Source organism: Asparagus officinalis, chromosome 8 (genome assembly GCF_001876935.1).
Source record: "Asparagus officinalis chromosome 8, Aspof.V1, whole genome shotgun sequence".
In the NCBI taxonomy this organism is placed as follows: domain Eukaryota; kingdom Viridiplantae; phylum Streptophyta; class Magnoliopsida; order Asparagales; family Asparagaceae; genus Asparagus; species Asparagus officinalis.
This window is the reverse complement of record NC_033801.1, coordinates 76,894,291-76,966,379: the sequence shown is the minus strand read 5'-3', so window position 1 is coordinate 76,966,379 and position 72,089 is coordinate 76,894,291. Positions and strand designations below refer to the sequence as shown.

The 72,089-nt window shown below is 37.1% G+C and overlaps 1 protein-coding gene across 1 annotated transcript; it reads left to right on the top strand.

Annotated features, from left to right (window-relative positions):
* LOC109819418 lies at positions 47,947–67,343 on the top strand. Its single transcript, XM_020385139.1, is given in 7 exon segments — positions 47,947–48,861; positions 54,514–54,596; positions 54,677–54,796; positions 54,876–55,142; positions 55,144–55,674; positions 63,839–64,061; positions 66,396–67,343. Coding segments are annotated over 7 exon segments (2,106 nt in total). The 5' UTR covers positions 47,947–48,566; the 3' UTR covers positions 66,983–67,343.

Sequence of the window (72,089 nt, the reverse complement as noted above, 5' to 3'; positions counted from 1 at the left end):
CAATTTAATACCCGATAAACGAGGCAACTTCTCATATTCAAGAATGATAAATAGCATATGTGGAAAGATATACATATCCCAATCTTGTACGCGTCTCGATGTACGGGTCTAAACTTGTGTCAAAAGTGTCAACTCACATGTATAGACAAGTCACTATCATTGCAGTGTAGTGACAGATAATCGAGGCGACCCCTCGGACGTATAAAATACACAACCAAAATAAATACATGCACAAACAGTGCGGCGGTCGACCGCAGAAACCACTCCGGTCGACCGCGCATAGGGCAGAGACGTTCTGCTCGACAGAACGCCCAGCGGTCGACCGCCGCGTCACACGCGGTCGACCGCAAAACTGACAGAAGCTTTTCCAGGTTTCTGTTCTGCTTCGAAATCGATCCAAACAATACACCCATGCTTCCAAACAATATATTACACATTCTAATACATATGAATCATCATATAATAACTTCTAGCTTGTAAACAAAATCATCACCAAGATCCCTAAACATATATAAACATGGTTTAAATATTATTTATTCAATAAAAACAGAAATTTACTCTTTTAAAACCATTTTCAGATCAGATCTCTTTAACCAAAATCGTTGGTGAGCATTTGAAAACTAAAATACTTGATTCTTACATCTCATATCATAAAGATCCATCTATCTACACAAAATAATGATTTAGGCTCAAGAAAACTTGTTAAAATCGTTAGAAAAACTCATAAAAACAAGGGTGAGAGATTGGGCGAGATGTTACTCGCCTGAGGGGGTTGATGAACACCCAAAAACGAGCTCCCTTCAATCTGAATCGCGAAGCCCCACCGAAATCCTTCGAAATGCCCTAAAAACGCCAAAATCCGAGCTAGGGTTTAGAGAGAGGGTGGCTGAGGCTATTAGGGTTCAATAGAGGGTTCTGAGAGCTTCAAAACGAGTATATATAAGTAGGGTAATAATCGGGTTTGGTATAAACAAAACCAACCCGAAACAGAACTGAACTGGCGTCTGTACGCTGAGCGGTCGACCGCAGCGACCACGGCGGTCGACTGCTCAGAGTTCTGGGCCATACTCAGATTGGGGTTCGGTAAAAAGGTTGTAACTTTCTCATACGATCTCGGAATGAGGTGATTTAAGATTCGTTGGAAAGCTGTTGAAGAGACCTACAACTTTGATCTTATACACTTTTCCAGATTCTAACTAAATCAGTATGAAAAATATAGAAACTCTTAACTGGTCAAAATTCTCAGATTATCACTATTTACTTTTGTGCATGTTTTGTGTATTTACACTCATATATTCACAAATATACATTGAATTGATCTCAAATCAATTCCTATCATACTCAAATATCAAAATACATTATTTTTACCATATAACATATTTATAATTATTTATCACACTATATTCAAATTTTCGGGGTTTTACATGAGTCGACTCACAAACATCATGAGTCGATCCATCAGGTTGAGTCGACTCATGCCTATCATAAGTCGACTCATGAAGTGTGCTGGAAATTGAGTTTTGTTTTTGCTGAGTCGACCCATGATTTCATGAGTCGACCCATGCATGATGAGTCGACTCATGAATTTTATGAGTCGACCCATAAGTTGTTTTTTAGCCTGTAACGGCTACTTATGAGTCGACTCATGAATAGTACTGAGTCGACTCATAATACTGTAACGGCTATTTTCTATTTTTGTCTTCTTATGGTTTTTTGGTCTTTTTTCTTGGGTTCTTGCTAATGTTTTGTGATGTTATAAATACCCCAGTGCATTTAACATTCTGACCAACCAAGAGATTTGTTTAGTACAGTTTATAAGTGTTTAAGAAGTGTTTAAAGCTTTGTTTCAAGCCTTGTTTCAAAAGAGAAGTTTTTCACAAAGAAGAAGCTTTCAATTTCAATCGAGGAATTCATCCTCGTCATCATCTCTTCGGTTCTTTGTGTTCTCAGAGAAGTTTGTTAGACCCTAGAGGGGGGGTGATTAGGGTCTTATGCTAATCTAATCCGATTAAATGCCAAGTAAAATTAATTAACAAGTTATCCTAGCAAGTATGAAATACCACAAGATATATGAGCTAGGATAAGCAATGTAAACAATGAGATATATCCTATATGATGAAATATATATATATGCAAGGATATATAAACTAACACAAGGGGTAAACAATGTGAACTAGATAGTGGATCATATAAATAATGAGCTAATGACAATGGCGACAAGAATTATAAACACAAGTATAAATAAACGCCAAAGCACACTCAAACACAAGATATGATCACGGAGTTCGGACCTTCCGTCCTACGTCTCCGCTCCCCACTCCCGGGGAGAAATCCACTAACACAATCCGGTTTGGAAGCCGGAACTTCTTCTACACACTCGGTTTTCTAGTTCACCGAAAACTTCACAACACACTCAGTTTCTAGCTCACCGAAAACCTTACAATACTCACAATGTAGCAAATATAAATTTATTCTCTACAATAGATGAGAACTCAATTAAGCACAACTCAATGTTACAATCTCTCACAACCCTAATATACTATGTATGCAAATACAATAAGCTCAAGTGGGTGTGTGTAACAATGAGATAATATAATCAAATCTAAACTCAATATAAAAACTAGCTTTAAAGAATGATAATCAAATAACTAAGCAAATGTAATGATAGATATAGTTTAGAAAACTTCTCCAATAGATGACAAGATGGAGAGATGGAGATTGAAGCCCAAACAAGAAGATAATCTCCTCCACTTGTGAAAACCAAAACAGCTTTAAACCAAACTCTTAAACAAGCTTAAAACAAGCTTAAACTCTTTTTAAAATTCTTTAAAACATTCCCTTGCTTCTTAGTTAGAACTGAGGTAAGGGGGGTATTTATAGAAACCCCAAAACCAAAAAACCATTCTGCAACGGCTCTAAAAAGAGCCGTTGGAACTACAGCGGTCGACCGAGGAAAATCTCGGTCGACCGCGAACAAGGTCAGAAACTCAGGAGATATCCAGAGAGTTCGTCGGTCGACCGCACTGTAGCGCGGTCGACCGATAGTACTGTAGCACTATATATGCAGCTCTGTAAAATTAATTAAAAATAGTAAATCAATTCCAAAAAATGTGAAATTTTGAGGGATAGTTCTAAACATGTATAAGAACATATTAGAGAAAGAATTTCTGAAAAACCATTTCCCAGTTGAGAGAAATAAATGTTTGAACACAGAAATACAGTTTCTGAAAATCTGCTGTGATACACGATTTTGTAAAATCAATTAGGCACAGTAAATCAACTCCAAAAATAGTACAATTTTGAGGAAAGTTTCTAAACATATAGATAAACATGTCAAAGAAAGAATTTCTTAAATATCACTTCCCATTTATGAAACTAATCTGTTTTGTAAAACATGCACGAACATGTGCACGAACAAAAACATGATTTTGTAAATTCCATTAAACATAACAAATCAGTTCCAAACTTGATGAAACTATGCAAAATGTTTATAAACATGAAAACAAACATGTTACAAAAATAAATTTTTAATTTTCATTTCTCAATTTTATAAACATGAAAACAAACATGTTACAAAAATAAATTTTTAATTTTCATTTCTCAATTGTGAAAACTCGTTATTTTTTAAAAACATGCATGAATATGAATTTGTTAAGAACATGTTTTTGACAAAAAGAGTTTAAACGCATATTGAAACTTTATAAAATGTATTCATAAATATTATAACACATGAATATAAAGTAAACATGGTTAATAAAACAATATCACAAAGTTTTCTCAAAATAGCTCATTTGTGATAAAATCTAATATTGTGTGTGTGTATATGATATTGAGCTTAGAGTATTAAACACACATAATATAAACCTATACTAAATATACCCAAGCTTGATGAAGGTCTTCAATGAGCATGACTTGGTAAACTTTGCGGAAGAAGCTTGTAATTGGATCTTTAACTTGAATTGACGTTGCTTCACTCCACAATTCCGCCAACCTCCATTTGATATGATCGTTAAGGCTCGATTCCATCCATCCTCCAACTCGTTGTTTGCCTAGAATAAATACAAAAATACAAACACTAGACAAACAACATTAGAAGTAAATTGTTTGTTAAACATCATCAAAACAAGAAGGCCAACAAAGTTTATCTAAACTCTTTCATATAGCTTATCGATTATCAATTTCATATTCATATCTTGCTATATTGAATTGATTTAGATTTTCATTGTTCTCATTTTTCCCACACACCCTTATTGAGCTTTGAATTGATTTAGATTTTCATTGTTCTCATTTTTCCCACACACCCTTATTGAGCTTAGATTATTTCATATTATATATTATTAGGTATTGGTGTGTGAATTAGTGAGAGTGAGCTTCATTGTGTTCTCATTCGTTATAGAGAACAAAATATTATATTTGAACTTATATTGTGAGTATCACTTGTAATATACTTATACACCGAGAGTAGTGTGTGGTGAGAGACGGGGTCGAATCCAAGAGGAGTGGCGTCGGTTGACGAACCTAGGGAGAGGTTCTATCCAAACACTTAAGGAGGAGGACACGGGTTAGGCCAACACTTAGGGGGTGTGAAGTGTATTTGCAAGTGTGTGAGTTGTAGAGTTTTCGGTGAACTAGAAAACGGATACTGTGTGGTGTAAACGTTATTCGGGTAAGCGTAGAAAACCCGATTGTGATAGTGGATTTCTCCCCGAGAGTGGGGAGCGGAGACATAGGACGGAAGGTCTGAACTCCGTGATCATATTGTGTGTTTACATTATTTATATTGCCCTATCTTTTTTTGTATCTTTAGTTTAGATTGTTTTTCTCTTGTGTTGTTTATATATCTTTCCATATATTTTACCATATAGGATATATCTCTTTGTTCATATTGCTTATTCTGGTTTATAGCATATTGTATATCTATCTTGCAAGAATAATTTATTAATTAGTTTTAATTAGCATAAAATCGGATTAGATTAGTCAAATAACCTTAATGCACCCCCCCCCCCCTCCTCCCTCTAGGCGTCTAACAATTGATATCAGAGCTGGTGCTCTTGATTTAAGGACTAATCACCTTGAGTTAAAGATCCAATTATCGTTTTTATGCTAATCTAGTATTGATTGCATTTTGCTTCTTGCATATAATCATTATGGATATGTATGATGCATCTAGTTTAGGTTATGCTATTAATGTTGCTCCTCATTTGGATATTTTCCCCTATGCTCAATGACGTGTTAGTTTTAAACTTTTTGTTCAATCTAAACAATTCGATTTATGGGAAATTATTAAGGATCCTTATATTATTCCCAATTCGAAAAAATCCAAGTGGAATAAAAATGATAAAAGAATGTTTAATATGAACAAGCTTTTGTTAGAATATTTGCTTAGTGCCTTTTACTCATTGTTTTCTAATAAATTTGCTCATTTTGATAGTGCTTACACCCTATGGTAATTCATTGAAGCACATCAAGGGGACTTGGAGGCTATTCAACAAGCGTTGGAAAATCCCGCTTTGAGTTTTAAAGAAGCCTCATCTCCATGTACACTACCACTAGGTGATAACCCTAGTGAGGTATGCGAGCTTGATAACGATGATATTATTACTTTTGATGAGCTTGCTCTTGAGTTTGAAAAATTACGCAATTGCTATATTGATGTAAAAAGTAAGTATGTTGATATGAAATCCATTCATGAAACACTAGCCACTAAGTTTAATTTCATTGGAAATGAAAATATAATTCTTAAAGAATGCAATGAAAATTTGAGACTAGAAAATGCTAGTTTGCTTCATGAAAAATATAATGCCATGTTAGAAGTAGATAAATTAAAATCTATGATAAATAATCATGTTTCTCCTACTTCTAGTAGTAATGCTTGTGTGCACAATGATGAGTTGAATCAAATGAAAAAACGTATATCAACCTTAGATTCAACACTAAACACTTGTATTGCTAATAACAAAAAGCTTATGGACTTGTGTGTAAAGTTCAATGTTAATTCTTCTAAGAAACATATTCACTATGCACACATGTATGACAAAATTCACAAATATTCTATATGCGGTCTTAAAGGCCATCTAGCCCAATCTTGTCATAATGCACAAAAGATTGACAAACCTATTCATGAGTGTGCATCCCATCAAGCTTCTTCATCTCATACACATGTACACACACATAGTGAAAATCATAAACATACTCATGTGTACAAATATGATTATTATGGTCGTTTTGGTCATTTGGCCATGTTTTGTTTTGATTTGAAAAGAAATTTCTGTTTGCAAAATAATTACAAAAAAAATCTATTTTTGCAAATGAACCACGTGCATGTTATTTCGGTTAACGCAAACCATTCAAACCTCTATATTGCACAAATTACAATCGTATGGGTCATGTTTATGATTTTTATTTCGACCGTATCGGTGCACAAAATACGACCAAATAGGTTCATCACCCTAGAGCCTTGGATTTAAATGATAGGGGTCATGTCCCTAATCCTATTGGTACCAAAAACATTTGGGTACCAAAATGTGCTTGATTTGTATTTCTTAAGAAATTGTTTTCTTTTTGTTGTTTGTTATGATTTTAAATGTTGCTCTTGTTTTTTATTTAAAATATTTCAATAATCATTTAAAGCTTATTTAAGATTTATGTGTGAATTTTTGATTCAAAAATCCATTTCAAAGCGCAAAAAACTTATTTCAGAATTTCTGCAAAAACTTGGGATTTAAGCTTAAGTCGACTTAGGGTCGACTCACATTCCCCAGTCGACTGCAAGTCGACCTGCGGGTAAGTGTTTTCAGGGTATTTAATTTTCTTTGTTTTCGAATTTGAGACGTTTTAGACCCGACCCATTTTCCCACTTTAATCCTAGCCCTTCACTCATCTCCTTGATCAAATCTGGACCTTTCATCTCAGTTCATAGCCCTAATTATTCTCTCCTTCCTCTTTCGTTCACTTCCTCCATCCGATTCTCATCACTTTCAGTCGACTCTCACCTGCAGCCGACCCACCATCTCCAATCGACTCCAACAATCATCTTCCTCGGTCTCATATGTTGGTATAACTTCTTTCCCCTCTCATTTCCTTTTCCAGGGTTTGGTTTTATTTCATTACCATGACTAGTACTTCTACCAAACGCCCTAGATCCTCCAAGGGTAAAGCCCCTATGTCTCGTGATCGTGCATCGTCTCCTTTAGAGCAAAGCAATGCCCATTACGAACAATATCTAAATAGCACTGCTTTAATTAAAAAATACCATGCTCTTTATCAATTAAAAATGTTCCCTGGTAGATATGTTAAATTCGATGACTTCAGTCATTTTTCTCTAGAATAATTTTTCTCTGCTGCTAAACTCACCGATCTACTCTCAAGTCAGCTCTCCGAGGAAACTTTATCCCCATCTTGTGCGTATATTTTACGCAAATCTTGTGACATTTGCTCCTAAGAATAGACCACATTTTATTAATTCTTGTGTCAAACATCGCCATATTCGTTTCACAGCTGACCGTCTAGCTGAAATCATTGGCATTCCTCGTGGCGACACCTTTCTTGATGATGTTTCATATGATAATCCCAGTGTCGAAACCCTTATGATTCTTCCTGGTGAAAGCCTCCCATTACATGCTAAAAATGCATCTGATTTGGCTACCATTATTGGACGTATCATTTCCTATAACTTGATTCCAAAATCTGGGGGGTATAGTCACTATTCCCAAGATCTCACTAGGGAAATCTATGCCATTCTTGGTAATGTTGATGTTAAATAGGGAAATGTTATATTCGATATCATTGCTTCTGGTCCATCCACTTTCATTCCTTTTGGCGGCCTCCTTACAAAAATCTTTAAATACTTCAATGTTGACTTATCTGATGAGACTCCTTCTGATATCCGACCTCTATTTGATGTTACTGCTCTTCATCGGATGAAAATCCCTACCATATTAATGGCAATGCATGATCATCCTACTCATAGAACCCCTCCTGAGTCTCCCGTGCATGAACCTCCTTATGAGCTCTATCAGTCCTCCTCAGATTCATCTGTACCAAGCCATATAGAGAATCTCTCCACTCAGATGACTGAGTATCACTATAATGACCAAGTGAAGTTTCGGAGAATTGAAGACGGTCAACTTGATCTTAGCATGAGGCTTGGAGAGGTCGAGAGGACCCAGGTGGAGTTAAAGAAAGAGATAGCTTCCTTAAGGAGTGAGAAAGAAGTTGACTTGGCTTCCATTCACACTAGATATAATGAGATCATAAACCTTTTGCAACCTCATCCTTCCTCGAGTCCAGGATCATCAAACGCTTGAAGCTCTTCTTGAATTCCTTTTGAAGAAAATGATATTTTGGTTTATGATAAGTTGGCAAACTTTTATTTTGGCATGTAATATTCTAACTTGCACTTGTTTTACTTCATGTTGGACATGGTTTGAAAACATGTGTTGAACTTGGTATGTAATAGACTAGTAAGTCTGGCTCTGTTGAATTTATGTGTTTTCACATTTGATGGTGAGCCTATATCTTATATGATGATCTCTGGCTCTGTTGAATTTATGTGTTTTCACATTTGATGGTGAGCCTATATCTTATATGATGATCATATGCCCTATCATGTTTGTGTTCCATAAGAATATCCTTTTTCATGCCTCTTTTCTGATAGGGGGAGCTTAGCTCCTATTTGTTTATCTTGTTCTCCTAACCTATGCATAAATGTAGGGGGAGCGTAGCTCCATTATTTCCCTTTTTGATGTTGCCAAAAGGGGGAGAATGATGTCAATATGGTATTGGTTTGCTTATTATTTGTTTGTTTGTTGTAGTTGGTTTATTATGACTTATTGTTTGTTTGTTGTGGTTTGTTGTTCATGTGTATTAAGCTTATATTTCACGATCTATATAATGAATTGTTTGTCATCATCAAAAATGGGGAGATTGTTAGGATTCTAGTTTTGAACCTACACTCTTGTGTTGTTTTGATAATTTTACAAACAATTTATAACTAACTTTGTTTTCTAGTGATTGTAACTTATTACATGTTTATATCAGAGTTAAAGATCCAGATCAACTTTGTTTAGATATTTTGGTATATATCATGTGTTATTCTCTAAGCTCAATATATACACACACTCATTATACTGGTTTACATTAGTTTTGAAATACACCTCTTTATCAAAATCATATGTATATATACATGTTTTCATATTTACACATATATATGCACATTTGCAAAATTGATGATCTTTTACAAATGGCAAATGCAATTTCCAAACTTTCTTCACAAATGTGTTTAATATCATATTTATAAACTATTCCTAAAGTTTTACATTTTTTAGAATTTATTTGATATTTTTTAACAAGGCTCAAAAGTAATATTTTCCTGTGTTCATGCTTATGAGTCGACTCATGAACAATAATGAGTCGACTCATAAACTACTGTGTTGTTTAATATTTGCTTCTGATGAGTCAACTCACAAACATCATGAGTCGATCCATCAAGTTGAGTTGACTCATGCCTGTCATAAGTCGACGCATGAAGTGTGCTGGAAATTGAGTTTTGTTTCTGCTGAGTCGACCCATGATTTCATGAGTTGACCCATGCATGATGAGTCGACTCATGAATTTTATGATTCGACCCATAAGTTGTTTTTTAGCCTGTAACGGCTACTTATGAGTCGACTCATGAATAGTACTGAGTCGACTCATAACACCGTAACGGCTATTTTCTGTTTTTGTCTTCTTATGGTTTTTTGGTCTTTTTTCTTGGGTTCTTGCTAATGTTTTGTGATGTTATAAATACCCCAGTGCATTTAACATTCTGACCAACCAAGAGATTTGTTTAATCAAGTTTATAAGTGTTTAAGAAGTGTTTAAAGCTTTGTTTCAAGCCTTGTTTCAAAAGAGAAGTTTTTCACTAAGAAGAAGCTTTCAATTTCAATCAAGGAATTCATTCTCATCATCATCTCTTCGGTTCTTTGTGTTCTCAGAGAAGTTTATCTAAACTCTTTCATATAGCTTATTGATTATCAATTTTATATTCATATCTTGCTATATTGAATTGATTTAGATTTTCATTGTTCTTATTTTTTCCACACACCCTTATTGAGCTTAGATTATTTCATACTATATATTATTGGGTATTGGTGTGTGAATTAGTGAGAGTGAGCTTCATTGTGTTATCATTCATTATAGAGAACAAAACATTGTATTTAAACTTATATTGTGAGTATCACTTGTAATACACTTGTACACCGAGAGTAGTGTGTGGTGAGAGATGGGGTCGAATACAAGAGGAGTGGCGTCGATTGACGAACCTAGGGAGAGGTTGTATCCGAGCACTTGAGGAGGAGGACACGGGCTAGGCCAACACTTAGAGGGTGTGAAGTGTATTTGCAAGTGTGTGAGTTGTAGAGTTTTCGATGAACTAGAAAACAGATATTGTGTGGTGTAAACGTTGTTCGGGTAAGCGTAGAAAACCCGATTGTGATAGTGGATTTCTCCCCGAGAGTGGGGAGCGGAGGCGTAGGACGGAAGGTCCGAACTCCGTGATCATATTGTGTGTTTGCATTGTTTATATTGCCCTATCTTTTTTTGTATATTTAGTTTAGATTGTTTTTCTCTTGTGTTGTTTATATATCTTTCCATATATTTTACCATATAGGATATATCTATTTGTTCATATTGTTTATTCTTGTTTGTAGCATATTATATATCTATCTTGCAAGAATAATTTATTAATTAGTTTTAATTAGCATAAAATCAGATTAGATTAGCATAAGATCCTAATCACCCCTCCCCCCCCAGATGAAGATGATGAGAAAATGGTGAGAGACCAATGAGGAGATCATTTTTAGTTATACGTGTTACGAACATGTAACCATATTGATCTTGCTAATGATATATCAGAACTTATCATAGCCCTTTTCAATTAATTAGGAATTCTATGTAATTTTTAAAATTTATTTTCTTTTATTCTTTATGCTAATAGATTCGATGACCTCCACTGTGCTTAGCTTTATTTACGGATGAACTTGAGCCTGCAAACATCATTAATAAATTTGAGAAGAGCTTAATGAGATTTAATAACTAATAAAACGGATGAAAATAGTTTGGATAGATTTAATCACTAAAGAAACGCATGAAAATAGTTTGGATAAAGTTCTCTTGGAGTTTTATAAGGTTAATAGGAGAAAGAACTCAAAATTGAGTTAGAGCGAAGATGATATCTGTTGGAGAAAAAAGAAGTTTTTAATGAATTTGGATTTTTACGTTTTAACGGGTCAAAACTAGTTCCAAACTGGTTGGATTTTTATAATTAAAAGTCAAGGAAAATTAGTAAAAATAGTTAGATTTTAAAAAAAAATATTTCTTTAAATCTAACTGGTGTTAACCAGGGGACCTAATATAAATATTATGATGATTTGAGGGATGTAATAGAAATTTCCATGATTTTAGTGAGTAATTTTGAAATATTGAAGATTTGAGGGACTAATATTGAAATAATCCAATCATTAACTCTGAACTCAAGGATGTAAGAGGAAATTTGGTAATAATAGTAAGATTTGAGGGTTGTAATAGCAATTTCTATGAGATTTTTGGCACTAATTTGAAAATATTAAAGCTTTGAGGGGCTAAAATTAAAATATCCCATGCATTATCAAAAACCTAACCCTATCCTCCACGTCTCACAACCTCTCTCTCTCTCTCTCTCTCTCTCTCTCTCTCTCTCTCTCTCTCTAAAAAGTGATCCTCATGGGAGCTTGAGGATAGGTGATTCTCATGATATCTTAAGAATAGTGGTGTGAAGCGACACGGTGGAGCACAGGTGGAAGCGTGGAACGAGACGGCGAGCAGCAAATTCAAAGAATCCAGATTTTAGCTCATGAGTCGACTCATACATGTACATGAGTCGACTCATCAGGTTGAGTCGACTTATGCCTGTCATGAGTCGACTCACGAAACCCAGCCGTTTTGTCAAAAGCTTCTTCTCAGTCGACTCATATGCAGTCATGAGTCGACTCATCGAGGTTTCCCGGGCAGACTTAGTTTCTGTTTTAAAGGAATTCTAGTTGGGTTTGGTTTTAGTTATTTACCAGATTGCCACCACGTTGTAAACCCTATAAATAGGGACTATTTAGGGTTCTAAACAGGAGGTTAGAGGCCAAGATGCAGATCTAAAGAGTTTTAGGTCTAAGTGAGATCCTAATCAAAAGGATTAGCATTTAGATTGTAAGGTTCTATGAGATCTTAGAATCAGAGGGAATCAGATAGATTCAGAGAGGTAATTAAGAGAGAATCAGAGAGAATCAGATAGATTAAGAGAGAGATTCTAATCTTTGTATTAGGGTTTAGTGAGAATTGAGAGTTTGTTCTCGATTCTAGTGAGATTATGAGAGAGGGATTGTAATCTTTTCATACTCATAATGTAGAGAAGGTACTTTCCTTCACCATATACCGAATTGTGCTTGTGTTTCTGTCATCCTCTTCTCAACCCACCTTTGATAATTCTGCGATCAAAGGTGCTCGCACGGCAACTCGTATCATCACCTGCCAGCCACCATCGCCCACCCGACACCCTAACTCGCCTGTGCGCTACCCTCTGCCTTCTCATTCTCATCGCAATCCTTAGCCACCACTGCCTTCCCTCCTTTTTTTCAAATTTGTTTTGAATTTTTTTAAAAATATTTTTTATTTACTGTTATCTTTTGAATATTGTAGAATGCTTATTACCTTATATGATGCCCCTGGGTTCACACAAGGCTGCAGTCTAAGGTAAAACCAAGATTGTCAAATCTGTCATACACCACACCATGCAATAACATGTTTCACCATCACAATTACTATCTCTCTAGTAGAGTCAATAACAGGTGTAGGTACAAAAGCAAGTAAAAGATAGTACAAGAGATAACTGATGAAATGATAGAGATAAAATTAATATTTCATCATTCAACATACAGAAATATAATGTCAATGTCTGAAGTAAAATAAACTGGAGTTCTCAACAAGTTTCAAATACAACATGTCAGAGTAGAGGAAATAAGGCACACAACCTTTACAACTTCTAGAAAAAAATCCTCAAATGTCTAAACAAAAGTCTACAGTGGAGCTCCAAAATAAAATATATCTATAATAGACAGCTGAATCACTAAAGTGCATCGCCATCAACCTGCGACTCTCCGGACACCTGGCTCGTTACCTGAAATAGGAGGGACAATGAGCGTCAAAGCGCTAGTGAGCAACATCACAACCAACCCCAAGGGAGAGGGCTCGTTGTGTATAGAAAATACAGTTAATACATATATACATGAAACCATTGTTCCTAAAAATAAAAGGATTTTAGTATTTAGGAAATTACAACACGAGCATAGGTACGTCGAGCGAAATAATCCAAACAAGGAAACCCTCATGTATATACCTTGTATCTCAAATTGTAAATCCCTAAATACCAATCCCCAAAATCTAATAAATGAACAATAATATAGAGAATACGTATTTAGGAAATTACAACACGAGCATAGGTACGTCGAGCGAAATAATCCAAATAAGGAAACCCTCATGTATATACTTTGTATCTCAAATTGTAAATCCCTAAATACAAATACCCAAAATCTAATACAGGAAACAATAAAATAAAGAATACTAACCCATCTCAGAACTCAAATACCATGACATGTCACAACCCACATAAGTGTCATGTCCAGCTTATGTAAGTATAAGTGTCATACTCAAGGTTTAAACATGTGTCCACAATACGGACTAAACTAGAAGTAATGGATGTCCAACACATGGACTGCATATGTAAATTTAACTCGTGTCCGCAAGTCATCTCATATGTAAAAATACATGATGAACAATAATTTCTAATACCAGATATTCGAGGTGACTCCTCATTCACATTGAAGCACGCAACAACAGTCAACATACACAAACAGTTTCGATTAAACTGAAACAACCCAAACAGATCCAAACTGAGGAAGACTGGAATTTTCCCCATCAGTCGACTCATGAGTCGACTGGGATCATCGGTCGACTGGTCAGACAGAGAAATAAGGAAAGCTGGAAATTTTCGTCAGTCGACTCATTGGTCGACTCATCAGTCGACTGATAAGTCGACTGATAAGTCGACTGGTAGGTCGACTGAGCAGACAAATCTCTAGTTTCTTACATATGATATTATTTGCAAAATCATTATATCCCAAGCATAATATTACACGTTCTAACATATATTAATCAGTCTAAAACAACAATTTAATATGTAAAATCATCACCAAAAATCTGAAACATGTATACACGGGATTTAAACATTTTAAAGACAATAAAACGAAACTTTAATCTCTTATTAAAGTGGATTTAATATCTATATCTATGTATTAAAAATCATTGGTGAGCTTTTTATAAACTGAAATTTTGATTTCTCGCATCATATGCCATAAAGATCTACTTTTATACACAAAATAATAATTTAGGCTCAAAAAATTCAAAATAAAACTCAATAAAATCATACAAACAGTGGGTATAGGGCTGAGCGAGATGTTACTCGCCTCTGATGTGCTGCAAAACTCCTGAACCCTCGAGGAATCGATCCTCCTTGGACAACACCACAAAATCCTGCTGCAAATCCTCCGAAAATTTCCCAAAAATCTCTAACAACGTAGCTAGGGTTTGAGGGGAGAGAGAGGGGCTAGGGTTTCTCTGAGATCTGATGGATTTGGGGTTGGTTTCGGGTAAAAGAATACATATATAATACGGTTAAAACCCGAACAAAACCCAACCAAACCCGCAACTGAATACAAACCCGAAAACAGCCCGTCAGTCGACTCATAGGTCGACTCATCAGTCAACTCATTAGTCATCTGCTAAGTCGACTGATAAGTTGACTGAGCAGAAAATATCCAGTTTCAAGCATGTCTTGTTTATCTGCAAACACCCATGCACAAAACTCTACACATATACACTCATACATCTCTAATAGCTTGTTATCAAGTATATCCATGACCTCAAGCTATTTATCAAAATAAAAATTATTTATCACTAATAATTCACATATCTTCATAACAAAAATACGGGGTTTTACTCCTTAAACTTGATTTTAGCCCTAATTACAACACAAATCTTTAAACCTCATCGAAACCCTAACCTTATTACCCAAATAAATCTAAGTAATACCCTAAAAATAGTAATTACCCAAAAAATTATCCTTATTAATTTTAGACATAAAACCCTAGTACCCTAAAATATGTGAATTAATCAAAGATTTATATATATATATATGTGTGTAGTAGTGTGTGTGTGTGTGTGTGTGTGTGTGTGTGTGTGTGTGTGTGTGTGTGTGTGTGTGTGTGTGTGTGTGTGTGTGTGTGTGTGTGTGTGTGTGTGTGTGTGTGTGTGTGTGTGTGTGTGTGTGTGTATACACACACACACACACACACACACACACACACACATATATATATACACACACACACACACACACACACACACACACACACACACACACACACACACACACACACACACACACACACACACACACACACACACACACACACACACACACACACACACACACACACACACACACACACACACACACACACACACACACACACACACACACACACACACACACACACACACACACACACACACACACACACACACACACACACACACACACACACACACACACACACACACACACACACACACACACACACACACACACACACACACACACACACACACACACACACACACACACACACACACACACACACACACACACACACACACACACACACACAAGATTTATATATATATTTTTAAAAAAATTAGTAGTGTGATATATAACATAATAATGTGTTATATATTAATTTTAGGTGAATAACAAGTTAAAATTAGCCGTAGATCCCCATCCAATAATTACCACCAATTATTTAGACTTATAATATAAATGGACGATTCCACTTTGGATATGAAATTTAATTTTATACCGAAAAATATCACTTTATTCATATTATAAGTAGAAAGAATTTAAATGTAACTATTGGATCTGTCCAGTTCAGACGGGTTAGGAATATAATAGTGCATACATCTAACTTGGTATACTTCATGCATTTTCGTTCTAGAAAACTTCAGTCGCACGTACTTGTTGTTCTCTGGGTACAATAAGTGTATGTTGTTATGCATATCGGCCTATTACTTACTGATTTCGGTCTATTACTGATACGTATAATAACATTTGCACAATGTACTTGGAGAACAACGGGTAGGTTGTAAGACCCTGTAGATTTTTGAGTAGGTATATGTACATCAGTAATGAGGTTGAGTGTGCAAGATTTCAAATCATGTGCAGCAGGGTCATAGTATGCAGTTTCTAGTCCATGAGTCGACTCATGACTGTCATGAGTCGACTCACGAAATCGAGTCCTATTGTTATTTAGTCTCTGCTGAGTCGACTCATTATATCATGAGTCGACCCATGAGTCATGAGTCGACCCACGACTGCCATGAATCGACTCATCGGGGTTTTTCTGGTTTTCTGAGTCGGGTTGTTTGGGTTTTAGGTCGGGTTTTATCCACTCATATATGTTTCTCCCCACCCGAAAACACTCTTGTTCATCAGAAAACCCTAGAGAAACCCTAGCCTCTTCTCCCCCTCTAAACCCTAGCTCCGCGGTGTTACCCAGTGACCTAGTTGCACGGTTTAGAGGGCGAAAAGGGGTCACCCAAAACATCTTAGCCGCCTGCACCCCCAATAAACTATTTACTTATGTCTTGGCTGGCTGGGAGGGGCAACAAATGATTATAGGGTATTACAAGACGCCCTGTCTAGGCCACAGCCTTACGGTCTCCGAGTTTACGATGGTATTCATTCTCACTTGTGCATATTATGAATAATATATTAAATACTTGGCAATATTTGAGATTTTAAAATACTGTTTAATTAATGTAGGTAAATATTACCTATGTGACGCTGGATACACCACAATGCCAGGTTTCATATCCCCGTATCGCGGTGTCCGATATCATTTAAAAGAGCACACCGGTAGGACACCAATCGTTTCTCGTAATGAATATGTTTTTCTCACTGTATTATAGTCGAGAATCGATGGCTATAGAAGTGTAGATCAGAAAGATGGAAGTGTGGATCGTTTGAACAAGTTACAGTTGGGAGAAAAGCTGTGTTCAGTCCGTGAGTCGACCCACGGCTCATCATGAGTCGACTCAACAGGTTGAGTCGACCCATGACTGTCATGAGTCGACTCACGAAGTCTAGTTGTGTTGTCTTTTTGTTTCTGCTGAGTCGACTCGTCAGTATACGAGTCGACCCATAAGTCATGAGTCGACCCATGACTGTCATGAGTCGACTCATGTAGTCCTTTCCTGCTATTATTTGTGTTCTGCTGAGTCGACTCATATTGAGCACGAGTCGACTCATCGCTGTATTTTCTATCTGTTTTCGTTCGTGCTTCTGTTTAAATCATCTGTTGTAAATATATGTAGATATATATATGTATGTATGTATGTATACAGTGTTTACATATTTCAAGGGTACTATCTACTACGTTTGGACTTGAGGAGTGCCTCGTTTATTGAGTATTTATTTGCAATGAATATGATTTCACCTATATATGTGAGATGACTCTTCGTACACAATTTTAAGTCAGTACAATAGGGTATGTACGAGTATAAGACATGCATACTTCCTTATACGCAGTCCTCGTGCTGGACTATAATCCATTAAAGTCCTCGTGTTGGACTATAATCCATTAAAGTCCTCGTGTTGGACTATAATCCATTAAAGTCCTCGTGTTGGACTATAATCCATTAAAGTCCTCGTGTTGGACTATAATCCATTAAAGTCCTCGTGTTGGACTATAATCCATTACACCTATTGTAGCTTTGTCATGTTTGCACTTTATTGGTAGAGATGGGTATGTATTCTTTTCTTTATTTATTTCTTATGACCAACCTCGGGTTTAATATTTAGGGATCTACAATTTGAGATACAAGGTATATACATGAGGGTTTCCTTGTTTGGATTATTTCGCTCGACGTACCTAAGCTCGTGTTGTATTTCCCTAAATACTAAGACCCATTAATGTTCGTGTAAATGATTTATATTATTATGTATTAACTGTATTTTCATGTACAACGAGCCCTATCCTTTGGGGTTGGTTGTGATGTTGATCGCTAGCGCTTTGACGCTCGTTGTACCTCCCCCTTTAAGGTAACGAGCCAGGAGCCCGGAGAGTCGCAGGTTGATGGCGATGTACTTTAGCTTCAGCCGGCTATTTAGATATATTTTTCTTTTGAGCTCCACTGTAGATTTTTTGTGTAGACATGTGAGAGTCTTATTCTAGAAGTTTTAAAGGCTGTGTGCCTTATTTCCTCTTATCAGACATTTTGTAGTCGAGACTTGTTGAGAACTTTAGTTCATTTATTTCAGACTTTTACTTGTATTTCAGTATATTAGATGATGGAATATTAATTTGAGCTCTATTATTTCATCAGTTGATTTCTGTATAATCTATTACTTGCTTTGCACTACACCTGTTGTTGATTCCACTAGAGAGATAGTAATTATGATGGTGAAACATATTATTGCACGGTGTGGTGCATGGCAGGTTTGACATTTCTGGTTTTACCTCGGACTGCAGCCTTGTGTGAACCCAGGGGCGTCACAGTTGGTATCAGAGCTCTAGTTCCAGTATCCTTAGGATCATCTTGTGTCGAGTCGTGGAGCTAGGTTAGAGTTTCTTAGGATTCATGTGTAGAGTCCGCTAAGGATTTCCTAGTATGAGTGAGGACGATATATGCGTATATCTCAAAATTTTGAGAAATTTTTTTTTTTATGACAACTATTTTTGCTTAAAGTATATGTGTGAATACTATGTGATGTGAAAATCATATTGTGATGAACTATGTATGTATGTCTACTTTGACTCATGAACCTTATTTTTTCTTATGATCAGAGAGATGGCAGGACGTGGGAGACCCCGCACTCGAAGGGCCGCTCAGGCAGAGCCCCAGCAGGCCCCACCTGAGCCGCAGCAGGCTCCCCCTGAGCCGTAGCAGGCTCCACCTGAGCAGGAGCAGGCACCACCAGAGCCGCAGCAGGCTCCTCAGTATTTGGTGGATATCATGGCTCCTCTTATTGCCAGGATGACAGCCATTGAAGAGTTAGTAACGACTCACATAGCACCACGGACACCACCACCACCGGTAGCTCAGCAACAGGGGATACCAGTTGTCCTGATCAGAGAGAGAGACCCAGAGGTAGCACCTGCAGTTATTCCACTAGCGGTACCAGACAGAGCCACGGATCAGGAAGCTTGGCTCCGTATAGTAGAGAGGTATCAGAAGATGAGGGCACCCGAGTTCCAGGGGTCACCAGACCCTTTTGCAGCACACAAGTGGAAGGAGGATGTGAGCAATATACTTGACATACTCAGTGTAGATTCGGTCCAGAAACAGAGGTTGGCATCCTACAATCTGAAGGGAGATGCCGATAGATGGTACCGATTACAGTTTACCCCAGAGCAGAGGATGACCCTCACATGGGAGGATTTTATCTACTTCTTTGATGGGCAGTATATTTCTTCTGCAGCCCGGACTGGAAAGGAGCTTGAGTTGTCCCGGATGACTCAGGGGGACATGACAGTGGCAGATTATGAGAGCCGGTTTATGGAGTTGCTGCATTTCACGGGTATGTGGCAGACAAGAGAGCGTCAAGCTCAGATGTTTTTAGCAGGGCTACGCCCTAATCTCCGCTGGTACCTCGTCTCGAGGAGGTTCTATTCCGTTAGGGAGGTAGCTGAGGCTGCCACCTCACAGGAGATTGAGACTACTATGTTCCTGAAGGACAAGGAAGGGAAGACCAAGACAGAGCAGAGCGGGGATAAGGGTAAGAACAAGAGACCTTTGACAGGGCATCAGCATCAGCAGCAGCAGGGCCCTCATAAAAAGGGACCCCATCAGGATCAGAGAGCGCATCAGCAGCGCAAGTTCCAGGGATCTTGTTTTAACTGCCACAAGGTCGGGCACAAGGCATCAGAGTGTTGTAGTGCACCAGCAGGAGCTCAGCAGGGCAGGGGCCCGAACCCCCAGCAGCAGCGACAGCAAGGCAGAGGTCAGGGTCAGCAGCCCAGGCTTGAGACACCGCAAGCGACGCAGAGGGCAGAGGGACAGGTTCGAGCAGTCCAGGAGGCTCCCCAGGGGCAGATTGTCCCATACTCTCCAGCATTAGCAGCAGAGCAGTCTTCAGCCACAGGCAGAGTATATGCAGTGGTTCCCCGTGATCACGGTGCCAGCGGAGCAGTTATGGACGGTATGTTCCTTGTAAATTCCATTCTTGCCCGTATTCTTTTCGATTCGGGAGCTTCACATTCTTTCATCTCGCATGCATTTATGGATAGACTCCAGCTCATGGCTCAGCCTCTAGACACCCCTTTATCAGTTTCCACCCCTTTAGGTGAGGTATCGCTTCTGGAGAGCGTTTGTAGGAGGTGTACCTATCAGGATGTCTTTCAGGACATACCTGGGTTACCTCCTGTGAGAGAGGTTGAGTTTTGTATTGAGTTGCAGCCGGGCACAGCCCCGATATCCCACGCACCCTATCGCATGGCGCCAGCTGAGATGAGAGAGCTTCAGACCCAGTTGGACGAGTTGTTAGCTCAGGGTTTTATTCATCGGAGTCATTCTCCGTGGGGCGCGCCAGTCCTCTTTGTGAAGAAGAAGGATGGCAGTATGAGATTATGTATAGATTATCGGTAGTTGAACAAGGTCACTATCCGGAATAGGTACCCACTGCCTAGGATTGATGACTTGTTCGACCAGTTGCAGGGAGCACGATTTTTCTCGAAGATTGATCTTCGTTCTGGCTATCATCAGTTGCGGGTTCGGGAGATGGATATCCCCAAGACCGCTTTCCTCACGCGCTATGGATCTTTCGAGTTCTTGGTCATGCCATTTGGGTTGACCAATGCACCCACGGTCTTCATGGACTTGATGAACCAGGTTTTTCGTCCATTCTTGGATCAGTTCGTGATTGTTTTCATCGACGACATCCTTATTTATTCGAGATCGGAGGTAGATCATGAGCAGCACCTCCGTTTAGCTTTGCAGACCCTACGGGAACACCAGCTATACGCCAAGTTCAGCAAGTGTGAGTTTTGGCTTTCAGAAGTGAGATTTCTCGGCCACATCATCAGCAGAGAGGGCATATCAGTAGACCCAGCTAAGGTTACAGCAGTGCTTGATTGGGAGCCACCAAAGACAGTGACAGAGATTCGTAGCTTTTTGGGATTAGCAGGCTACTACAGGAAGTTCATCCAGGACTTCTCGAAGATTTCGACGCTACTTACACGCCTTACGAAGAAGGGTGTATAGTTTATTTGGAGCACAGAATGCCAGAAGGCCTTTGATATCTTAAAGACTAAGTTGACCTCAGCACCAGTTTTGACTATCCCGAGAAACGACAGGACATTCGTCGTCTACACAGATGCATCATTGGCAGGATTAGGAGGCGTCCTTATGCAGACTCAGAGAGTAGTAGCTTATATCTCACGGCAGTTGAGAGTGCATGAGCAGAACTATCCCACTCATGACTTGGAGCTAGCAGCAGTGGTATTTGCACTGAAGTCATGGAGGCACTACTTGTATGGAGTGAGTATCTATTCTCTCAGAAGGAACTCAACCAGAGGCAGCGGAGGGGGATTGAGTTTATCAAGGACTACGAGTTTGCGATTCAGTATCACCCGGGGAAGGCGAATGTCGTAGCAGATGCTTTGAGTAGGAAGCGTCGACATCAGATTGCGGCCTTGAGGTGCTCGTTGCACCGAGACCTTCTCACTCTTAGCCAGTTTGATTTTAGACCTGAGTTTAGTGGCACTAGTGTATTTTTTGGAGCCATATCAGTGGAACCAACTTGGAGCGGCAGAGTTGTTAGAGCTCAGTTGGAGGACTCTTGGATTCAAATCCGTAAGGAGGAGATTTCCAAAGAGCCTAAGGCCGATTGGACCATTGGAGCAGATGGAGGTCTACGAATGAAGGGTAGATTGGTTATGCCAGCCAGTGCAGAGCTGAAGAGGGAGTTGTTTGATGAGGCACACCGTACTCGATACACAGTACATCCAGGGACCACAAAGATGTACAAGGACCTGAAGAGGCACTTTTGGTGGAGTGGTATGCGCAGGGAGATTTCAGAGTATGTGGCGAAGTGTTTTACCTGCCAACAGGTAAAGGCGGAGCACCAGAGACCAGCAGGCACACTTCAGCCTTTGCATGTCCCAGAATGGAAGTGGGCGGACATTTCTATGGACTTTATTGTAGGGTTGCCCAAGTCAAAGAAGGGGAATGATTCAGTTTGGGTCGCGGACATTTCTATGGACTTTATTGTAGGGTTGCCCAAGTCAAAGAAGGGGAATGATTCAGTTTGGGTCATTGTGGACCGGTTGACGAAGTCAGCACATTTTATCCCAGTAAGGACTACTTATACAGCTGAGGCGTATGCGAGGATTTTCATTCGGAAGATAGTTCGACTTCACGGAGTTCCGGATACGATCGTGTCGGATCAAGGATCGGTTTTCACTTCGCACTTTTGGGGGAGTTTTCAGGATTCATTTGGCAGCAAGCTATCTTATAGCAGTGTATTCCACCCACAGACATATGGTCAGACAGAGAGGGTGAACCAAGTGTTGGAGGACATGTTGCGAGCATGTGTCATTGATTTCCAAGACAGCTGGGAGGATCATATCCCACTGATAGAGTTCGCTTATAACAATAGTTATCAAGCGACTATCGGTATGGCTCCATATGAGGCACTGTACGGGAGACCTTGTAGATCACCGATATGTTGGGCAGAGCCTGAGGATAGTTTGATGCTTGGACCAGAACTTGTGAGGCAAACTACCGAGAAGGTAGCGTTGATCAGGGAGAGGATTCTAGCCGCTCAGAGTCGGCAGAAGAGTTATGCAGATAAGAGACGAAGACCCCTAGAGTTTCAGATTGGGGATTTGGTTATGCTGAAGGTATCGCCTATGAAAGGCGTACAGCGATTCGGGAGGCGAGGGAAGCTTGCCCCGAGATACATTGGACCTTTCCGGATTTTGGAGCGCATTGGAGCTGTGTCATACAGACTAGATCTTCCAGCTTCTATGTCTAGTATACACAATGTATTTCATATTTCTATGCTCAAGAAGCACTTGCATGATGAGGAGCGGCAGCGAGTGTTGGATGCACCGGAGATTAAGCTTCGGGATGATTTGTCGACTATTGAGATCCCAGTGTCCATACTTACTAGAGAAGTCAAGAGACTCAGGAACAAGGTGATTCCATTGGTGAAAGTTCAATGGAACCGAAGTGGAATTGAGGAAGCTTCTTGGGAGCGCGAGGAGGACATGCGACGCGACTACCCACACTTGTTCGAGAAGGTAAAACTAATTAAAGTATTTATTATATGACTTCTTACTCGTATATTTATATCTATATATGTTGATACTTATATTTAACACTAGAATGAGGGTATTTTTACTTAATTCTTAATCTTACGGAATACATGATATATACATGGGGGGTTCCTTGTTTGGATTTTTCGCCCGACGTACTAGTTTCCGTTAGATTTGGGTTAAGTAAGAATATTATCATTTTAGATCGTTAAGTATGAATGTCACTTTGTGCTAACTAGCATTCATTATTGCGAAGTGTATATGTGTGCGGGTTAGATTAGACCCTTGTCATGTTTTCAAGTATCTTTATGAGTTAGATGTGTTTTCCTGAATTTCGAGGACGAAATTCTTTTAAGGGGGGAAGAATGTAAGACCCCATAGATTTTTGAGTATGTATATGTACATCAGTAATGAGGTTGAGTGTGCAAGCTTTCAAATCATGTGCAACAGGGTCATAGTATGCAGTTTCTAGTCCATGAGTCGACTCATGACTGTCATGAGTCGACTCACGAAATCGAGTCCTGTTGTTATTTAGTCTCTGCTGAGTCGACTCATTATATCATGAGTCGACCCATGAGTCATGAGTCGACCTACGACTGTCATGAGTCGACTCATCGGGGTTTTTCTGGTTTTCTGAGTCGGGTTGTTTGGGTTTTGGGTCGGGTTTTATCCACTCATATATGTTTCTCCCCACCCGAAAACACTCTTGTTCATCAGAAAACCCTAGAGAAACCCTAGCCTCTTCTCCCCCTCTAAACCCTAGCTCGTTTTTGGGATTTCTTGGGCGATTTTTGGGGATTTTCAGCGGCTTTTCGTGGATTGCAGCGAAGGGGATTGTTCATCATCACTTTTGAGGCGAGTAACATCTCGCCCAACCCTTCTCCCATGTTTCTAATTGTTTACAACTGTTTTTCATAAGTTTTATTGAGCCTAAGACTTATTTTCAAGTATAAATCAACATCTTTGTTAGGGTTAATGCTAGAGATCATGTATTTCGGATTTTAAATCCCCACTAACAAGTTTTTCATGAAAACCCAGATCTGGAATTTTATTTAAAGAATAAAAATGTGAGTTTTATTTCGATTAAATGCTTTCTTTCATGTATAGGAGTTAAATGTTAGATTTAACCTACAAGAAAATCGTTTCTCGTAATGAATATGTTTTTCTCACTGTATTATAGTCGAGAATCGATGGCTATAGAAGTGTAGATCAGAAAGATGGAAGTGTGGATCGTTTGAACAAGTTACAGTTGGGAGAAAAGATGTGTTCAGTCCGTGAGTCGACCCACGGCTCATCATGAGTCGACTCAATAGGTTGAGTCGACCCATGACTGTCATGAGTCGACTCACAAAGTCTAGTTGTGTTGTCTTTTTGTTTCTTCTGAGTCGACTCGTCAGTATACGAGTCGACCCATAAGTCATGAGTCAACCCATGACTGTCATGAGTCGACTCATGTAGTCCTTTCCTGCTATTATTTGTGTTCTGCTGAGTCGACTCATATTGAGCACGAGTCGACTCATCGCAGTATTTTCTATCTGTTTGTGTTTGTGCTTCTGTTTAAATCATCTGCTGTAAATATATGTAGATATATATATATATATATATGTATGTATACAGTGTTTACATATTTCAAGGGTACTATCTACTATGTTTGGACTTGAGGAGTGCCTCGTTTATTGAGTATTTATTTGCAGTGAATATGATTTCACCTATATATGTGAGATGACTCTTCGGACACAATTTTAAGTCAGTACAATAGGGTATGTACGGGTATAAGACATGCATACTTCCTTATACGCAGTCCTCGTGCTGGACTATAATCCATTAAAGTCCTCGTGTTGGACTATAATCCATTAAAGTCCTCGTGTTGGACTATAATCCATTAAAGTCCTCGTGTTGGACTATAATCCATTAAAGTCCTCGTGTTGGACTATAATCCATTACAAACATGTATTAGTCTTTTGCTAAACCTTGAGCACGTTACTTAATCAAGTTGGGTACATGACATGTGGTATTAGGCTGGGGCATGATAGCTACCTAGATCGTACATGGCATCTATTGTAGCTTTGTCGTGTTTACACTTTATTGGTAGAGATGGGTATGTATTCTTTTCTTTATTTATTTCTTATGACCAACCTCGGGTTTATTATTTAGGGATCTACAATTTGAGATACAAGGTATATACATGAGGGTTTCCTTGTTTGGATTATTTTTCTCGACGTACCTATGCTCGTGTTGTATTTCCCTAAATACTAAGACCCATTAATGTTCGTGTAAATGATTTATATTATTATGTATGAACTGTATTTTCATGTACAACGAGCCCTATCCTTTGGGGTTGGTTATGATGTTGCTCGCTAGCGCTTTGACGCTCGTTGTCCCTCCCCCTTTCAGGTAACGAGCCAGGAGCCCGGAGAGTCGCAAGTTGATGGCGATGTACTTTAGCTTCAGCCGGCTATTTAGATATATTTTTCTTTTGAGCTCCACTGTAGATTTTTTGTGTAGACATGTGAGAGTCTTATTCTAGAAGTTGTAAAGGATGTGTGCCTTATTTCCTCTTATCAGACATTTTGTAGTCGAGACTTGTTGAGAACTTCAGTTCATTTATTTCAGACTTTTACTTGTATTTCAGTATATTAGATGATGGAATATTAATTTGAGCTCTATTATTTCATCAGTTGATTTTTGTATAATCTATTACTTGCTTTGTACTACACCTGTTGTTGATTCTACTAGAGAGATAGTAATTGTGATGGTGAAACATGTTATTGCACGGTGTGGTGCATGGCAGGTTTGACATTTCTGGTTTCACCTCGGACTGCAGCCTTGTGTGAACCCAGGGGCGTCACATAGGTGCTGCCAAAATTTTCTAGAAATGAAAATACACAAAGTATTCAGAGTTAGATGTAAGCACTACTATATTCTGAATGGTATAGAAGTCTTCCTATGATAGCCGAGAGTATTGGTTTAAATCAGGATTACTTATCATAGAGTGTTAGCTTTTATTTGGTACGACAATGAAAATTATAGAAGAGTAATTTCATCCGCTTGATTATTTGTTCAAATCAACTAAAATAAAGACTATTAAACTTAAGGCGATTTATGAGATATTAAATTAATTAATAAGTTTACCTATTATACGGATGAGAGAAGTTCCTGATAAATCATGGATTGATATTCCTATATTGAAAAGAAGAGTGAAAGGTGATACTCGATATCGAGACGGGTATGAAGCATTCCTTGAGTATGCATATGCTAATCCAAGGAAGATATAGAACAATTTGTTGTATTGTCCATGTAGTAAGTGCAGGAATAGGGGTCTGGTGGATAGAGTTGCTATACGAAGACACCTAGAAAGATGGGGATTTGATGAAAATTATAAATATTAGAGTTTTCACGGAGAAGGTGAAGATATTGAACTAGATGATAGAAATATTAAAGATACGCAAGGAATGTTCAACGATATTCCAACAGTTGCAGAAGTTGATGAAGTTCCAGAAGTACCGGAGGCTGTTGAAGTTCCTGGAGATGCAGATGATGTCCAAAATACCGAAGATGTGCGTGATACCAGAGCCTACAAAGACTTAATGAAGTTATTGGAAGACGACGATAAGGAACTGTACGATGGTTGCACTGAGTATAGTAGATTGTCATTTATTCTTCAACTGATGCGTATTAAGACCCTGAGCGGAATGGTAGGTAAATATTTTCAAATGCTTCTTAATTTACTATGCAAGGTAATTCCAGATAGAGAGAGTGGCCCAGAAAAGTGTTATGATGCAAATAAGATTATTGGTGCTCTCGGTTTAGATTACAATAAGATCGATGCTTGTCTTAATGATTGTGTCCTTTATTATAAGGATAACGAGAAACTTGAGGAATGTCCAAAGTGTGGAGTGTCTCGATGGAGAAAGAATACACGCACTTCAACCCAAAAGTCAGATGAGTCAGTGAATCAATAGAAGAAAATTCCAGCGAAGGTGCTCTGACATTTTCCCTTAGTGCCTTAGTTGCAACGGTTGTATATGACAAAAATATAGCTAAAGATATGTGGTGGCATAAGGAAGGGCGTGTAGATGATAGTAAACTGAGACATCCAGCATATGCAAAGGCATGGGAGCATGTTGATCAAACTTTTCCCTCATTTGCCGCAGAGTGCAGGAATGTCAGACTTGGTCTATCTAGCGACGGATTCAACCCATTTGGCATTATGAGTTCAGGATGGTCTACTTAACCAGTTGTGTTAATGCCTTATAATTTGCCACTTGGACTTTGTATGAAGCAATCATATATGATTCTTTCATTATTGATACCAGGCAAACATTCACCCGGTAATGACATAGATGTGTTTATGGAGCCATTAATTGATGAGTTAAAATGTCTCTAGGATGAATGGGTCCTAACATATGATACACTTTCTTATGAGTCCTTTTAATCTCTGTTCTATTCTTACATGGATGATTAGTAATTTTCTAGCTTATGGTAATCTCTCTGGTTGGTCTATGAAAGGGACACTATGTGGTCCGAACTTCGAAGGCTTTTATTTACAACATAGTCGAGAAATGTGTTATTGGTTTAACAGAAGATGGTTACGAAAAGGGCATAAATTCAAGGGGAAAAAATGGGCAAATAAGTTTGATTGCCAAGAAGAGAAAAGAGAGGAGCCATGTGAAATGACTGGAGATGAGATTGTAAACTTATTTGAGGGATATCCTAAATTCAAGTTCAGAAAGAACCGATTTACAAAAGAGAAAATTCTCGCTCCGAGACGCACTTCCATCATGAAGAGGGCACCCAAACGAAAGAGGCAAGTTCGGAGTTTAGATGTCACACATGCTGAGGATTTGCCAACAAGATAGACAAAATTTAGTATATTCTCTCAATTGCCTTACCAGCATAAACTCAAACTCCAACATAATTTAGATGTAATGCATATTGAAAGAATATATGTGATAACTTATTGTCCACGCTCCTACAAGATGGTAAGAAATCAAATGACGATTTAAGGGTTCAACAAGACTTAAATGCGTTGAACATCCGACATGATCTGCAAGCATAAGAAGTCACCAATGGAAAATTTGAGTTGCCTTCAGCTTGTATTACAAATGTTAAAAGTTGAGATGCAGAGATTCTATGAGGTTCTTAAGCCAGTGAAGTCACCAGATGGTTATTGTTCTAATATCTCAAATAATATACAGGTGAAAGAGCGAAAACTTTTAGGACTTAAGACACATGATTATCATATCCTTCTTCACCAATTGCTTCCGGTAGCACTTCGTAACAACATGGCCGATGAAGAAGTAACAAAAGTTATGATTGAATTCTGTGGATTTTTTAAAAAGTTATGCGCCAAAGTTATCAATGTTGATGAATTTAAGGCACTAAAAGCAGAAATGAATAAAACCCTCTACAAAATGGAGATATTCTTCCCTCCATCATTTTTTACAATCATGGTCCATCTCACACATCATCTTATAGATGAAGCATTACTCAGAGGACCAGTTAACTATCGTTGGACGTATCCCATGGAGAGGTTAGTTAAAATTCAATTAAGTCTATTTACATAACATGTCATTGCTTTATATTAACAACTCATATTAATGTTATCTTTAAATATTTAGGTTTCTTGAAACACATTATGAGAAATAAGGCTCATCTTGAAGGTTCGATTATTGATCGTTACGTGGCAAATAAATGTATGATGTTTACCTCTCGGTATATACAAGGTGTACATACAAAAAATAATTTACTAAATAGTAATAGAGATGACACCTTTCATGGAAGTACCAAGATGAACAAATAATATTCCAGAATAGACTTGAATTACGCTCATGTCTTCTTGCTGCAGAACTTGAAAATCTTTAAAAATTACCACAAGTAAGAAATTAACTTTAATAAATATGATTTTTTTGAATTATATCAATAGTTGAATTCTAATTCTTTGTATCAATAGACGATATTTGGAGGAGTTGCAATTAGAAATAACTGGCGCGTCAGCATGAAATCAAATTGTAAAAATTCATGAAAAACATTTTGCCAAGTGGGTCATAGCTAAAGTAAGTTAAGCGTATTTTATTTTTAATTAATTTTGGCAATAAATAAGGCTAACTATTTGATGCTAATTTGTGTTTATGTGCAACATTAGGTAGAAAAACAAATATTTGTTGGTTTGCCAGTGTCAGAAGAGATAAGTATTCACTCACATGAACCGTACTACACAATTAAACAATGCAGCAGATACCGTGTTAATGGGTATTTATTTCAACATTCAGTGCTTGAGGAGGAGAGAGTTACCCAAAATAGTGGGGTCATGGTTGCATTCTCTGAAGAATGTTATTCAATCTTAACTGATCAAAATCCGGTACTTAGTGATGTAACTTATTACAGTCAATAAGAAAATATTATGGAGATATTCTATGAGTACGGTACCAAAAATGTATGTTGTTATGTGACGTTTAAGGTTCGTTGGTGTCATGCAGATAGAACTAGGTATGCATATGGTTTTTATCTTGTAAATCTAGATAAGGAGATATATCACAATATAAAGTTTATGTTTGCATTTCAGGCTATGTAGTGCTTTTACGTCAAAGATCCTAAATAGCCAAATGTTTGGGTCGTATTGTATAAGGAACCAAGGACTCTTGTTCAGCTTGGTTTAGATGAAAACCCGGACGGTAGTGATGACCCAAATGAGATGGAAGGAGAAATTTTTCTTAATTACTCATAACCCCTAAATGTTAATTTTAATATGTATACCTCGCAAATTCTATTTGATATTTGTAATGTAGGAGATTGAATTCAAAGATCCTTATGCAAATTTGACTTGATATGCATTTACTAAATATTTCAATTATGTTAGATTAACAATTTAAGTTGCAGATGAGCCAAAAAATTATGAGGCTAAAATTAGGAGGCTATCTTTTCCTCGGAATCGAGAAGGTCCATCATCCAGTATAAGTATTCAAATTTTATTTGAAGTAAATTGTATTTGTGATATAAATATGCATTATATTTACTATTTTGTTTATTTATCTAGGATTATCATCACGACCATCTCGGAGTCCATTATCTCTACATGATCCTCACCCACTGAAGGTATAAATTTATTTAATTGGATTATGGAGAGAGAGAGAGAGAGAGAGAACGGGAGGTGAGCTGGCAGCGTAGGAAATTTCCTACGCCGTCGCCATGTGTCAAGTTCTTATTCGATGGACCCTCATTTATAGAAGTAACAGATTTTCGAGCGGTTAAATTTATAGAAAATGAGGATCCTTGATGTAAAAATCACAAATCTCCCCTGATTTCCCCCTACCTTTCCTAAATTATTTCACAAAATCCTTCCCCTCCTTCATCCCGCTGCCCTCGTCTCGAAATTCGCCGGCTCCTCCAAGAAAACCTTCAACACAGCCGATCTCTTCGCCGTCCTAAACCTCACAGACGACGCCCTTGTCATCTCATCCCTCAGCATAACGCTCGCCGCCGGCGCTCTCGTCATCCCATCTCTCAAGCGAAGAACGGACACCCTCGTCATCCCATCTCTTCGTCGTAGTTTTTTTTTGTTTGAAAAGAATAATCCAATTGGTGATGGAAGCCCCCAACTGCTCAGGAATTGAGCCTGGTTTACATAATCTCTGAGCCAGTATGAATATAAGTGAATTATGGGATTTCTTAGAAATTTGGCTGCAATATATCCTCTACTATTAAGGACGTTGATCAGTCAAGATAAAATTTACTGTAATTATTAGCTAATGAGAATCATACTACATTGCTCATTATATCATCTACTATAGGCATTTCATTAGCTTGAAACTTGGTTCAATAACATTTGGTTTACCAATGAACCTGAATTTTCCTACGAATAATTGTTAGCATAGTAAGTCATGTAGTTTTTCAAGTACCTTCCCAGTTATCAGGTCATATATTGATCATAACATCCCCATGGGTTCCCGCACAGGGTTCTTTGAATGAGATGCCTAAATTTTTCTAGCAGTTGTGATGTTGATAGTTGTTCAGAAGTGAGTTCTTGTTTGGCATGAATTCGCAATATAAATTGAATCATTCTTACGTGCAAATTAACAACAATATCTAATCACTCCATTCATTATTTTAGCTAATACACCCACTTTTTATTTGTGAAAAAAAAAATTATAGTAATCAGCCTGATATAGAAACCTGAACTGTGAAGAAATTGAGTAGTGAGCTTAGCTGAAACTGGATTAATGGGCCTCATATTTCCAAAGAGTTATATACCAGGAAATTGATGGGAAATTTTTATGTAATTAGAAACATCATTTGATATCTCACCTCCTATTAAGTTGTTTAGTATACACAACAAAACTAATCATAACACAGTTTGCTAAATAACTTGAAATTTCTCACTAATCGTCATTAGCACGTGATATTTTTAAGACATGTGTGGCACCCTTGGAGAGAATAAAACTCGAGTGCATTGTCCAAGGATCAAAGCAAACATGGTTAAAGGTCATAAAATGGATTTGGGTTTCAGGACTAAAAGGATTTTGGAATGGAAACATGATAAATCTTTTCAGAATGGTGCCCTTCAAATCGATCAACTTCATTCTCTATGATATGTACATCGCTCATCTCCTCAGTGTTCCAGAAAAGAAAGAGATCACGAATCATGACAGACTCGTCGGCGGTGGAATTTCTGGCATCATCACGACTGTGATTTGTCTTCTCCTTGACACCCTATAGTTTTATGTGGTTCATTTATTGTGAAGAACTTATGATTATTGTTGTTTATGGAATCCCTTAACATATTTCAGTGAACGCTATTTTCCTGAACAATTCAATTCATCATATAGAACAATTCAATCACATCCCTCAGCACAATTAAACATAAACTAGATCAAACCCAAGACTGGGAACCTCTTGATCGTCGAAATTAAACATACACTCAGAATTCCGTTCTTCGCTTGAGAGATGGGATGACGAGGGCGCCGGCGGCGAGCGTTATGCTGAGGGATGGGATGACAAGGGCGTCGTCTGTGAGGTTTAGGACGATGAAGAGATCAGCTGAGTTGAAGGTTTTCTTGGAGGAGCCGGCGAATTTCGAGACGAGGGCAGCGGGATGAAGGAGGGGAAGGATTTTGTGAAATAATTTAGGAAAGGCAGGGGAAATCAGGGGAGATTTGTGATTTTTACATCAAGGACCCTCATTTTCTATAAATTTAACCGTTCGAAAATCTGTTACTTCTATAAATAAGGGTCCATCGAATAAGAACTTGACACATGGCGACGGCGTAGGAAATTTCCTACGCTGCCAGCTCACCTCCCGTTTTCTCATATATATATATATATATATATATATTACTTTGTTAGATATTGCGGGGACATCTCAAATGGATCCACCGTAGCATCGAGACGCATCGCCAGCTCTAGGTATTATTTTTCATGTTTTTATCATTTTAATATTAAATTCTTAATTTACATTTGTAATGTAATGATATTTATATTCCTAATATATATTTGCAGACAGTGCTTGTGATGGATTTGGTGATGACGAGATCGAGCACGAGATGATGTTCGGACCTTCTCAGTCAGAGATAGCATGTCTCCGTCTATTGACTCCGTCAGTATATGATGCGACAATAATATGTACCAAAAAGGTTGCAAGTGTACAACCGTGTCAAGTTATAGTATAAAGATATCGATCCCACGAGGAAGGTGTTTTTGTAGGAGAAAATATAAAATCGGTTCTTATGTTGTGTGCGTGACAATTAGGAGTAATGAGTGAATGTGATTGTGAAGAGATTGAGAGAGTGAAAATTGTGTGTAAATAGGCAAAAAATGTAAGTGAGAGTGGATGTGACAAAGAATGAATGTGATTAATAAGGCAAGAAGGAAAAATCAAATAAAAATCAAGAATGAAAAATAAAATTCAAGAATAAAAGAAAATGCAATTCTAGCCTCTTGGCTATTTAACAAGAAAATAAAATCTAATTATAAGCATAGAAATAAATCTAAACTAATAAGCAAATAAAAAGAAATAAAAGAGAAAAAGAAAAGAAATGCAAACCTCTAAACAATTCTTCATCTCCATCTTCATCATCCAACAAAGAGAAGAAATATTTAAAGTGGTGAAAAAATTATTATTATTAATTATAACAAAAGGTTACAAATTTGGAAGGCCTTCTCAATTAAAAGTAGCCCTCCTCTCCAAAAGGAGTTACAAAAATTTTTCACACCTCTAACCCCTCACTCTCAACCCCTATTTATAGTAAACATCAGTGAATGAGAGCCCTTTGATCAAACTTGAGCCCCAAGAATGCAATTTCGGCCGTAGATGAAATCTGGATGACTTCGCATCGATACGGCATCGATGCCCGCATCGATGCTGGCATCAATGCTCTAATAAGAATTCTAACTTCACAGTTGGCTTCATCTCGTCGAGATAGGCGATTTTCATATATTATATATTAAATTCCGCCTCCCGGATTGGGAGATATCGTCGTTTCTTTGCGGCCAACTATCTTGAATACATTTTTTTCATATTTAATTTTTTTATTTTCTCCGGCTTCTACAGGCTACTCGGCTTGATTCTGGGCTTGGGCTTTTTTGACTCTTGCTTGTGTTCTTCATTTAATTCATGGGTTTTTGTTGAGATAAGAGATCTTGGGCTTTATTCTTCACTAACCTGCAATTAAAGATAAAAACAATTATTAATAATATATTTATTCATATAAAATAGATAAATAGGGTATAAAATTATAATAAAATGTGATTATCAAATACCCCCACACCTAAACTTTTGATAGTCCTCTAGCAAAGAAAGAAAACTAAAAGAAAACCTAACTCACTTTCGCAGGAATCGCGGTTGTATTTAGCGCATACAACAAGCCTTTAAACCCCTAGGTTACCCTAGTATACGAGTTGTAGTCTCGTGAGGGTTTGCAGTGAATATACCCACAAAATTCGGTCATCTTGTCAAATTAAAGAAGTTAGTAAATAACTAAATTTACTTAATAATTGAAGCTAGTTATTACTCAAGAAAACATTTTTATATATAACTCTAAGGTATATTTCCTAGAAAATCTTCTCATTGTAGCAATACAAAACCAAGCCAAAATTAGAAATTTAATTTAAAAGTTTTGAAAAGAACATGCTAACTCTTTGTTTTAAATAATTTTCAAGTTGCTTGATCTAAAATATTTTCCAAGACTATATATATAACTATAAAACATTTATTATTTTCTATTTTTTTAACTCTTTCATACTTTGTGATTTTTTTCTACTTTAACGGGCTTTCTAAGTGACCTTTTAACGAGTTTTGGGCTAATGGATCCCAACCCAATTGGGCTTAGGTCATTAAGTATGGAAATACTCCTTGGGCTTAATTACTCGGTCAGCTTAGGCTTTATAATATAGAATCACCTAGAATTCAAGAGTTTTTTTTCGTTTTTGGTGCCCATTTTTCGCACTCTTCTTTTGCAATTTTTTCTTTGTATATGTATATATATTTTGAAAAATATGTAAATCAAGACACTTTGAAAAATTATTTTCAACTCTAAGCTAAGCATGCAAAAAATTTCATTATTTTAAATAAAAGTCCAAGTTAAGGCTTAAGTAAAGTATATTACTTTGAAAATCATTTCTTAAGAAATTTATTTAGAGTTATCATAAAAGGTGAACTTAAGTAAATAACTAACTAGGGATTAGAAAATTTCAAATTTATCAAATAATCAATTATTATATAACTCTATCAATTTGGCAAGTGACGATATTTTTATAATTTTTTTTAGAAAAGGAAAAAAAATGACAAAAATGCAACAAAAAATGTGAAACAAAGAGAAAAATTAACTAATTCCCACCCCCACACCTAAATTTTGCATTGTCCTCAATGCAAACTCTATGATTTACAAAATAAAGCAGATAAGAAGTGAAATACTTACATCTGGTCGGCTGATAAAAATCTACAATTACCTTTGGTCTGAGGAGGATGGAATCAAAAATTTATTCTTCTTTCTTTTTTTCTTTTCTTTTCTTTTTTTTCTTTTTTTTCTTTTTTTTTCAACTGAATAAGAAACTCTCGAATGAGAGAAGAACAAATTCTTTTTATTATTCTGAAATAAACAAAACAACTAATGTAGAATGAAGTGTTCAACATGAAGAGCTCGTATTCTACATTGAATCCTACCTTATTGTTAAAAATTCTTTCCCGGATTTTAAATAAATTCAGAATGATATAATCAATAATGTGAAATTCTAAGCATTTCGGGGTGTTCAATAATTCTTGCAACAAGGTAAGGTAGGTATTATTGGTGTCATGCATTTTGTATTTCTTAATGAACTTAGACTCTTGTACTGTGAAATTTTGTTTTCTAACAACCAATTCTTCTGTGAAGTTCTGAAAATTTGGTTGTTGATTATTCTCCAAGAATCTAAGTTCATCAAGAAAGAGTTCTTCAAAATTTAATTCAAAGCAGCAAATGTTTAACACAGTTTTATTATTCTCAAGGACCTGATCTGCTTCTTCTAAAAACTCTAACTCTTCATCAAAAATTTCCTCAAAACTCAAATCAGAATCTTCTTCTTCTTATTCTTCTTCTGATCTTTCCTGGATGTAATTTATTTCTAGAGGCTGATTATTTGGCTGGTCCCCTGGATTAAAAATGTTGAGATCAGCAGTCAAATTCCCAAAGGACAGCTTCATTTGACCAGTTCTACAGTTGATGAGAGCATTAGAAGTGGCTAAGAACGGTCGTCCTAAGATGACAAATGTCTGTCCTTTGGGATTGGAAACATGCTGTGTTTCTAAGACTACAAAATCTACTGGAAAAATAAAATCTCCAACCTTAATCAGAACATCCTCTAACTCACCCATAGGGACCTTAACAGATCTATCAGCCAACTGTAAGGTGCATTTGGTTGGGTTCAGTACACCTAGACCCAATTGCTGATAGACTGAATATGGAAGCAAATTGACACTGGCCCCTAAGTCTAAAAGCGCCTTATCAATGTGAGTATTACCAATGATACATGAAATGATGGGGGAACCTGGATCTTTACGTTTCAAAGGTATGGGATTTGACAGCATTTCACTGATATTGGCGGCTAAAAAGACTTTCTTTGGAACATTTATTCTCCTCTTCTTAGTGCACAATTCTTTTAAAAATTTAGCATAAGATGGAATTTGTTCAATTACATCTAAGAGAGGAATGTTGACCTTAACCTGCTTGAATGTCTCTAGGATTTTCTCCTCCTGAGGAGAGTGTTTCCTAGACCTGAGTCTATCTGGAAAGGGAGCAACCGGTCTAAATCTATCAAAAGCAGGCTCAGGTTCGGGTTCAGGTTCTTGGTCATCTGAGGGGAGTGATTGTTGAATAGATTCATCAGAAGGAGAAGGAGAAGGAATTTGTACAGGATCAAGAGTTTGACTTGGAGGAGTTCTCACTTGATTATCGACCTGTCTACCTGACCGAAGTGAATGGATTGCATTCACTTGAGCTTCATATGATGAACTGCATCCTGTGTCCTTAGGGTTGACCACGGGTTGACTCGGAAATTTTCCTTTCTCTCTTTCACTCACGGCACTAGCTAGTTGACCAAGTTGGGATTCTAATCTAGCTATGGCTTGAGTGTTGGAATTGAGCATTTGTCCGGTTGATTGCATAAAGGAATTTAGAGTGCTAGATGTTTGAGTCAACATATTCGTGGTTTGAGTGGAGGCCTTAATTATAGTTTCCAAACCCCTTTCTAAGACATTGAGACGTTTATCCTGATCTGGATTGTGAGAAGTCTGAATTACAGCTTGATGAAGAGGAGACTGATTTTGATACGGCAGATTGGGTTGTTGAAATTGTGGATGAGAATTGAAAGGAACTGTGTTTCCCCTAGGAAATTGTTGGGTTGAAGCGGGAGTGAAGTTTTGAGTTCCAGGAGAATTTCCTTGATTCCATGCAAAGTTGGGATGATTTCTCCAACCTGGATTGTAGGTTGGATAAAATGGATCATTTCTAGGGTGCTGGAATGCAGCGTTCATCTGTCCTAATGGCTGATTATTTCCTAGGAGAGGGCATTCCTCTGAAACGTGGGTAGGAGACTGACAATTATGACATCCTTTGGCAGAAACGTGATTGATTTGAGCTGGAGCTCGTTTCTTAACTTCTAAAGCTTCTAACCTCTGCAGAATCGTCGCCATCTTTTCTTCAGAAGTAATGTTTGACTCTAAGAAAGGACCACTAGACTTAGAATTGAGGACTGATGAAACCCTGTCATCACAGTATTCCCACTGCATTGTTTTCTCGGATAAACTCTCTAGAAATTCCCAAGCTTCATCTGCGTTTTTTTCATAAAATCTCCCTGACACATCGATTCTAAAGATGTTTTTGAAGAATAGTCCAATCCTTCATATATGACTTGGCACAATCGCCATTTTTCTAGACCATGATGAGGACATTGGATTAAAAGATCTTTGAATCGGTCAAAATATTTCCAGAATGGCTCTCCCGGGATAATTTTAAAGTTTTGAATGTTGTTCCTTAGCTTTACCATTTTGTGAATAGGGAAATTTTCTTAAGAAAAACGGTGACAAATTCATCCCAAGTTGAGATGGAATTTATCGGTAAGTTGTACAGCCATTTTTTAGCTTTATCCTTAAGAGCAAATGGAATAAATCTAAGTTTAATCGCATCTTTGGTTAATTCTCTCATTTTAATCATAATACACACTTCCTCAAATTCCGAAATAAAAATATATGCATCTTCTGTTTCATTTCCAAGGAATTTGGGAAGCATGTTTATGTAATACGGTCTAAGCTCGAAATTTGCTCCATTTGCCTCGGGGAGCCTTATGCAAGATGGAATTGCATTTCTGGTGGGGTAACACATATCCTGGAGAACAGGTTGATTTGCCATTTCTTGGATTGATTCAACACGGATTAAACGATAAGAATTATCCCTAACCCAAGTTTGCATACACCAAAACAATTTTTTTTTATTTTTTTATATTTTTTTAAGGAAAGAAAGAAAATTAGTTTTTTTTAAGAAAAAGATAGAGAAAACCTAACAAATCAAAGCAATTACTTTTCAATCACTCTAATTCTAGGGTTTAGCCTAACTCACTAGACCAGCTCCTAACCAAAAACCTTAGCCTAACTCACTAGACCAGCTCCTAACCAAAAACTCCTACAGTGAAAAGATTAAAGTTTTACCCAAGTAGTTAGCCAGTTAAAGTTTTACCCAAGTAGTTAGCCAGGTAAGGATAGTACTAGAGGGTGATCAAAGATCAATTAAGTATCTTTTTCCTTGCGGAGCGCTTTACGCAACCCCTAAACCTTACCTTAGACACCAACTAATCTGAGAAAACTTAAACCAGTTCACTTAAGGATTTCTTGTTCCTTATTGAGCTCGAATCTTTAGGGGCCAACGTTTAATGAGTTTTAGAAGGCTTGGGTTTGTGAAGTGAGGAACTAGTGATTTGTGGGCTAAGGAAAGGATGATGAAATTCCTCACCTTATCTTGATTATGGGGTTTTGCCCTTAAAAATATTTTTAAGTGTGTGCCAAATCAAGATGCTCAAATCACTTGGTGAATTCCTACACTATATGAAATGCAACCCTAAAAATTAAAAGCAACTAAAAAGGATGGAAAAGAATTTTTTTTTTTTAATTAGGGTTAACAATCAAACAAATGAGAAGGGGGAATATGTTTGAATTTATTATCTTGTTAGTAAATGTCAAAGTGGAGGGTGACTTTTATTATGGTCAACAGAAATAAAACCTTTTTTTTAAGTCCTAATTGTCTCTAAATGTGAAGAAGTAGCTAAAGGGTGGAATTAAAAACTAGAAAGAGGACTTACCCGAAAGCAAATCTTTAAATCCTAATTCTCCAATCTGCGATCTTCAAGCTCCAAGCGTTTTCTTCACAAAAAACACACAAGTTAAAGAACCAAAATAATTAAAACCTACTTAAGCACCTTCCCCGGCAACGGCGCCAAAAACTTGGTGCGACAATAACATGTACCAAAATGGTTGCAAGTGTACAACCGTGTCAAGTTATAGTATAAAGATATCGATCCCACGAGGATGGTGTTTTTGTAGGAGAAAATATAAAATCGGTTCTTATGTTGTGTGCGTGACAATTAGGAGTAATGAGTGAATGTGATTGTGAAGAGATTAAGAGAGTGAACATGGTGTGTAAATAGGCAAAAAATGTAAGTGAGAGTGGATGTGACAAAGAATGAATGTGATTAATAAGGCAAGAAGGAAAAATCAAATAAAAATCAAGAATGAAAAATAAAATTCAAGAATAAAAGAAAATGCAAAAAATTAAAGATGGTGAGTTCAATTATAGATATGGGTAATCTAAAATTGAACCCACTTCTTAGAAAAAGGGTGATTCCCTAGAGGGTTCTAGCCTAAAGGCGAATCAAACAAAATAAAAATAAACAAAAAGAAAAACTAAACCCAAGAGGGTTCTAGCCTCAAGGTGAATAGTGCAAGAATTTAAAATCTAACTACAAAATAAAGTGCAAAATCTAAACTACAAAATAAAATTGCAAGAATTAAATGCAAGAAAATAAATCTACTCTATAAGCATGAAATAAATCTAAGGCAAGAGGGTTCTAGCCTCTTGGCTATTTAACAAGAAAATAAAATCTAAACTACAAGCATAGAAATAAATCTACACTAATAAGCAATAAAAAGGAAATAAAAGAGAAAAAGGAAAGAAAATGCAAACCTCTAAATAATTCTTCATCTCCATCTTCATCATCCAACAAAGAGAAGAAATATTTAAAGTGGTGAAAAAATTATTATTATTAATTGTAACAAAAAGTTACAAATTTGGAAGGCCTTCTCAATTAAGAGTAGCCCTCCTCTCCAAAAGGAGTTACAAAAAATTTTCACACCTCTAACCCCTCACTCTCAAACCCTATTTATAGTAAACATCAGTGAATGAGAGCCCTTGGATCAAACTTGAGCCCCAAGAATGCAATTTCGGCCGTAGATGAAATCTGGATGACTTCGCATCGATACAGGCATCGATGCCCGCATCGATGCCCGCATCGATTCTCTAATAAGAATTCTGACTTCACTGTTGGCTTCGTCTCATCGAGATAGGCGATTTTCATATATTATATGTTAAATTCCGCCTCCCGGATTGGGAGATATCGTCGTTTCTTTGCGGCCAACTATCTTGAATACTTTTTTTTTTTCATATTTAATTTTTTTTATTTTCTCCGACTTCTACAGGCTACTCGGCTTGATTCTGGGCTTGGGCTTTTTGACTCTTGCTTGTGTTATTCATTTAATTCATGGGTTTTTGTTGAGATAAGAGATCTTGGGCTTTATTCTTCACTAACCTGCAATTAAAGATAAAAACAATTATTAATGATATATTTATTCATATAAAATAGATAATAAGGGTATAAAATTATAATAAAATATGATTATCAGTATATCACATCCCTCTACCTGAAAAAGCTATTGCATTACAAAAAAATGCGACAGGAACTACAAAATGAAGAGAGATGATATTAAAAGAAAGGAGCGCGCTATAAAACAGAGACTAGATAAAACTATAGCAGATCTAATGAGGGAAATTGGTAATAATTTCATGTAAACTTTAGAGATTTCCTAGTTATTTATTTATTTAAGTTTATAAGAAATTTATTTCTCTATGTATTTGTAGGCAAAAAAAAATTATGAGAAACCTGGTAGACATGGGAGTGAGGAAAAGACGAAAGTACCTCCGAAAGGGTACCGGACCATTTTGGAGTGGAAGAGCAACATTCCTGTTGGTGATTGGATCGTCAAATTTAATAACTTGATTGGCTGTTTAATAAGAGATTCATGCTCTATTAACATTGCTCATAACTTTGAGGAGCAATAATTTAAAGGCATAAAGAAGATTAGGGAGAAGCTCATGATAATTATTTATTATACTGCTTATTTTATTTACAATTCATAATAATTATTCTTATAGTGCAATTTTTTTGTCATATAACTTGCAAGGTCATTATGGTCTTGAAGACAACCCAGAGTCTTGGGATTATGTTATCCCAAAATGGCCAAGCTTATTCGGGGTTGGAAGAGTGATCTAAAGAAAAGATATTTTATAAAATATCTACTGATTGGAAGAGGATCTATGAGCTTGATAAGAGAGTTCATCCATTTAATTAGATGACTCTCATTATTGAGTGGGAGGGTGAGAAGAATGTGGATTAGTTTTAATTTATGTTATTATCATCGTATTATTTTTCATTTATATATTATCATCGTACATACTAATAAAGTACTTTATTTTGTAGAAAATATGCAAGACGTCATCGGTGAATCGCAGATTGAAGCTATATGATCACTTCTTAGGATCTACTCCTTATGTTCAGATCGAGCACAAGTATTTGAGTGAAAATCCGGTATGATCATATTATTAAAACTGATATGATCATGTGATTAGTTTCATACATTTACTTTGGAATTTAATATATCACAGGACGCTTTGACTATACCCCCAACTCTTCTTGCTAGAAGAGCTTATACACCTCCCTAGGGCTATAAAAATGTAGAGGGAAATGACAACAAAGTGGAGAAAATTAATGAACTAGTCATAAGTATACGATTAATTTTAGATATGTATAACTTAATGATTTCTCATGAAAGTTTCTAATTTTTATGATATATAATATACAGGCATCGGTGGAAGCTTCTCAAAACGATATCTTGACCCGTGTCAGTCAGTCTCAGGGTACAGAGGACACTCCTGTAGAGCCGAACCTCATGACCAGAGACGAGTGGATGGAAGTCATCGACGGAGCTTACGGTTTACAACCAAGAAAGAAAGGAAGAGTGCCTTTGTCAAGTGCTAGAGTTAAGACATTCACCACCACTAATAAGCCTAGCAGCTAATCTGTGATCTCGATGCGACCATGTGACACATCATATGTCGTGGGTAAGATTGGAAAATACTTGTTGAAGAATGTTGAAGCCTCGCTATAAGTTTTATTCCCACTATTAAGCACAAGTTAGGCGGTACACAAATGACATGGGATGTCATTCAGCGACTCATCGATTCTCAACCCTTAAAGGACTTGCTTCCGCAGCCTATATACATGGATATCATGGAGATGATATTTGATGAGCATGCAGCTGCAAGTGGTGGAGAGGTATATATGTCATATTATATATGTATTTATTATGAATATTTTGGAATATATTCTCATATTGATTTACATTCTTTTCAGGCTAGAGGAGGTATCGTAGGAAGTATCAGTATGATACGACATTTTGATATAACTGCCACCGACGATAGGGATCACGATGATAGGGACCAAGACGACTACGATGAATGAGTAGTGAGTTAGACTTTTTTGTTACTTTTGTGGACTTTTGGATTGTGTTGAACATATTATGATCTCTGGATTATATATATATATATATATGAATCGATGAATGATGAATGTGATTACTGTTAGATGTGAATTGATGAATGTGAATATTGTTGGATGTGAATTGATAAATGTGAATATTGTTGGATGTGAATCGATGGATGTGAATATTATTGAATATTTTATGAATATTGGTAGCAACATGTATATATTCCGATTGGGGCTCAAAAAGCAATAAATTTTTTTTTCAAATTACATTCATTAGTGACGGAAAGGTCCGTCGCTAATGAGCATTCGCGACGAGGAATTTCGTCGCCAATGTACACATTGGCGACGACGGCACCCATCGCCAATAAACATTAGCGACGGATTATGTCCTTCGCTAATGCTCATTAGCGACGGACATAATCCATCGCTGATGCATTTTGGAGACGGCGGAGGACCCTGGTGACAGCGGAGGACCCGTCACCATTGTTATCCGTCGCTAATGCCTCTCCGTCACCAATGAGCATTGGTGATGGATGTCCCCGTTGCCAATGTGCATTGGCGAAGGGACTCTTGGCGACGGACAATTAGGCGTCACGGATGTTTACTCATGACAGATATGACTGCATTGGCGACAGATTTCCCCATCACCAATGCTCTGTTTTCTACCACTGATATGTTTTTTAGATTTCTTTACGAACTAAAATAAGTAAAGAATTTGAATTTTATAAAAATATCTATTTTATCCAATAACATGTTAAGTCTCATTATGAATAGAATAAATTATTTAGTTACCAATTCAAGGAAGATATGATAATTAGAATAGATTAGGATAATAATGTAATATTAAAAAAAAAACTAAGAGTAATATTGACTATAGAAAGATTTTTCCGAACTCGTACTTCTAAAGGGAGTGTGACCGGAATATATATATATACTATTATATAATAATATATTATTATAGTATATATATATATATAATATATATAATATATATAATATATATATATATATAATATATATATATATAATATATATTATATATAATATATATATATATATATTATATATATATATATATATATATATATATATATAACATAGATGGAAGCGGCATAAAAAAATAAACCAATTTCTATACATTGTAGCGGAAATTATCAAATAATCAGCTTTCAAAAATAATCTGCCAAATATGATATACTTTGAATGTATATATTTTAAAATTTCTTCCATTTTTCCCTCTTTATCGCAGATCCTAATTGGTGTAAATGCTAGAGTGTTTCATTGAGGGTGGGGGGGAATATATCATCGCATACGTCACTGTGAGGTCTAATCCCTATATGCTCAGCCTTCTGGACCTAGTCTTGTTGGTCTTGCCGTTGTTGAGCGGTCCTCCATTGCTCAAGCTAGATCCAGCACTTGCAAAGCACAATCACTGTCTCGCTAGCCCATTTTCTACGCAACATGTTTCCAAACAAAACAAAACAGAATCATGGTCAAGCTCAAACCTGCGTGGGCACCAAAATTCCTATTCTCATTGGGTCATTGCAGTCAGCCACACACAAAGTTGCAATGTAAAAAATTCAACCCCATCCCATAAACAAAACCCCACGAAGTAATTTTTAATTGGGTAAATTAACAAACCAGCAAGAACTTTCAGCGATTTACGGTAAAACCCCAATAACTTTCAAAATCATTAAACCTCTAAGAACTTTCAACGTTTTGTAGTAAACCCCAAATAACTTTCAAAAGCACACTAAATGTTTGGGGCCGACACGCCCTACTCGCCGCGGAAGAGAATCACCTTGAGAGAAAGCCCTGACTTTTGTTTTTCACAAAACTCAAGCCAACCTCGATGTTCCTATTTTGATATGAAACAAGAACATAAGTGAAATATCTTAACTCTTTCCAATATCAGATCTAGATCTGAATATCGAGGGAACGACAAGCAATGACAAATACAAAGTAAACAATAAAGAAGACATGAGATTTATGTGGTTCGGCAAACTTGCCTACTTCCATAAGGAGGGGTGAAGGGAGATTCCACTATGATGGAGAACACCGATGACTTGTATAACCCACAAGCTCATCCCAAAGATGAAGCTTTGATTTTTACCCAAGAGAAGATGACTTCTTTCTTGTAAAATTTCTCCAAGCACTCAATCTTTTCTCTCCTCAAGATCTCACCTTTTTAGATTTGAAAAAAACTCTCTGTTTTACAGTCGGCAAAACACCCTTTTTCACCTACACAACCCTAGGAACGAAGTTCCTATTTATATCTAGAAACCAAGGTCCAAAAAATGATCTGGAAAAGATCCGCATCGATCTAGAAAACCCGCTCCGAGACACCCTTTCGTGTCTCGTTGTGTCTGCACGTCGCACCGGCGAGACACCCTTTAGTGTCTCACGGTGTCTACGCGCTGCTATTCATAATTCACCACCTCGTACATCATTTGATAAACCTTAAATTTTGGACGAACACAAAAAAAATGCTGCGAGCATCACAAGAGAATTCTGAAACACCAAACCAGCTGCACCATTATACCATGGCTGCCTACGTACCCTCTGACTGGGATCAAGCTAATCGTAGTTCTGCACATTGTTCTCCATATAGTCTCCACATCACCCCATCACCGCCCCGAAGGGCCATGACCTCTTGGGCAGATCAACACGGGCTGATATGAAGCAAGTCTAAGTAATGCTAAAACTTGCTACCTGTCACAACTTTGGTCAACATGTCCATGAGATTCTCATTTGTGTGCACCTTCATGAGAGAAATATCACCTTCCTCTATGACATCCCGTACAAAATGATATCTGACGTCGATATGCTTGGTACGAGCATGATGAACTTGATTCTTAGCCGATGAACTTGATTCTTAGCCAATGAATCGCACTCTAGCTATCACACCACAAGTTCACATACTCCTGCTCAATCCCCAAATTATCTAGAAGACCCCATAACCGTAATGCTTCCTTCACTCCCTGCCATGGCCATGTACTCTACATCTGTTGTAAAAAGTATCACTGTAGTCTGTAACATTGATCTCCAACTAACTGCCATGTATTCTGAACACATAACTAATAGTAGATCCTCGTCTGTCTAGATCGCCCGCATAGCCTGAGTCTACAAACCCATCAATCTGACACGTATCTCCACCAAAGCATAGACCTGTATCTGTAGTACCCTTCAAGTACCTCAAGACCCATTTCACTGCTTCCCAATGTGTCTTTCCCGGATTCACCATGAACCTACTGATAACACTGGCCATTTGTGAAATATCTGGACATGTACACACTATTGCGTACATCAAACCGCCGACTGCGCTAGCATAAGGTATACGCTTCATGTGTGCTTTTTTTTCTGCTGTAGTGGGAGATTGTTTACTTGAGAGTCTGAAATGTAGAGCTAATGGAGTCACCACTAGCTTAGCACTTTGCATCCCAAACCTTACGATAACCCGCTCAATGTAGCCCTTCTGACTCAATAAAGACCGTAAAATGTTTCTGACCTTAAATTAATGAGAGCGTAGGCCCCTGAGCCACTAGCCCAGTCGCTTGCTATATTGCCTTTGCCTAATACCCATCCCTCACCCACCCTCTTCCTCCCCTGTGGACTTAAATTTTCAAAACGTGCTTTAGATAGAAAAAGAGTAGATGAAAAGAGATGAGAGAGAGAGAGGGGGAGAGAGAGAGAGAGAGAGAGACTAATTTCTTGTTTAAAAAGAAGAGAGAGAGAGAAAACCTTGGTCTTTTTCCAAATTAGGTCGTCATTGAAATTGCTATTAGGTCACTTATTAAATATTATTAATTGTTGCAAATTAGTCCCTCTAGTTTGCTAGCGTTTGAGTTGAGGGAAAATTCATTTTATGTTAGTTTTTTGACATGAAAAGAAAATATTATCTTTATGTTTACCATCCTTGTTTTGAAGGAACCATTTTACACTCCGGACTTGTTAAACTCCATATACATTAAAACAATTCCCTCAATACAGTCTGCTCTTTCTCATAACCCATTCTATAACTGCTCTCCTCTTTCCATCTAACATGTACGTACTCAATGAGGGTAAAATGGTAACAAAATATTCACTTTTGGTTTCTAACCTAAATAAGACTAGCACATTCTCATCACCCAATGAGATGTCCGGGAATAAGCATATTCTAATTTAAGTGGGAATAAAAGAAATTACACAGTTTTCAAATATGCACATTACCACTCCATTCTCTAATTGCACAAATACTTGAGAATGAAAATGAGCATTCTATCCTCAATTAATTTGATTCCATTCATTGTTTCATTACATTCTCAATTAAAATTTACTCATTTTCTCACCGGATCCATATATCTGATTGGTAGATAAAACAAAAATATTCTGAGGAGAAAAATCTCATTTGGCACAGAGAGAAAGAGTGTGTGCACGCACGTTCGCCTCGAAGACGAGAAATGACTAAATTGCATATTTTTCACTTAAGCAAATTTTTATTGTTTGCTAGTTACATATAGAGTGTTTCAGTGAGGAAAGTATAAAGTTTAGGGATGAGCAAATAGTTGGCTCGCTCGATTTTGATGAATTTTCTCAAAACCGAATCGAATCATTCTAGATTTGAAACCGAATTGAACTCACCAAAATTGGTTCAACCGCTTCGGTTCGGTCTATTCAGTTTACATTTTGGCACATTTGGTTAAGAAATATGTTTTCTTTGACCAAGAAATATGCGAATCAATAAATAAATGACATTGTAATGTGAATTAAGGAATCAATAAAAAATCAATACAAAATCAATTGAAACAATAAAAAATTTAAGAAAAAAGATAATAAAACTTATGGAGTAATGACAGCAATGGAAGTCTATGTTTTTGGCAATTGAGAGAATGGTCGGTTCAATTTGTTTGGATTGAAATTTTCTCAAACAGAACCAGCCAAACTATATTCTAAAAGATCGAACTGAACCGTCAAACGTTAGTTGGTTTCGTCAGTTTAATCAAGCTCAAACCAATTAATGTTCACCCCTAATGACGTTCATTGGGTTATGCGATATACAAAGTTTGTAAAAACCCCGAAGTTGGAGTGGGTGCTTGAAAACAACTTGAAAGACTTTTAGGTGCCAGCACGAATTTCAAAATATTTAATAGTATGGGGCTATGACGAAAATAACCAAAAACCTTACCATAGCTCTATTTTAATTTCTCCATTCATTACCCCCTTCTTCTTCCTCTACTTCTTCTCCATCACCTCATCATGTCGGCGTGCAAACTGCTCTCTCTTTCTCTCCCCTTCTCTCTGCTTTGATGACTCGTTGCCATGATTTTTTTTTCCTGAGGGAACCCGTCCCTTTTCTTTTGTGATTGCCCAAAATAGTATATGCCCATGAAAAACCCAGTTCTATTCCCTTGATTTTTGTACTAATCCTTGCATATTTGGTGGTTTTTTTTGTACCCATTAGGATTTTGGGTGAGATTCCATCTCTTAGTTTGAAGATTTCTCTGCGGAAGCTCTGGTTTCCTGCAAAATCCAATTACAGTTCCCTGGGCTATGTTTAGAAAACCCTGAAAAAAGTTTTGAGTTTTTTCATTTTTTGTTTGCCCATTTGGTTTCCAACTCATAAGAGAGGGGCTTGGGAGAGAGACCCATCTCTCTTTGAGGGGTTCTGGGCAAAACCCAGCTTCCATTTTGCCTGCCGGATTTTCTGTTGAAAGCCCTATCAAACCTTGTGATGTTGAGGGCATTTGGTTGTCTGTAGGTTTTATTTGAGTTGGGTTTCTAAGGGTTCTATTTTTTTTGGAACTCATCAACATGTCAGAAAACTTGCCTGATTTTGTGGAGTGGAGGGAGCAATACATAAATCAAGAGAGAGGGAGCCGTTTGGTTCATTACTACCTTGAGGACTCCTCAGGGGAGTCCTATCTTGCTGTTGTTGGAACTGAGAGGAGCCTGAGACACATGCTTTATGTGGCTTCGGAGGAGTTCTCCCAGGCCTACGGCCTCGATAAGTCTGGGGTTTTGCCCCTTAAGTGGAGATCGAGGAGAGAGGTCATTGATTGGCTCACTTCGTTTATTCCGGGGAGGATGAGCTCCCGAAATTATTTCAGTAATTTCTTGCTCTTAATCTTGTTTGGACTATTTAGATTTTCTAAGTGAAATTGCACTTTTTGTATTAAAGTGCGCTTTGCATCTGTTTTCCCTGAATAGTTGCAGATTTACGTAGCAGAATTAATGGCATGGGAAATATTAAGAATATTTTCTTTGACTTTAGTTATAGCACTTTCATGTGAAAATTTATTAATAACCACTTAATGTCAAAAGTAGTTGTGTTTATCAGGTTTCACTGGCACATATAATTTGCTTCTAGTCTTAAGAGCCTCTAGTGATCTCCACAATGATTGAACTGTGAATCACTTAGTTTGATGTTTATTTGGTAAGTTTACATCTCTACTCACACCCGTTCGTTGAAGATTTATGTGAGTTTCGAGGTATTGCAATTGATTCTGTGTCATACATCCATCACCAGAATATTGACCTGATAGCTATGCCATATCATTAACTGGGATATGGTTAATCTACGTTCGCCACATATAGGCTTCACTGATCTCACAATTGAGTTGGTTTCTAACATTTGGGCAAGTTATTGTGTGGAAATCTTTTCTACTTCCTTTGTTCTTCATTGGAAGTGTCTGGCTTTCCTTGTTATATTGAAGATGGGAACTACCTTTCCACTTAAGGACGTACTTCTCTCCATTTTCCGATCCTTATAGTACCACCTAGTTAGGGCCATTATGCATCTCTCTTGTTATTCAAGAGCATTTCGAGGTGTTTGGCTATGTGAAACTTGATTCAGTGGTATTTAGAGTGCTTATTGAGCCTTTTAAATTCCAAGAGGCAAGGCAACACTGAAAGTTGGAGCACTGTGGTGACTTTTCATTTGTAGTTATTTTACACTACAGCCCCATGAACTTTCAACATTTTATAGTAAACCCTAATAGCTTTCAAAATCGCGCTAAACTCCCAACAACTTTTGCAGAAAACCCACAATCTCTTTTGGGTAAGTTACATTAAACCCCTAATAACTTTCAAAATGTCTTTTTATATTGTTTTTTGGATTTATGGGAGTTATTTGAAAAATGCAGTAACTTACTGGGGATTTTTTTGCAAAACACAAAAGTTATTAGGGAGTTTAGCATGATTTTGAAAGTTATTAGGGGTTAATTGCAAAATGCTAAAACTTCCTGGGGGTTTAGTGTAGTTTTCCCTATTTTATATTCGTTATTTTGTTATTTGTTTTTTTGTTGTCGAGTTGGTTGTTTGGCTTACCTTGTGCCTTAAGTGTTAATGCAATTTGTTATAAGAACTTTTGATGGTTCTTTGTCTTCTTTGCCAGAGTTATTTATGTTGGGGATTAATGGATCCTACAACATCCACACACAATAAGGAGTTCGAACAACAAAACAACACAACATATTTTTTATGTGGATCATAAAAGTCAAGAACTTGGGATGCTAAGCGAACCACGACCTAGGTTCAATCCTCCCATATTCGCGTGTAATACGACTTGATTCACCAACTTCAGCGACTGGATTTAAAATTCAAACCAGTTAAAAGAACTCTTTTTAAAAAGAATAAACAACAAAGAACACGAGAAAGTTAAGTGAGTAAAGTATGCATACCTTATTGTAACATGATTCTGAAGGTTCTTTTACCATTACTGATATTTACTAGCATATTTCTTAAGTTTGATTCTTGTAAAGCCTTTAATTTCTACATTTAAGAACCAAACCTAAAGCATACCATCTACCCTAGCGTACCTTATAAGCCTGCCCTCCTCGTATCTCCTCGTATCTGATTCCTAGTAAGTGGCGTATCACGCTCCTATACCGTCCTGTGAACCGGAACGAACCGGATTCTATGCAACTATTAGCCAAACACACCTATCTCCATGGTCTTTCACAAAGAAAATTCACTATCTTCACAAACCAATAAATACAAGTTTTGCATGGATGAAATTTGAATCTCATATCCCTCAAAGAACAACGATTACTCAAGAACTACAAGAGGATATTCTTTCTGCATAAGAAGATAGCTTCCTAACACTAGCACACACCCTTTTATAATTTATAGCCTTCATCCTTTGCTATTTCCAAGGGCAAATCAATGTGCATTATTACTCTTGGGAAATTCCTAGAGCAACCTTCAAATGTCCACTTGTTGCATTCTCCAACGTTGACCAGCCCTTCTACTATCTTCACTAGTCAACACCATATATTCTTTCTCAATTTTGAGATTTGTGGAGAACGTACCAATTTATGGTCTAGGGAATTTTTGGATTTCGCTCCTAGGTTGCATCATCAATTTGTCATAGATTATTTGATCCAGCCTGCTTTTAAGCTTTATGGTAGGCGGTCTAATGCCCACAACTGCCTTGTTCAATTTGGTTAATCTTCCTTTGATCCTGCTCAATTAATTCTTGATCAACCCCATTATGGGCCTATTTTCCTCAAAGAGGTTATGTGATGATGATGCATAGGTTCTTGGACACTGCTTCTGGTTGCCTTAGGCATATTTTTCTTCTTTCACTTTTTAGCAGGCTTTGAATTGAGTTAAATTTAATTTTAAAAAGTGGCCTTTTCAAGTCTTTGTTGTTCTATATTGAACTTTGAACTTGTTCAAATTTTTGGCTGTGAAAACATTAAACCTCAATTGATACCACTATTTTCTAATTACTGATGACATTTCATAGTAATTCATACTTAATTTGGCAGTGTTGCCTTCTTCTTGATTTGACATGAGAATGTTGTTTCTTTCTCAAATTTTCTTTTTCCTTGCATTAAATTTTATCATCAGCATAGGTTTTCTTCTTGAAGGACATCAATTGAAGTGATGCCAGGTCTTTCTGCACATATATGAAGTAATATTGTAAGGAAACTGGATAATATAAATATTGAAAGAAATATAGACAATTTGAAACATTGTTTTTATATTGTGGAGCTGTAGCAGAAGTCTTAGGAGGCTTCTGAGGCAAAGGAGGAAGGAAAATATAGTCGTAGAAGGGAGTGAGCAACAGTTACCAGCTGCATGGCCCTTAACATCTTAGGAAAGAAGAAAGTTATTGATACTTTATAGGAGAAATCTGTGAGCAGATGGATAAACACCATAATATGCTTTTAGTTAGATTTTCGTATATAGAGATGCAGGAGATTGGCTATTAGCCTAAGTAGCTATTATACAGATTGTTAGTTTTTTGTGAAAGTTGCGCCTCTTTTGGTCTAACTCGAGTAAACTATGTTTTACTCAAGGCAGTGTATGGGTAACTCTTCATGCTCTAACAGAATGTTTAAAGCAATTACATTTTGGGGTTTCAATAAAACAACAAATAACAAAGGAGACATTGAATGCCGTTTCCTAGCCTCTCGAAAGGGACCCTCTGTGCTTATCAACTTGTACCTGAGTAAGACACCGCCAACCGACTCCTATTTTGGGGCAATCACTTTGTCTATGTTTTTTTTGAATAATTAATGCTTTAGAAACCCATTTGGTTGCAAAAAGTTGCATCCAAGACTCAGTCTGATAGCTCCTTACCCCGTGAAGAAACAACAGGCACCAGAGGTGTCAGACACTATCTTGGGTGCTCAGTATGGGTGTTCGAGGTGGGGGTTTGAGCATTATTCTTCTTCCCTCTTCACATTCTTATTTCACAATTTCTAAGGGTGTGTTTGACAACTTCAAAATAGAATTGAGCCAGCCTAGTTTTATCTTAACTAGATCAAAGTTGAACAATTAAGGGTTGGTCCACAAAAGAACTAGTTTAGGAGCTATATTTTGAACTAGAAAGAATTAGTTCAATTTGGGTCCAACTTTTACCAAACTAATAACAAGGTATTGAACCAAGGTTATATACCACCTAAAACTAGTTTGGTGATGCTTGCATGAGTGTCTTTTTCTTTCCGCTAATTGCCGGCATCGGTGTCAATAGTTCTAATGAACGCTCAATTGATTTCGAATTGGGCACTTGCTACTCACAAGCTTAGGATTTTGATTTTTTTATCACATGATATTCATGCATATCACCATTGTTTTAAAATATCCTAAATATAGGCTAATATATCAGCTAATATACCCTTTTATAAGGCTTGCAACAAAACAATATGGTCTTAATACCCTTTATACCTTTTTGACAAGTTTTTGGCAATATATCCTCGACGAGTTCGATATATCAACCATATCCTTTTATATAACTTGTTGCAAAACAATATAGTTTTGCAAAATTTCTTTAAGGTTTTTAGTAAAAATTGCATCCTTATGAAGTTATTTTGGCAAAATTGTAATTTGCTTCTTTTCCTAAGTAAGTTTCTACAATTGGTTAGAGATTCTAAACAAATTATTTACATTTTATATTCTTAAGTTAATTTAGATTATGTTTTGTGATATTATATTAAATTTGAACATCATTTGATATGTCACTCCGATATTTACTACATATCCCTGGTATTTTCCCAACATCTGCAATTTGATATCGATTTTGCCTGTTTGATATATCCCCTATATTCAATATATAAACCTTGCATGTCACTGACAAGTTACAACCAGCTGACTTGTTTAATGCGCATCAATATCCGTTTTATGTTGTATTTAAGCTGCTATTTAACAATGTTTTTCTTCACCTACTTTCCTTTTTAGCCTATGTTGCATGGGTTCTTCTATCTAGAAGCCGTATCTGTAACAAACACGTCCCTTACCCGACACTTACTAAACACTTTTAAAGTATAGGAATACATTTATTGAGATTGTACTCAATTATACAATACCTGTTTTAATTTTTTTAAAACACTCATCGTACACTTCTTGGACATATTTTCTACACTTGACAACCAGTTTTAAAACTTATGGGACTAAGATCGGTTTTGTTTCAGCCCATATTTAATTAAATCTACGATTTCATAGGGTAATTGCGCATCTAGCTCAGAATTATGATTTCAGTCCATGCGTTACAACCATGTCCCGTCACCCCCGAACCCTACCTTTTACAAATTTTCCGTGTCCTGACTCTGCGTCAATAGCCGTATCCGTGCAACTTAGTTTTCAGCCCCTTTTAGATATCTTTGTCTTTTAACGCTAGTATATCAATTTAAAGGCTAAATTTTTTCCACTCTTTTTTCCGGTAATGATCTTACTGTCTCTAATCCTAGTTGGTTGTTAGAAATATGCATTTTTAGGATGAACGAGGTGTAGCTTTAGTAGACAGCAACACTTATCTATGGTTCCCACATGGGGTAGGCACTAAGAAGGCAAATACTTGCAAGAAACTAAGATCTTCCATGCAAGCTGGATCTAGAGAAAGCATCTTAAATGCTTACTTTGTTCATTACTTGAAAAGATGTTTTGCAGCAAAGAGACTGTCATTCAGTTTAAATCTTTTCATTGGATATTCAACCTCCATTGTTTAATGGATTTACTTGTATTCTTGAGCTGGTTGTGACCTTATTTCTCTGGTTTCTCAGCCTCTGTATTTTCTAGCAATTAAACTGGCTGTTTATGTCTCATGTTTTTTTATTGCTTTGACAAGTTTTGGTTATTTTGTTTTTCTTTTATATTCCCTTCTTTGTGATATGATAACCTTGATTTTGCAATATTCTTTATTTCTCCAATATGATCCTTTGGGATAATGACCTTTATCTCTAATCTGCAATCATCCATTGTCCATTACCCATATGAATTGAATACTCAGCTTTTGTATACTGTTTCACTACAGAGTCACCATTAAGGCACTCTCTGGGGTCTGGCATGTCTTTTGATGGAGTAAGTGATACTGGAAGCTATCAACATAGGCAAATGGTAATTAATCACACGACAGTACTCTTCATTGTCTGGATTTATTAGTTTTCTTTTGATAACCTTTGACCATTTTTTTTCAGGGATTTTGTGGAAGTTTGTATGGTCAAAGCCTGGACATTGTGTGGACTGGTATTTCATGGACTTGTGGCAAGCAGCTCAGGCACTACCAAGCTTTTTCTCGTAATGGGATCACTATTGGTGTAAGCATCGTTATGATTATTATTTTAAATCTTATCTGTTCCGTCTCAATTTTCTCAAAAGATTATTCTCACTGTGCAGACCCATTCTTTTGTTCTTGTAATGTCTGAAGGGGAGAATCGCTATCTTGCTTATTTGGAAGATATGTATGAAGACAAGAAAGGGCAGAAGAAGGTTAAAGTGCGCTGGTTTCATCAAAATCAGGAATTTGCTTGTAAAATACCCCGACCAACTCCACATCCATGTGAAGTCTTCATCACGCCGTACTCTCAAGTCATCAGTGCTGAGTGTGTGGATGATATTGCTACTGTTCTAACACCTGATCACTATGAGAAATGCTTGGCGACACTTCCCTACTCCTCTTGCAAGCAGAATTCGATTTTGCTTTCGACAGTACAGTAAAAATAAATTCAAACTCTTTGACCTCAGAACTTTGCGGGGATATTTTAATCAGGTAGTTCTTTCATGCATAGACATATGCAGTGCATCGGGGGATGAGGACGAGTTTGGTCATGAGAGCACCATAAAGCGAGGAAGTTCCAAAAGGATTAGATTTGTCAAGGGTGCACAGAAAAGTTATCTCACTCACCGTCTTGGTGTTACGGCATTGGGTCATGCGAACCACATTAGCAATTGCAAGATGGTCTATCAGAACTCAAGCTATGACTTAAGCATCAGGAGACCTCTTTCAGTAAAATTTATAGGACCCCAGAATTATGTGGGACTACCTTTCAATATTGATGATAAGGTTGAGTTACTTTGTCAAGACAGCGGCATCAGAGGCTGCTGGTTCAAGTGTACAGTTTCACAATTGTCGCAAAAGAGGCTGAAGGTTCGGTACGATGATGTGCGGGATGAGGATGGTTGTGGAAATTTAGAGGTAAAAATATAAAGATAAAAAAGTGCAAGGACTAACTGTTAAAAATTCGTGCTAATTACATGCAAAATACGCAACGGAAGATTGTATGTATAATAATACTAAGCATATAGAGAGCATGAAATACAAGCTAGGACCATCCTAATTAAATCTAACATGATCCCTATAATAAAAAGAGCAATCAAAAGCTTTGAAGGCTTACTTTCGTAGCGTGATTTGATGGTAGATCGATCAACCCCTAGCTCGTTCTCCTTGTTGTAAACCTCCTTGTAGTGGATCTCCCAGTCTTCAAGCGAGCTTGATAAAACGGAGTCTTCTTGAGACACAAGGCAAGATATCCACCCGAGGTACTTTAAAATCCTACTACTCCCTCTTACTTAAAGATTGCTAGAGTTTAATAAGAGATAGAGCTCTCTTTCATTCTCTTATGAAAAAAATTACTTAGCCAATTTTTCATTAATCTCTTCATAAGAGAGAGCTCATATATATAGAGTGAGATATGTCATGACATCAAATCCATCTGGTTAAGACATATATGCACTCTTCTAAATCACCATTTAGAAATACAGTTTTGACATCCATTTGTCAGATCTCGTAGTCATAGTGAGTAGCTCTAGCAAGTAGGATCCAAATAGACTTTAGTATAGCCACTGGAGAAAAGGTTTCATCGTAGTCCAAACCAGGTCTTTGACGAAAACCTTTAGCTATTAGTCTAGCTTTAAAAATCTCTACTTTCCCATCTACACTCAACTTTTTTTTAAACAACCATTTGTAACCTATGAGTATCACCCCTTTAGGAGCATTGTTTAAGATCCATACTTTATTGGTGTACATAGTGTCTATTTCGGACTTCATTGTATCTTGCCAAGCAACAGAATCCCTACTCTGAGAGGCTTACTGATAACTCAAAGGTTTGTCATCATCTATGACGTGATCTAACATGCTACCTTCAACGAGAAAATCATATTGTTTCTTAGGTGCATGGGATTGCCTTGGATATCTGCGGAGTGGTTGAGGTTCTTCTGGTACAACTGAATTTTTTGGTTCTACTAAATTATCAGTATTAATTTGTATTTCTGAAATTTCTTTCAGTTCTACCATGCTCCCACTAATTTCTTTTTTAAGAAATTCCTTCTCCAAGAAGGTAGCATAACAAGAAACAATTGTTTTTTGTTCATCAATGTGGTAGAATTGATATTTATGGGAGTTCCTTGGATATCCTACAAATTTACACAATACTGAGCGTGCCTTTAATTTTTTGGGATCTTGTTTTTTTTACATAAGCATGACATCCCCAAATTTTAATATAATTAATATGTGGTTTTATCCCATACCATATCTCATATGGAGGTTTAGGCACTGCTTTAGTAGGAACCTTATTCAGTAAGTGTGCTGCTGTTTTCAACGCATACCCCCAGAATAAAAAAAGTAACTTAGCATTACTTATCATAAAACATATCATATCTAATAGGGTACGATTCCTCCTTTCTGACACGTTAAGCTGTGGTGTAAAGGGTAGAGTAACATAAGAGATAATCTCATTCTCTTTTAAAAACCCTAAGAATTCTGAGCTCAAGTATTCACCTCCTCGATCCGATCGGAGAATTTTAACTTTCTTGCTCGTTTGGTTTTTTACTTTATTTTTATACTTGATAAATTTCTCAAATGCTTCATACTTGTGTTTCATCAAAAACACATGTCGAAATCTTGAAAAATCATCAGTAAAAATAATAAAGTAGCAGTAGCCACCTCTGGCCATTGTAGATATAGGACCACATACATCACTATGTATCAGTCCTAAGAGTTCTGTAACTCTTGCTCCTGTTCCCGTAAATGGAGTCTTGATCATTTTACCTTTAAAACAAGACTTGCAAGTATCATAAGACTCAAAGTCAAATGAATCTAAATATCCATGCTTATGTAGCTTGCCAAGTCTTTCTTTATTTATGTGACCAAGTCTACAATGTCATAAAAGAACGTCATTCATAACCGATTGTTTTCTTTTATTAGTGTGATGAGTATTCAGAATTGTGTTTTGATTAAGAATATAGATGCCATTACACAATGTTCCATAAGCAATCAACTTTTGATTATATATGATATTCATAACATTGTTCTCCAACTTGAACATATATCCATCTTTATCTAATAAAGATATATATCACATCATAGTTGGTACAAAATAACAGCTATTTAAAATCAAAATGTTTTTATTTGGTAAAGCTAGATAAAAATCCCCAACTGTAACTGCTGTAATTATTACACCATTATCAACTTGTAGGGTCATCTCTCCAGCACCAAGCTTTCTATAACTTCTCAGTCCTTGTAACAAATTACAGATGTGAAATTCTGATCCGGTATCTAATATCCAAGATGTAGGATTTATAAAAAAATAATTCTGAGTAACAGAGTAACCAACGCAATTGAAGATGAAGCAACAACTTGTTTGTTCTTGTTGAGTGAGGCTAGGAATTCAGGACAGTTCATTTTCCAATGTCCTGACTTGTGACAATGGAAGCATTATGTAGTCGTTATTTTTGCATTCCCTTTGTCCTTGACAGCCTTCTTAACATCTTTCTTTGGTTTAGTAGTTTTTTTTATTTCTTTTTTCTTGGCAACCAGTTTGCTAGAAGTGGAAGAAGATTTTCCTATAACCAAGGTTGGTGTTTGTCCCTTTTTCATAGAATTTTTCTTCTGTCTTAACAAATTAAGCAAGACAGGAAGAGTGAGCTCCAAATCCATCATCAAGAACTGTGATATGAATCAGGAGTTGACGGGTGTCGAGGACTGCAGAACGATATCTGTATATCTATTTGCATCTAGGCCTGTGTTTAAAAGTTCAAGTTCATTGACATAGGCGATCATTTGGAGAACGTGATCCCCAACAGAAGATCCTACAATCATTTTCGTCTGGAACAAATTCCTAGACGTCGCGTACTTCATTTGTCGCAGTTGCTCGCCATACAATTTTTCTGTATTACGAAATATAGATCTGACATCCATATTCTCATGTTGCCTCTGATGGACCAAATCCATAGAGGCATGTATTACGAAATATAGATCTGACATCCATATTCTCATGTTGCCTCTGATGGACCAAATCCATAGAGGCAATTGTGAGGCATTGAGTCCATATTCTCATGTTGCCTCTGATGGACCAAATCCATAGAGGCAATTGTGAGGCATTGAGCAAGTGAATAATCTCTATCCCACTTTATGCTGATTTTATTGTCTGTTACAGTGGGTTCTGGGCCTATAACGGGTTCCGGCGTTGTGAGGACATATGTTACTTTGTCATAAGTTAGGATAATTTTAACATTCCTCAATCAGTCTTTGTAGTTAGGACCGGTTAACTTGTTCTGTTCTAGTATGAGTTTTAAGCCAGATATAATGACCTGAAAGAGAAAAATATTTTAGCAGATGTTCAATACATAAAATAGATTTGATTCATTTTTTTATCTAAGTTATGCCTCCTACTATTTTTTGAGTCCCTCAAAATCTTTATAAGAGGTGATCAGAAAACAACCCCTTGTTTTCAAGTAGGATCAAGATCCAATTATCATTGAATGTATCAATCTTGACGATGACCAACAAATCGATATACTCGATAATTGGTAGATAATTTTTATCTTTTACATTCTTGTAATTCTTGATATGATTTTGCCCCTAGTCTGTTATGACTTTGACGATGACCAACAAATCATAAAATGCTAGTTAAGTTTGGACCCATCATTTCTTGACAGGCTTAAATTTAACTTATGCATACTTTTGACGAAGGCCAACAAAGTTGTATAACCAACTTAAGCTATCGTTTTATCTTATATACAGATGAATACTATTTAGCCATAGAATAGTATTGTCTTGACGATAGCCAACAAACAAAGTATTTATAAGCTTAGTAGTATTCAACTGAAATGATGGAGGGCTACAGACGATTTCATAAATCTTTTACCGTAATCAAACTTGATATAGTTTAAAGATGCTCTATATTTATACTTGCAACAATTAAACTAGCCAGGTAAGTGCAAGATTGATGTGAGAGTTCCGAGATATTCACTGGGAATATTCATCGAACCTTAATTAAGTAACCACCGTTTTTTAAGACTATAGTGCGAAAGATTGGGCATCACCCCTAATCTTTGGTTGGGCATCACCCCATGAGCTATATCTCATAATTATTTTTCTTGACACTAGTTAAAAGTTTATTTTAAATATATTTTTTGTAACTGTTTTAGGTTTATTTATCTTTCACACTAACGCTATGTTAATATCGGTCTCACCACTCTATGGTCAATAAACTATTATTGTCATGTCTCACAAAGTTTAAAATCGTTATTCACTACCATCCATAAACATATCATCCACGCAGGATGATATAAAACATATAACTTAATCAACATTAAGAAATATGCATCTATCTAGTTATGCACTTAATCAACATTAAGAAATATGCATCTATCTAGTTATGCAACAAATTGGAAAACTAGATAACATAGGGATTATCCTAACTCAAATAGGACTACCATGCTTCTAACATACAACTACACCAGTTGTAAATAAGTGTTTTGCAATTTATACAAGTATTTTTACTCTTAAAAACTTATGAACCAAAAATAACATTTTTGAATCAACAACTAGTATAACTAATTACAAAACAACTTGTATTATTTAACTAGTTTCATCTACACTAGTAATTAGAAGCAAGAATAAAGTCCTCCATGAGTTAGATGTGCATGTTAAGATTTAATTAGATGGAACCATGGTTTTGATATCATGTTGGAAATTTGTGCTAATTACATGCAAAATACACAACGAGACTATGTATAATAATACTAAGCATGTAGAGAGCATGAAATACAAACTAGGACCATCCTAATTAAATCTAACATGATCCATATAATAAAGAGAGCAACCAAAAGCTTTGAAGGTTTACTTTCGTTGCGTGATTCGATGGTAGATCGAACAACCCCTAGCTCGTTCTCCTTGTTATTGTAAACCTCCTTGTAGTGGATCTCTAAGTCTTCAAATGAGCTTGATAAAATCGGATTCTTCTTGAGACACAAGGTAAGATATCCACCCGAGTTACTTTAAAATCCTACTACTTTCTCTTACTCAAAGATTGCTAGAGTTTAGTAAGAGATAGAGCTCTCTTTCATTCTCTTATGAATAAAATCACTTAGCCAATTTTTCATTAATCTCTCCATAAGAGAGAGAGCTCATATATATAGAGAGATATGTCATGACTCATCTCATGAGTCATGCCATGAGTCATCTAAATGTAATAATTTCTTTCATGAGTCATGTAATGACTCATCTCATGAGTCATGCGAAGAGTCATGAAGAATCAAATCTATGTGCTAAAACCATATTTCCAAACCATACCACATTATTGACTCATCTCATGACTCATTAATTAAGGTATAATAAAATGTGTATTTCATAAATGAAAACACTACATCAATACGGTGTTTTATAAATACGGTATTGCGTAATTTTCCAATCATTAACTAATAAGTCATCATATGACCAAAAAATCAATGAGTTGACCAAAAGTCAACCGGTTGACCAAAAGTTAACTTTATTGGAAAAAATACTGAAATTCATTTATTAAGCATATAACATTCTGATTTTACTGATACATATAATCGTTTATGTGTATCCGGTGAAAATTATATATGCATATCAATCATACACATTTAACTCTATAAATTATATTTCATAGGATTCAAGTACGCGCTTGGTGTGACTCTAGGGCCTAACTTAAGACTCGACAGTGAATCATATCCACAAATACAACAGAGGTACTAGCTACACATGAAGACTTCCCAAGTATAAGTTATGATAAATATTTGCAAGATGCTTACATAATTTTATCAGGACCACTCAGTGATAACATTGTACAGTCTGGTCTCTTCGTCAAACAATGCCAAACTATCGAGTCTAGGGTATGGTAAACTGTCAAACCCTAATAGGTTGATTAGTGTTTGTTGATATTAAAGTCATAACCTTTTAAGATCACTGACACTCGGTTTATCTTATTTACCTTGACCAATGATTTTTTGGCTATAGTTATATCAAACAATCTTATGACATCAATCTCCTATACTGGGAGAGACGAATCCCATCTTGGCATCTCAATATCTACTTATGTCTCGGGATGCACCCAACAAGAACCGTTATGCACAACTCAATAAGAACTGTGGTTAGGTAAAATTATAAGTACACCTATACTGACATGTAAGATATTGCACTCATGCCTCAGGTCAAGAGACTACTTTGTACTATATCACTTGAGAACTTTTATTTGACAGTTAAGTATAATTACCAACTAGACGTTCTCAGTGAGTCATTCAGTCAACTCATTCACTAATGAGTTACTTGTATACTATATCTTGATGTCTCACATCAATGATCCAAGAGATGGATTATCATCCTACCAAAAGAGAAATAGAGTATACACTAGTCTTCCCAAAGTGATAATGTCCTATTTCTACACTTCATTGACTAGGAACTTTTTAGAATATACGTTAGCGACAAATCAGATCTCTTCATTACGATCATATCCGAAATATCTGATAGTCTAGTATCATTCTAAGAACTTTATCTGTATTAAAATATCAGGTAAATCTGTGCAGGACACCTATATCTAACGCTAACGTAGCTTCACTGTTTTAAAAACCTCCGCCTAGTCCGCTTAGGCGTTCGCCTAGGCCTAGGCGGCACCTAGACCGTCTAAATAGCACCTAGCGCCTAGGAGGTATTTAAGCTGCCCACCTAGATTTTACGAGCGTTTAGGGGAGCATTGCCTACTTACGTGGATTGCACCCTGTAGGTCTTAGTTGTGATTTTATGTGTTATAGCCTATACGTCCTCCAAACTCCATTAACCTCCAAATATGAATACCTCCACTACCTCCTCCGACCTTCAACAAAACCTCATCGACCACCACTTAAATGAAGAAAGAAATCCGCCTAGACACCAGTCCGGCATCTAAGCTTTCTGTAACATTGACATTCACTATCAATTATTATAATTAAAAATAAAAAATGATAACATCTTAGGCTCTAGCCTTGTTAATTGTTATTTTGGCTATTTAGTATCTAAGTATGTATGATTTATTGTGGAACTAAAAATGCTATCTTTTTTTGAAAATTTATATGAATTTTATACATATTTGTAATTTGAGTTGAGATGAACTTATAATTTGAGTTGAGAAGTATAAACATACAAAGAGCTATTGTAATTGATAAACCAAGCAATTTAGTTAATTGTATTGGTATTTTAGTATTTATGCATCTTTGATTGAGTATATATATATATATTTATCTTCAAGTATCACAATTAAAAAAAGAAAAAAAAACGCCTAGAAACCGCTTAGGCGCCCGCCTAGACGACTAAGCGTTGGGCGCCAAGTCTGACGCCTAGAAGCACCCAGCGTTTAATGTAACATTGCGTAGCTTCATGCATGTACACAAATGTGTACAATGTACACACATACAGACATGAGAATGCATTTATATATACTGCTGCTGTTCTGAGAATCAGTACTTTGTTACTTTTTTTTGAAATGAGGAATATGATAGAGATAATGAATCGATACATGTTAGTGTTGGAAAAGCTTTTTGTGGTATCTGGCAATTGCTAAATTAAGACGTTCTAAACGTAAGAAGATCGTGTAGTGCCTATCTAAATGTTCGTCATCTGGGTATGGTAGGTAGTAAACGTTGGCAAGATTATCTATCTGTATGAAAAGCTTGTTGGGCTTTGGGTGGGGTGTTTGACACAATCTCATTTACTGTGAAATATGGAATATGCCCTGAAAATGTGATGTATACAAGTGTAGGAAGATCTTTAGTTGCTTACTATTTCCTGTTGCTCATTCAGCCATGGAATGTTAAAGGGATCATTTATGATAAATGACAATATATTATACTAAAAAGTGTAGTTTTCAGTTATTACCTTCTTCATCGATTGCTCTTTCTGGCAACCCATCTATTTCTTCGAGTCATAAGAAACATTATTTTAGAGTAGAAAGGTGTAATATAAAGAGATTTCTTCTCCATTCTTCTCCACAAATTCATCTTTTTGGAATTTGACTGCTGAACTCTTCTCTATGCGTTAGGAAATGAGTAAACCTAATTTGGTCTTGACAACTATTTTGATGCAGGAATGGGTTCTTGCCTTGAGAAAGGCAGCTCCTGATAAGCTGGGTATGAGATGTTCAGGACGCCTCAATATTCGACCATCTCCCTCAATTGATTGTCTTCTGGAAAATGCTGCTTTGGAGATTGGAACCCCTGTGGATGCTTGGTGGAGTGATGGGTGGTGGGAAGGCGTTGTAACTGGAGTAGAGAGCTCTGGAGATGACAGTGTACAAGTCTATTTTCCAGGTATAGCTACTGTTTCTTCTAATTGAGCTATAAAAATGTTTATCTTTTCATTAGATTAAAGCTGTGAGTATACCCTAACATCAGTTTTGACTTATGTACAAGCAAGAGCAGCTAATCGGACATATTAAGTTAACTGATATGAACCATTATCTAACATTAAGTGTGTCTTCGACAATTCTGCATAACAAAAATCCTAAGTCAATCTTAATTGAGAAAATTTACTAATCCATCATGAATAAGTAAATAGTATATGCCTTTACATGGGCTACAATATCATGGGCTAATGTTTGAATGATCAGTAGATATGTATCTTTTGGTTTCATGCAAATATGGTGTTGTTTGTAGTAGTTGCTCTGAGTACTGCGATCAGCTATTGCTGAAACTCATGATGTATTCTTGCTTTTTCTGCATAATCGAACTGAGTTTAACAGCATGCTGTCATGGCAAGATCACACAGATAAAAATCAGCAGAGAAGCACCACTAAAAGTATTGGAATTTATTGATCGAATACAAGTGGAATGAAAGTCTTAATAAAGTCTTCTAGCATTTGAAGGTTGCCAACATTAAGCTATGAACTATCTCTGCCCACATAAGCTAAAGACGACACAGATTTACATACCTCTGATTTTCAGACTCCTCTCATTAGTCTGAACCTTTTAATATTCCTATATTTCACTGTAAGAAAACACACCAATCTTGGCCAGACTTGTGAACCAATTGAATATGTGCCAAGTATAATTAGGTTAGCCTTTACATTGGAGCTTGTATTATTAAGTCAATCGCGGAGTTAAACTTGTTTTTGTGTCAATGCTTCCTCATCAAAGCATGATGTCCTCAAGGTCGTCATGAATATTTAGTTTTAGGCCAGGCTATTACATTCTCTTCCACAAAATCTTCTGTCTCACCCTTCGCTAGCAATTTCCTTCTGAATCCTTTGATTGCAAGAGCTGCTGCCAGTCAAACTTTTTGGACAGAACAATGCTGATTAGCTTGACTTAAAGTTTATAGTATCTGTCAGAATCAACTACAATGTGCGTGCAATGGTTTATTCAACTGTGGATAGTCATGATCAATGAGATTAAAATTGTCTGATATAGTTGTGTTAAGTTCCCACTTCCCAAGATAATATAATGCAATGCCGATCATACTTTCTTATACTTGGATATTCGTTTCATTTGAATCACTTTTAAAAAGGTTTTAATCAAATAGCAATATGGAAGACCTTTTCATTAGTGGGTTTATTTTTACTGTCCAATGACAGTAGGACACTTCTACGTGGGTATGATACCCTTGCTTTTTCATGTTTAAAAAGCATTTATTAAGGAATTTGATAGATGATCTGTGTTCTGTTTGTTTGAATTGTTTTGGTTTCACGACTCTTAAACTCTCTTTCACAAACAAACTTTTCAATTTGTAGAAAGATATAATGAAGATATTTTTATATTCATAAATAAACTTTGTATTCTGTGACATGTCTAGATTTTGTAGAATTTCCATATCTACCATCTTTTGTCCATGTCATAAACATGACATGTTTCAATAGCCGCTTGTTTGACTTCTTAATAAAGTGCATCACCATGCTAGGCTTTTTGAGAGCAGCGTCTTAGCTTCATGAATAGTAAATTTCTCTAGTCCTTCTGAAACTCCAAAACTGGAATTTGCTTGGGAAACTACCAGATTTCTAAGCTACTAAAAGTTATATAATACACAGATACTTCTTTGTGATATGAATCTACTCCACGTACTTGAATTCAACTTCCTAAATGGACGCTTAGTGTATGTTCTTATTTTTTAGCAATACAATGCTTCTTCCCAAACTCCAAATGCTTGGGGGTAATATCAGTGCCCTTTCAAATGTCCATACGCTTTTTCTCCTCCAACACCACCTGCCTCTTCTCTTCTTGCAATGATGGACTTGTTGAAATAACAAGAGAAGCTTCCACCAATAGCTCCTGGTAGTACTTCATAGTCCAAACTCTTTTAAGTTTTATGCCCGCAAATCATATTATAACATGACATGTTGTCAGCTTGTCGTGTCCCGTGAGTGTCCTAGTGCTTCCTTACGGCGTTCAATTGTGCACTGGTCGAGAATAAAAATATGAATGATGGATAAACCAGTTGAAGAAAATCCCCTTAAACTTTTTAAGAGATCATATTTCAAAAAATCCCTCTACCTTTCTTCTTGACCGTCTTCTTGTTTGTTTTTTCGGCTGCACACGTTATTAAATATAATATGCCCATTGATTTGGTCTTGGGGATCATGTGTTGTATGCTAGCTACTCTGGAGTTTAAATTCACAACGTTTTATAGCTAAAATGTTCCTGTAATCTCAGGTGAAGATATCTTCCTGATATGCCAAAGGAGAAGCTTGAGAATTTCTAGAGACTGGCTGGGGAACCAGTGGGTTGAAATCCAAGCTAAGCCAGATATACTATCAGTACTATCTCTGGTTGATGCCCAGGCAAAGCTAACTTCATGTTCAGTCCTCGCCAAGGGTGCAGAATCTGGAAGCTCGGTAATGTCAGACCGTGGACCGATGACTACGCAAACCAATTCAAACAGTGAAGATAGGCAAATAGAGGCTAGCTTGAATGAGAGTGATGATGATTTGCTAGGGAACGCGATTCAAGGGGTCGATACTAAAGATAGGTTAGATAGCGCACCAGCGATAACTGATACAATTATCGGCAAGGAGACGGAATCTGAGAGCCCTGGTATGCCCAAGTGTGAAGCAATTGCTGTTTTAGACAATTCGAAAGGCGAAGATGAGCAAACGGAGGCTAGCTTGACCGAGAGGAATGCTGATGCTTTGGTGGAAAATGCCGAGCAGTTGAACCCAAGGAAGCGGCGCAAGGATGAAGATAGTGACGAAAATCAAGATTCTGAGATTGGTATTGATGGCGCTAGTAGCAGAGGGTGACGGGCTTTCAATTTTCGCCCTCTCTATTTGTAAATAGTACTAATATATATGAGTGTCTTATAGGGGCATGAATGTCAAGTTGGGACCAATTAGTTGTATTTTGGATTCATAAAAAAGAAGTTTTATTTTGGTTTGGGGATTTTTGGAGGTGTAGAGAAACCAAGGCTGAGGAGGTGCTTCGGTATCTAGTTTAGGTTTTGGCCCCTCAGTATTAAGTATTGGTTGTGTAAATGAGGGCGCTCTCCTTCATATTATTATTTCCCCCTTGTTGCTTGTTGATGTTGGACCAAGCCCTGCAGGTTCTTATATAATTTGTAACGAGAGAGAATATTATCAATGTTAGTGCCAGGTTTATATAGAACTCAAGTTCCGTAAATCCTTTTATTTACGCGTTAGTCCTTCATATTATTATCTGATCGCAACGGGGCTCGCAGACATCTGATCATGAAAAGGCTAAAATTGCAGGCATCATTCCTATTGTTTGAGCTTTTTGCCTTTCGTAAAAAATTGAGGCTCTTCCTCAAACCTAGATTGAGATAAGCCCTTACCGTTTATCTTGCTTTTCTATTAAGCCCTCGATCTATTATTTCATTCTGTTAAGCCCCTATGGTTTTCGTTTTCGTTCTATTTCTATTTAGCCTCATGGTGGTTCTCCATATATTATGAGGAGTAATGTTCTTTTTGTCTTATGTATGTAATTCTGGAGAGAAAATAAATCTTGTTATACACGCATGTACATTCATAACAATAGTATCAAAATTTTCTTGTAACCTTTATTAAAAACTCAAGTTTAGCCTCTCAAATATATTTTTATTTTGCTGCTACATGTATGCGTAGTGAATTTTTCCATAGAGGTGCCAAATAGTTCATCAAAATAATCATGACTTAGATTTTTTTTAAAGGATTCATGACTAAGAATTTATTTAACCGATATCTTTCATGTTAACAAAAAACTGTTAGCGAAGGGTAATGTAATTTCAAGCAGGGACTTACAAGTCATCATAACTTTTATTGGAGCAACAAATTTATTAAAGAGCTAATAAATTTCAAACCATGGTTTAAATAGTCAGGAGACGTTCAACATGGGTGTCCATGTTCTTTTTTTCGGTCGAGTTCTGGACTTTCAATTTTCTTTGGCAGATGACAGTCAAAGAAATAATCACAGGACTACAATAATGTTAGTTTGGGTGTGGATCCAAACCTCGATTCAGGCAAGGTTGATCGACCGTCAGACGAGCGGACGAGGGTCGAGCTCGTGAGCGGACAAGGGTCGAGCTTTGGACGAGGTTCGAGTTCAAACAGACGAGCGGACGAGGGTTGAGCTCGCGAGCGGACGAGGGTCGAGCTTCGGACGAGGTTCGAGTTCGAACAGACGAGCGGACGAGGGTTGAGCTTCTGACGAGGTTCGAGCGGACGAGGCTGACACCCGCAGATGAGCTTCGTCGAGGCGATTTCTGCGTGTGAGCTGGCGACAGCCTGTCGCCAGCGTAACCCTAGGGTTACCTTATAAAAAGAAAACCCAAAACTCGACCTCCCTCTTCTCTTCTTTGCGCGTTCTTCTCAAACGGCGGCGGACTCAAAATCGCAGCAACGATTTTTCGTTTTCTTCCCCTTTCTTGAATTTATTCCCAGCTCTCAGAGTTTGAGGGGGAATTAAAGGGGAATTCTCAAGAGCTTTAAAGAGGGATTATTCATTTGAACTATTAATACTGTAGCTACAGTGTTTGTATTGAGAGATCTCATTTTGGGATCTGTTCTAAGATCTGTAATTTCTTATTGATTAATAAGAAATTATCTGTGTGGCTCCCGAGGACGTAGGCAGTTGCTGAACCTCATTAAATCTTGGTGTACTTTTCTCTATACTGTGTTTCTGCTGTTTTAGGGGTCGGCGTAAATTCCCAACAGCTGGTATCAGAGCGTGAAAAGATCTAGAGGAAGTCAGATTTAAGTGGGAGCCATGGTCGCAGATGAAGGAAAAATGAGACTTGAGAAGTTTGATGGAACATATTTTGGATTCTGGAAAATACAGATAGAGGATTATCTATATCAGAAAAATCTGTATCAACCACTATCGGGGAAGAAGTCGGAGTCGATGAAGGAGGATAAGTAAACCTTCTAGACAGAGAAGCCCTCGGTGTTATCAGATTGACGTTGACCCGCAATGTTGCGTTCAACATAGCGAAGGAGAAGACAACAGCGGGTCTTATGACAGCACTCTCAAACATGTATGAGAAGCCATCAGCCGTGAACAAAGTTCATTTGATGCGGCGGTTATTCAATCTGAGAATGGCGGAAGGCGCGTCAGTAGCACAATACCTCAATGAACTCAACACGGTCACAACCTAATTTAGTTCAGTTGAAATTGAGTTTGATGAGGAAGTTCGAGCGTTGATACTTTTGTCTTCCCTACTAGAGAGTTGGAACGCTACAGTCACGACAGTGAGTAGCTCGTCGGGAAGTAACAAGTTGAAGTTCGACGACGTTCGTGATCTGGTTCTCAGTGAGAAGATCCGCAAAGAGAGTCGGGTGAAGCTACAACCTCTTCAGTATTGCATACAGAGTCATGAGGTAGAAATTCAACCAGAGGGAATGGACGATGCAAATCAAACTACAGAGGTAGATCAAAGGACATGAGGTCCAAATCCAGGAATCCAAGCAACAGCTCAAAGGCTATCGAGTGTTGGAATTATGGAAAGACAGGACATTACAAGAATCAGTGCAAGAGTACACAGAAGGAAAAGGAGGCAAAGGCAGAGGTGAATGTCACTTCCACCTCAGGAGGAGACGACGCATTGATATGCTCTTTGGAGAGCAAGGAGGTGAATGTCACTTCCACCTCAGGAGGAGACGACGCATTGATATGCTCTTTGGAGAGCAAGGAGGAATCTTGGGTAGGAGACGACGCATTGATATGCTCTTTGGAGAGCAAGGAGGAATCTTGGGTGTTAGATTCAGGAGCGTCGATCCATGCCACTTCTCAGAAAGAATTCTTCGAGAAGTATGTTCCCAGAAATCTTAGATACATATACCTTAGTGATGATCAACCGTGTGCTATTATGGGCAAAGGTGTGGTGAAAATTAAGTTAAACGGGTCAGTATGGGAGCTGAATGATGTCAGACATATTCCCGATCTGAGAAAGAACTTAATATTGGTAGGCTAGTTGGCTGGTGAATGATACACCACGACTCTCCATGTAGAAGATTGGAAGATCTCAAAGGGCGCAATGACGATTGCCAGAGATAAGATGACTAGTACCCTGTATATGACAGTAAGTGCACGTTGTTTGATCTCAGTTGCAGTAGGCAATGAGACTTCAAAGTTGTGACACCAGAGACTCGGTCATATGAGTGAGAAGGGGATGAAAATCATGCATACAAAGGGAAAACTCTCATGACTACAGTCAGTGGAGATGGATATGTGTGAAGAATGCATACTTGGAAAGCAGAAGAGAGTTAGCTTTCAGACAAGTGGCAGAACCCCCAGGAAGGAGAAGCTAGAGCTCGTTCACTCAGATGTTTGGGGACCAACCACCACAGCGTCCATTGATGGTAAACACTACTTTGTGACTTTTATTGATGATCACTCTCGGAAAGTGTGGATCTATTTTCTGAAGCATAAGTCAGAAGTATTTGAAGCTTTCAGGAGATGGAAAGTTATGGTCAAGAATGAGACCGGTCTGAGAATAAAGAAGCTTAGGACGGATAATGGTAAAGAGTATGAAGACACCGGATTCAAGAACTTCTGCTATGAGCACGGGATTAGAATGGAGAGAACCGTGCCCGACACGTCTCAGCAAAATGGTGTAGCTGAGCAGATGAACCGAACATTGACAGAGAGAGCCAGAAGCATTTGGATACAGTCAGGCCTACCGAAGCAGTTCTGGGCAGAAACAGTCAAGTTTTTTGTTGTGTAGCTTATGTGCATATTAGTGATCAAGGCAGGAATAAACTTGATCCTAAGTCTAAGAAATACACTTTCATCGGCTATGGTGAAGATGATTTCGACTACCGCATTTGGGATAACGAAAACAAGAAAGTGATTCACAGCAGAGATATGATATTCAACGAGAAGGTGATGTATAAGGACATGCACAAGACAGATGACTCAGAGAGTGAGTCAATATTTATAGATACAGATAATGTCCCGAGTAACCTCTCGAAAAAACCTAATGCAGAAGGTCCTCAGCCAGAAGAGCCTATTGGACAGAACAGTGCGCAGGAGCCCGACGCACCAACTCTAATATTAAGAAGATCTTCTCGGCCTCCTATGCCTAACAGGAGATATATAAATTATCTGTTGCTGACAGATCGTGGGGAGTCTGAAAGCTATGATGAAGCTTGTCAAAGTGGAGATGCGAGCAAGTAGGAGCTTGCCATGAAAGATGAGATGAAGTCTTTCAAAGGATTCCAGCAGAAGGAAGGAATTGACTACAACGACATTTTTTGCTCCCGTGGTGAAGCTAAATACTATTAGGACAGTGATGAGTATATTGTAGCTATTGAAGATCTTTATCTTGAGTAGTTAGACGTGAAGACGACGTTTCTTCACGGAGATCTAGAAGAGGAGATATACATACACCAGCCAGAAGCTTTCTCAGAAGAAAAGAAGAAGAACCTAGTGTGCAGACTCAAGAAAATCTTGTATGGCCTGAAACAAGCCCCAAGACAGTAGTATATGAAGTTGTTAGACCCTAGAGGGAGTGATTAGGGTCTTATGCTAATCTAATCTGATTTTATGCTAATTAAAATTAATTAATTAATTATTCTTGCAAGATAGATATACAATATGTTATGAACAAGAATATGCAATATGAACAAAGAGATATATCCTATATGGTGAAATATATACAAGGATATATAAATACACGTGTAAATTAAATGTGACACAATAAAGAGATGAAAGCGATATATGATGTGAGCACAAATAAAGATGAACGCCAAGCAAACACAAACACAATATGTTCACGAGGTTCGGTCCCCACGATCTATGTTCCCGCTCCTCACCTTGAGGATATCTCCACTATCACAACCCGGTTTGAAAGCCAGAACTTCTACACACTCGGTTTACAAGCTCACCGAAAACTCGCATAATCAATCACTATGCAAC